The sequence below is a fragment of the Anopheles ziemanni genome, chromosome 2 (genome assembly GCF_943734765.1).
Source record: "Anopheles ziemanni chromosome 2, idAnoZiCoDA_A2_x.2, whole genome shotgun sequence".
NCBI classification, from domain to species: domain Eukaryota; kingdom Metazoa; phylum Arthropoda; class Insecta; order Diptera; family Culicidae; genus Anopheles; species Anopheles ziemanni.
This window is the reverse complement of record NC_080705.1, coordinates 90195352-90267440: the sequence shown is the minus strand read 5'-3', so window position 1 is coordinate 90267440 and position 72089 is coordinate 90195352. Positions and strand designations below refer to the sequence as shown.

At 45.5% G+C, this 72089-nt stretch overlaps 2 protein-coding genes across 2 annotated transcripts; one reads left to right on the top strand and one right to left on the bottom strand.

Annotated features, from left to right (window-relative positions):
- The first annotated feature begins 43592 nt into the window (after positions 1–43592).
- Positions 43593–60078, top strand: LOC131282841 (axotactin). Its single transcript, XM_058312382.1, has 20 exons — positions 43593–43719; positions 43822–43995; positions 44254–44494; positions 44642–44861; positions 46139–46274; positions 49614–49898; positions 49982–50706; positions 51799–52664; positions 52734–52948; positions 53021–53420; positions 53489–53736; positions 53807–54238; positions 54304–54504; positions 55075–55686; positions 55784–55968; positions 56377–56667; positions 56742–56868; positions 56959–57110; positions 57150–57221; positions 59550–60078. The coding sequence occupies exons 1-20, from the start codon at positions 43593–43595 to the stop codon at positions 60045–60047; spliced, it is 6207 nt and encodes a 2068-aa protein (XP_058168365.1). The 3' UTR covers positions 60048–60078.
- Positions 60079–60950: 872 nt separating this feature from the next.
- LOC131281422 (histone deacetylase HDAC1) lies at positions 60951–64247 on the bottom strand. Its single transcript, XM_058310753.1, has 5 exons — positions 64001–64247; positions 63456–63568; positions 63261–63378; positions 62072–63187; positions 60951–61994 (listed from the first exon to the last, which is right to left on the bottom strand). Exons 1-5 carry the CDS (start codon positions 64041–64043, stop codon positions 61918–61920), a joined length of 1467 nt encoding a protein of 488 aa, XP_058166736.1. The 5' UTR covers positions 64044–64247; the 3' UTR covers positions 60951–61917.
- Between the last annotated feature and the right edge of the window lie 7842 nt (positions 64248–72089).

Here is a 72089-nt window from a genome sequence, read left to right as displayed (position 1 = left end):
TTTTTTTTGGTCGCATTGTCCACGTCTATAAAAGAATCGGGGAGATTCATTACAGATCCATGAAAGATTCATGAAGATTCATTAATGTTTCGAAAGATTCATTAAGCTTTCAAGATTTTCGAATCCGCAAAGATTCATGAATCCATCGGAATGAATCTTAGGTGAAAGATTCATATGAATGAATCTCGCCAAAAGATCCATTAAGCACAACACTAGTTTACACTAAACGCACTGGTAGGGTTTTGTTGTCCCCCAAACATAATTCAAAGAATATTTTTCAATTTAAAAATAAATCGTACACACTCTTTTTGATATGTTATTACATGAAAACTGAGAAGTTGTTAAATAAAAATTGTTAAGAGGACACATTCAACTTCTCTTGTTCGTTTAGTGTCAACTGTGCAGTCTGCTACTGGAACTGTGTAGTCTGCACTTTGGTTACATGGATCGTCAGCACCTTTACACCGACCTCTTGTGTCTTGCCAACGGAAAAAGTCCAATGCTCCCCCAGCGCGCACACACACACAGGCTGCAACAGCGAACCTAAATTAATCGCTTCCCACTGCAACTGCAAATATTGTCCATCCCCAGATCTCGTTTCAACCTGGCTTCCGTTCGGGGCTCGATAGTGCCATTTCTCTCCCGGACCGTTCTGTCCTGACGACGGCATGACCGTGCCCAGATTAACGGGCCAATGTTGGCCATAAATAAATGAAAAGAAAGTCGTTCCCTGGCCCGGCCGGAACCGTACCTTTCTATCGACACCGGGCCCACAGGCAACTCTCGCGCCTTGTTTTCTGCATCTGCACGAAATGGGCGAGCGGTGTTGCGTTTTTGCCTCCTTGGATTTCTTGGAAGCAAATTTTCTCCACGCTTCGCGAAACGGATCGAGCACAGACTCCGCGTAGCGAAGGGTTCGTGGAAAGACGAACTCTTCTTCTTGCGTTCGCTGTATGCCGTTGCATCGCCCGGGTTGCAGTTAATGCATCGCTGCTACGGGTCGAATCGGAAGGGACGGCAAACGTCGAGCTGGAGGACGGGGGTTGGGGAAGCAAATGTTTGTTTTAATTCAACCAATGTAGCACAGATTACCGTTCGATCGCTCGGAGTGGTGCTTGAATTTCCCTTCCCGCTCACGCTACCAATCCCATCTCCACCGAGTCCGCCGACAGGATCATTATTTGTTTTGCCTTCGTTGTGGAAAACGACTTTTCCTATTACTTATCGATGTTTTTGCTTTCCTTCCATTCGGCGAAAAAGGAAAAACGCCACCATACCACCTCTGTTCTGTTGCTCTCTTCTTTTCTCTCTCCCTCGACGCAGCGTTGGGTGAACGATTTTTCTTTTCAATATCATTTCGGTTCGCTGATAGCTAGTTTTGTTTCTCCCCGGTTCGATTGCCCAAGACCGGACGATGCCGGGTGGATGCTGGAAATAATCAATTTTCGTTCACCAACTTCGGCGTCGCTGACAGCAACATACACCCGCAACACCGCAACACTGATAATAAGTATTTTCTTGCAGCCAATTGCCGAACGGAGAGGATTGTTGCTTGCAGTGTTTCCTCGGCACGTTTTGTTTCTTCATCCGCGAGTGAAACCACCGCGAGAGGCGAGTTTCTATTTTTTCTCCAATTCTTACTTACTTACTGCAGTAGTTTTGAAACAATCTCTTTAAGCGATTGCGATGCTGGCAACGAAATTGAAACATGGCAATTTGGGTCCGCTTGTTTGTGGCAGGCGAGTGTTTAATGCTATCCGGGAGCTCATTGGTGATTGATTTTGTTCCATTGTGAGTTATCTTTTCTGTAATTATACTTTCTTTTGGACTTTTCTTGATTCCGTTGAACGATAAAAACAGAAGCGGTGGGTTTTTAGTCAAATTTGTTTTAAAGCGTTTAACCCTAACTTTTTAAAATAAATCATGTTTTGAGACACGGATACCTAATCTAAATATTAATTAAAACTCTCAAATTTATTAAAAAGTTGTTTATCAAATCTCCGAATTCAACAAACTGGGAAACAATAAATGAAACATGTTTAAATTTGTAATAAATATTCCACCTAAATTCAATTAATCAAAGCGAATTGAAAATTGAAAACAGATAATCTAAAATGACCTGCATCTTCTTCGTCTAATGAATGCAGCACATGCATTTACGAGCAAAACAGAACTTTAACAAAACATACTCAGAAGAACCATTCAACACCATTTTCCGCAGTGTGTAAGTGCATATAAATGGTTGCACGAGCGTTGCCTCAACAAGTTTATTATCCCATTAGACCACGAACGTGGCTGTCGAGGGTAGCACGAGGGCCGATTTGGCTCCGGCTTTCCGGCTGAACGTTTTCCTCGTTGCACCACATTATTGCCAGACGCTGGGGCCCGTCTTTCCCAAGAGTCAACATTTGTTTGCCCTTTCGCGAGTCACATCGCCAATGGCGGAACCCCTTGCGCGATGGGAAGGAATTATGATGTCGAAGATGGTGCTCCCGGTGGAGATCGGGGCGCGACGTTCAAGTGCCAAGAACGGAAAGTAATTCCCCCGCGGCCCCGCACATAACTGCCAGCTTCCTCGAAGTCGAGAATAATAAGCCTGACAGGAGTCTTCGGTCTGTATGTGTGTGAGTGTGTAAATGTCAAGAAGAGGAGCAGCTGCAACTATCGCTCACTCGATGCAAAAACATCAGCGCATCATCATCGCCATCGACATCGGCAACCTCACCATCCGCCGACTCCGCAAAAAGGACTATTTCAACAGCGACCGGTTGAAGTGTGCTCAAAGTTGGCGTCAGTTTCTCGCGCCAGTGTGGGTAAGCTATTCATTCTGCACACTAAAACGAGGGTGTATGTGTGCGCCATTACCATCCCGACCATGGTTTTTTTTTTTTGTTTTGCCACCCTATCGTCTGCCCACCGTTGACTCCACTCCGGATGGGCCCACCATGGAGCGCAGTTTTGCATAATTCTACCGACCTTTCATAATGGCTCGCAAACATGCAAAACATACCGTCGAGACTAGTAGCTTACAGTTTAAAAAAAAAATGAAGGAAAAGAGAACAAGCATAATAGAGATAATAGAGATGGAGAGAGGAAAAGAGCACTCGTCCGGCTCGGGATGCGATGCGGAGCCAAAGTCAGGCAACAAAATCGTCCTATCCGATGTTGTGGTGCGTCAAAAGAATAAAACCACCACGGAAGGGTTTCGTTCGAGGAGATGGGAAGGTGAAAATTGTCGACGAAATGTAGAAACCGCGAGCAGTTGGCCAAGAGAGAACTTGTACTAATGAATAAGTGAAACGAGCTCTTTCAGAAATGCACCGATTTAGGATGCACGTTTCTGTAAGCATACTGTAAGCATCGCGTCTTTATCGAAGTCATCGTCGTCATCTTTCTCTTTTTAGTCATGGACACCATTTTGTATTGCACAGAAATAAAACAACACAAGCATAACTTCATACCGGCACGATGAAACGGAACAAGTTTACGATAATTATGCTCTTTTATGCTGCTACACTAAAGGCGTACGACAACATTGAATTAAAAAACCACGAAAACATTAAAATCGTTCACTTGTGATGAATATGCTCATTGATTTCAAACAAAAGCAAAAGAAGGTTTTTAGTTCACACTTCTGCTTCGAATTATTGAACGTTATAGGTTCATTTCCTTTAAATTTGCCTACCTTTAAATGCTAAAATAGTATTTATTTACCGTTTCGAAAATATTTCCCTTCTGTGAACATCTGTGTATCGGAAAGATAAAATTAATGAACTCCAGGAAGTGAACGAAAAAACGAAACACAAAACACGACGCTAAACCGATTACAGGAAAACATTCTGCCTCGGCAATTCGCAATGATTGTTATGCAAATTGATGAAAACTTTCGATTAAAATCAATCAAACGGAAGCGGTTAGGGAAACACGGTTTGCACGCAAATTATACCATCCAACCACTCGTTCTCAAACCTTTTCGCAAACCGACGAGAATGCAGTGAGAAATTCTTTCTTTAAAAAAAACCAAGAATACTTTTTGCTGCGTGCAAATTCATTTTAACACGAACACGCTTGCCACAAAAGCGCATTTTACCTGAAATGATGATGATGCGTTTGTTCAGCTTTCGTTCTCCTTTGGCTCTGAATCAAACTGGTGGTTAAGTGTAGCAAAATTAGGCACTCGGATGATTCGAAGAAATTTTTGTTTTTTATCCGAAGAAAAACCTACCGAATGTTAATTTAGGAAAATGTGAAGCAATGCATAAATTAGCAACTCCGCCTAACAATACCGAATCGGTTCTGTCGATTTCAGTTTCGATTCATGATGCGTGCATGTCTCGTACCGTTATGTTCTTCTCTCAAATCCTCAACAGTTCTCGTTTTGTTATTCTTTTCCGCCTCATCTCCCTTGTCGTACATTTTAAAGAAAGTGTTTATGTTCGCATGATCAATGGAATATAACATAAAACATCGAATTGGAAAAATCTTCCCTTTATTTCATATTGTTCCCTAAAGATGTGCTTTTATAATGCGATTGGCTTCAATCCAACGACACACAATAAAACCCACCAAAAGCCGTACGAAACGCTTCACTTTCCCGATGCTCGCAGGCTTTTTTTCGATTGTACACTACCGTCGCCAGTTGCGGAACCAGTTTTGACGCCGATCGTGGGGGTGGTTGGACACATTCGAACGGTTGGCCCTCGGTGAGGATTCGTACGGTACGAAAAACCACTTACCGATCGAAACGTTCAACGAGGTCAAGGAGATCCGGCGCGCCATATAGAACCAGATCGTGCGCGGGTTCCGAGGGGTTCCGGAGCGAGGGAAAGATCACCGCGACTGCGAGATCCGACTGGATGCGGGGACGGGAGGACATTTTAACACACACAGTCTGGCGCACGGAAAAGATGTGAAGAGCAGCAAAACGAAAAATAATAAAACATACCTTACTCCATGATCAAAACCAGCCCCGATTCAGCGCGATATGTGAGTCACGATTTAGCTTTCGAAAACGGTTCAACCCCGCCTGGGATGGATAAAAGTGAAGGGACGCGTGCAGACGGACACGCGCGTCGAGGGCGAAGTGGCGAAGGTGGCTCGAGAGAACGGCAGACCCGGACCCGGAGCACCCCGGCAGACTATCGAAAATGTTGCTGTCCACCGATCGGATATTTCTGCAGTGCACAGATCTTTCGCCAATTTTGTCCCGTTCAAGTGGAAGCCGTTGGACCCATGTTTGGAACTTCCCAAATAAATGATAGAAGAAAAAAAAACCCAAGTGAAGGTGCCAATTGAAGTAAATTTGATGAGCAAACGGGCACATTCACCTGGCGGGGGTTCAAAGAAACGAAATAAAATCGAAACCTTCAATCGGCCAAGCGGTTTCCGCGTGCAGGCATTCGAATTTTTTCCTACAAATCCCGCACGAGCCGAAGAGACCAGGAAGTAGGAGGAACCTTTCATTAACACCTCTCGAACACGGGAAAATGCTCTACCACACGCGTCGATCGATAACACCGTAGGGTATAAGATTTGAATCATTGGCCTCGCACTGAAGAATTGCAAAATCAAACTGTCACGAGGTGTTAAGTGGCGAATTAGAAATTGAATTTCGTAGAGTGTAGAAGTAGAGTGGTTCACGATCAATCGTGTGAAAACAGGATCTAGATGTGTTTCAGAACTAAGCAATGCTCGATGAAAATAACTTTGTGTCAAGGCAATATTTGTACGATACAAAAGAACGATTTCCTTCAATGCAATTTTTATAATTTTAAAAAGGAAAAGAATAAAGCTTTCCCTGAATGTTTTACGTCACCCACATTGTAATTCCCGCTGAATAAAGTAAGACGTTACGACAGGCACATTCTTCCTGCTGCGCCACGACAAAAGGCAGATTTGGCAAATGGACTGCATAAATAGGCCGAAAAGCTTTTTCGCGCTAATAATCGTAATGATAATTTGCAATTATCCCGTCCCATTGACGCACGCCAACTGTTTGCGGGCATGGAAAGGGGAGGACCGCGAAAGATATTACCTTAAGCCTTACAAACGGCAGCTAGGCCCTAGAAAGAAAAAAAGGATCCAAACGAAGAAACGTACACACAGGCCAAAAAAAAAAGTGAATCTGAAGCAATCACTCACACCTCCGCTCGGTGGAAAGTCTTCCGACCTTTTTTTTCCCCGACCGGCAACGTCCTTAGCTTCTTTGGCCCAAAACCCGTCACATCATTAGCCAAGAGGAAAGCCGTCGGGACGAGAGACGTCAACCGTTGTCAGCGCGGCGCTCACGTTCTTGCGGGAGAAAGTTCGCCCGCTAATAAGTGTGTAGCACCAGGAGAGAGAGAAAGGGAGCGAGAAAGATTAACAAAAAACAAAAAAAGTGTAACAACTTAATTCACCGTCGTGGCTCGCAAACTCGTAAACCAACTAATAACGCCCACGAAATGAAACATGACACTGATGGTGAAGGATCCTGGTAAAAGCGGCGACTTTGCTTTTCGCACAAACCGGAAGGCAAACATTTTATTAACACTAGAAGGCACTCTCGGGAAGCATTAAAAAGGAAGGTTGTACACGGTGCTAAGGCGTAGCTTCAATAAACATAACCCACATGATTTTGGAGATCCATAATGAAGCAAAGTTTAAACGTGATTTAAAACATTTTGTGTAGGTTACATTTTGGTGTAAAGTACCTTCGAAACAAGTTAAAGAGCTTGCTTGATTAATTAAAATCGATGAAAGACAAAACCAAATTGCAAAACATCTTCCCTCAAGAAGTTGCTAAAAGGGTGTGCATTTCTACGAGATGAAACATGTTCAAATATCAAGATCAACTACAAACATAATGGTTTCCTTCTCAGGTGAACCTCCTCTCCCCAATCTCCCCTTTTCCTTCTCCCCGCACAAACCAAAAGACTAAGAAACAATGGAACGCCCAGCACATACCCACAAGATGTTGATTTCTGTACGTGCAGCAAACACCCTGGCAAGCAAGCATGCAAGCACGCACGCACGCCCGTAAGCCGGCAGCATATCATTACTTCTATGCTGCCCGGGCACTCGATTGCAATCGTATTAATTTCATTACAAAAGACCAACAACGCCAGCATCTGGCAGAGAGCGGCGCGTGCAGCATCGCTTTGAAATCGGATCGTTGTTTTATGCAACGTTCCATCCCATTGGCAACGTCGAACGCCGCCACAACAATGGGAAAACAAGCTCACGGGAGGATACTTGTGCCGGAGTACCACACCTCTTTTGCGGCATGGAAGTGTGGAAACAACAGCATCCTCTCAGTCGATGGAAATCGGTTGTGGTCCTCAAACATCGATAACGTAACAATTTCCAGCAATCCGCGATTGTTTGCCCCCGGTGAAGAACGCGATTTATCTCCCGGTAGGGTGGCCCGCCAGTGGCAGCAGGAAGAGCTGATTCCTTGCCGGACCCAAGCGCCAAGAGAACAGAGGGTGTGCAAGAAAACAAAACAGAAACCCCGTGTGGTGGCGACGTCACGCTATGTTGGCCCCCATGCTGCATTGCCTTGGACGCTTTGTAGGTGGAGGTTGATGAAAACGACGATTAGCATATTTTTGCAATTCGAACCACTTCGATGAAACTCTACGTTTTTTTTCTTCTCTATTTTCATGCCTCTCTTGTTTTGTCTTGCACCAACACGACAGCGAAACGAAATCAGCAAACGGGGCGCCTAGCTGATCAATTGCACCGAGCTGGTCGATTGCGTTACCTCTTTTCCCTCGTTTGGGAATCACTAGGTGTTGAAAATAATGTTTCTCACACCATGCCACGGAAGAAAAAAAAAAGGTAGTGTAACTATTTTATAAACCGAAACGACCTCCAATATTCATGGTGTGGACTGTTGCTGCAGCAGGAATAAAATAAGCACATTAAAACATTAAGATATTAAGCTAAAGAGTTGATTTTCTTTGCGATTCTGTTGTTTTATTTTTCCTTGTCTCAATTTTGTCAATACCATTGAGGGGAGGTTCCTCTTCTGCTAACCATCTGTTACGCAATCAATATTTTCCGATGATTTCTTACTGATGTTGTTGTTGTTTTCTCCAAAATTTGGGCAAAATAAAATTAGGCTTGCCTTTTTTAGTTCAGAGCGAAACAAAGCTTTTCTTTGTTGAGCGCATTTCAGTGGAACACAAAGGCGCCACACACTTTCTCGTGAATCGTGTGACATTATAGTCAGCCCCGCGTTTTCGAACATCTCTTCTGCAGCTTCGCCAATTTCGGAAGCAGCTCTCGGCGCCTGCATAGTAATCAGAACGCGGTGTTGCGTAAATCTGATCCGCGATCCGCGGCCAAAAACCGACCGACCTACCCGGAGCCGGTTTACCATCGGCGATCGCGGCGGGTTGCGAAAGAGCTGTAGCATCATTAACACAAAACAAAAACATTATCTAATTCAATTATGGGAAACCGCCATCGGTGCGGGTATGCCGACGATGATGTTCCGGTTTGTTTTGGGAATTGGGAGTCGATTCGTTGGCGCATTCGATGTGAAGATGGCTCGCATTACGCCGACCCCGGCTGGCGATTGATCTCCACGAGACCACTGGGGCCGAGGCAGCGGGAGATTATGCAGTCAATCATGCGCCAAATTTTTGTGCGGTACATCGAGCACACGCAAGGTGGGGAAGCGACTGCGTACGATCTCCGACCGGGCGGAACGATCGCGATCGGGGCGGCGGCAAATGAAACCAAATGTGATTGTAATTAGCAAGCCATGCGTGGCCCAAATTTTATTCAGCGTACTTAATGAAATGTAACCGTAAGGTGTCAGTGTAGGCAACGGAGGTGGTAACCAACGAGGTACCCTTTACTTAGTTGGTTAATGATAAAGAGCATGCGTTAAGTAGAGCAAGTAGTATTTAAACGTTGAAGAAAATTTCATTCTTCAAGTTACAAGACAACTGAAACAATATAAGAAAATCCAGTTTTAACAACAACAATTAATCACGAGCACAACTTTACAACATAAAACTTAACAACTGGCTCTACCGCGTTTATTTCAGCAATAAAATGCAGCTGCAATACCCCGTAGTCAGCATATTCCGAAACATAATTACCTTCACACCTGATCGGCAATTAGCTGCAAACTTTGTCCAGGCTTGGCTTTCAACGACATTTGCTTTCAACGGCAGTTTATTGTTCTACACAATGGATAAACAAACTTGTTCCTTCGCCAGGCAACTTGTTCTGCAGAATGCAGTTTGCGATGATTATTGCGAGGAATTTCGTTCACCATTTTGCTCAAGCTTCAACGAGTTTTAGCTGGCTCAAGAGTTAGTTTTAAATGGGGCTCGCGAAAAGAAGAAGATGTAAGAAATGTATTAGCTTCATAGGTCATAAGTAAACGGCTTAATTTATTGGTTTTTTTACTGTGTCAATCATCTGCTACTTCACGTTCAACACCACGATGGAATACGGTGATAAAAGGGGGGGGGTTCGTCGCTTACCGAAAGTAGTAAAGTCACCGCCCGGTATATGGTCAAATCGACGCCATTCTAGGCCATCTAGGCCATCAGAACAAAGCCTACCGTTTGCATTATATGGAGAGAATAATTAACTCATCCAATCGAATGCAGCGGACCGCATCGCCACCGTAGGAGAAAAAGAAGAATTTCGTATACGAACAAGTAGTGAGCATACAAATGCCAACCTCCGGCCCTGTAGCTGTAGCTGGTGGCTTTCCAAACATGATGAGTCAAAAGGTCCACGTTGGGTAATTTGACAGACATTGTATGGTAATCTTAAAATCTTCAGATGTTGACACACAAAGAGACATTGTTTGACTATGTCAAGCTAAAGTTTCTGTCCTTGAACGGTTCCCGTTGGCTGAATCGGTATAAAAGATGATCATATAAAAGAATTGAATATAAGAAACATTCATTGCTTAGAAATCATACAATTTAGTAAAGTAAATGAGTAAGTAATGTTCATTGCAAATATTTTACGAATTTGATCCAATCCAAAAGTACCTAAACAGTCCACTAACGACTTCACGGTTTTCTATTGACCTTTTTCTCAAATGCATACGTCAGCTACCAAACAAAAACAAACAACTCTAAATGGACTCAACTAACTCATTTCCATTGCACTAATTTCTACGCTTGATTTTCGAAAAAGAAACGCACGTGAGATGGGTTCGCCCGGTCTCGTCCCGAAACCGGATGTCCAGCGCCGACATAAATAAATTTAATTAACAGCAAAACTAAAGCAACGATAAATGATTGAAAAGCATAACGACGCACACGGAAGCTCACGTGCGCGGTGAAAAGCCAAACCGAACGCCAAACCGATGAGCTCGCCTTCCGAAGCGACGGAGGAAGTTTCCGAACAAAAATTAGCACTCAAACTCGAAACCATGGCCAGACAGATTGAGGGCAAACGCCGTCAAACAGTGTACCGAACCAAAGCAAACACTTCAACCCCGCCGAAGAAGCGAGCGGAGCACTACAACGATCGGGGAATGTTTAATGTTTTTCGATCGCGCCGGTGCGAACGTGATCGGTCGCAAAAGCCAAAGCCCTTCGGGAGCGCGCAAAAGGGTGGAATGCCCCAAAACGCAGACGAAAAACGATACGGACCCCAAAGAAAGTATTCGTCAGTGGTGCGAGTCGCTTTGCGTACATGCTAAACTATCGAGAAAAAAATGGGAGCTTTCCACCAGAGCAGGTCCGGTGAAGGCGATGATGGACGAGGTGATGTCGGTCGGTGCGCTGCTTCAAACGTGGGCATGATTTAAATGCGGCCGTGCACATGCGTTCCACACACACACCCCCCGATGTGCTCTCAACCACCCGTTGAGGCGGTGAGTTTTGAGTAGAATTCCTGAGCGTTTGGCGAAAGAAACCGTGGAGTCGAAAAAGTTTTCTTTCGCTTCCCAAGACAAGAGGCTCGGTTTTTTCGCACCATGCGGAACTGAGCTGAATAGAGATCGACGGACGCTATCGGACGCGAAAAATGCGACGCGACGCTTTTCACCAGAATTATTTGACCTGAATATGTCGGGAGGGTGAAGGCAACCAACCGGCGGGCCGGATGGGGCCGATCGGGTGGAAAAGTCCGATCGGAAAAGATGATTGCGAGCGATTTGTAGGGGCTGAGGCGAAAACACACAAATCATGCCTCGCGCATGGGATGGCGCGCCTCAAGATGAATGGCCGATCGGTTTTGGGCCTCGCTCGGTGAAAGGAGAGCAGCACCAAAACCGGCCCCAGATCGAACGGAACCCGGCGCACGCACGGAGAGAAAAGAAACCTCCTTCTCTGCGATGCTGCATGTTGCCGGACATCATGCGCACCATCGATATGTGTGTGTGAGTGGAAGTGTGAACACGCACCCGATGGCCACGTAACGAAAACGCTCAAGACGATGGTCACATGAGTGGCTACAGCACGACAGGCCAACGAGGCCAGTGGCGGCCGGTTGCATCCGGCCATCCGGATCCAATCCATCTCTTGGCGTGAGACTTGAAAAACTGGTTGCGATGCGTGTTGTTTTTCCCTTCACGGTTTCCATCTTCCCTTTTCTTTCCTTTACCAGCCAGTGACTTCTTTAAGAGATGAATCGGCTCGGAGGTGTTGCATCTCCAATGCGGGAGAGAGAGTCGCGTCAAGTTTTCCCCAGTCGGGAACGTTTGCACCTTTTCTATTTCGATTGCTTGAAGTTTGTTCAACTTACTTAAAAACAAACACTAAACAAGCACCAAACCGACCTCAAATAAATTATCTTTCCGATCACCGTGAGCATAACCATCGCAAGCAGCACGAAAACGACGTTCCGTGACCGTGAGCATCCGCCACAATAACGGGAAGTGAACGGGGCGACGCGTTCGACCCGAAGCGATGGATGTTCCATGGCCTTGCTATCGTCTGTGTGTTGCTCGCAACACCAATATGTCGATTAGGACCGAAGGCTTTCGGCTACGGAGAAGGTTCCACTCTTGGAACAGTTTTGTTTGACTCCCCGAACGAGGACGCGAAAAATCACAGACAATTGTTTGAGTATTTCGACAATCTGTGATTCAACAAACCATTTGAAAATTCATCCAAAAAGCATACATATTTCTTGAATTAAAAATCTATTAAATAAATTTCAAACGAAAAACTCCTCATTATCGACGAACCTTTGTATGCAGTTTAAAAGTTTTTATAAACGCTCATCAATAAATTTCCCCCAATCGTTGATGATTTCATTCTCCCATTGCATAATGGGCGTTCCATTTTGTAACCGGCGTCTTTCGTTCCCATGCCCATTGCCATAACCACCAACCCCTGCCCTGTGCAGCTCCCATTATCAATTATTCCAAATATGCGGGCGAGACAATCATGATCGCCTACACGCGACAACATTCAATGGTGCTTCCGTGGAAATTAATGCAATTCAGCAGCGAACCGGAAAAAAAACCCGTTCAAACGTGAGAGACTGAAGCTGGTGTGGTTTTTCCTGAAGCTGGAGTGGATCGCTGCTTGAAAATATGGTGAAAATGATACATCCACAAATAGAGTCTCGGTATTGGGAAATTGTAACAATGCACTCACAAAATATGCAGAAGGTAGAAAGTTAGAAACACTGTGCGTCATAACAAATAAAAAGCTGGAGCGAACCAGGTTTAGATGTTTTGCTTCTTATGAAAACACATTTTTATGTTTATGCTTCGGCAATGGATCCCTAGCACGTGCGGTTTTTAGATTGTTCCGGCATCTGCTTTGACCGGAAAGATGCACGTACAGCTCATTTCTGCGGGACGAAAAAACTATATTTAAACTGCACCTGAATGACACTTCCAGTGTACGACCTTTTGCCAACCAGCCAAGGTTTATGTACGGAGACCACGGAGGCGTTTGTTTACTTTCAATGGTTCATTAGCGAGCGAAGAGTGGGTAAAAAAAACGAGAAACAACGCAAACAGAAAACACAACCCCGAACGGATGCTACAAGCGATTCCCGACGCATCAGCCACGTTCCGGCCGCCAACCCCCCATTGTTGCAGTCGAACAACGACAAACAGCATTACGGCTCGGGAGCATTTTTATTTATACTTTTATGCTCCATTGAAACAACCGTGGCACGTGGAAGCTGGAGGCTCCGGCCCGCTGGATCTATTTCCTTTGCATCGGCCATCGAGGAATAATGGCCGACGAAGGAGATTGCCGATTGTGGCCTAACAAGAAAAGAAAAAAACTAAATTAAAAGACGTGATGCAGTAATCTGATTTTCTCTTACCTTTATGATGCGTTTTTCTTCTTGTTCGTTTCTTCTTCATCATCAACAGTCCCTCAACCCACCCTCGGTTAATGCAAACCTCATTTATTAAGCTGCCAACCGTTTCGCTTCGATCACGATTCTCACGTTCTCCCGCGCGTTTTACTTGGCACCGGAATGCCCTTTCGTATTTTTCCCGCAACCCTTCGTGGGGGTGAACCCACGTCGGGACTTTGTTTTTACTTTCATCGCCTACTTCCTCCGCTCCGAAAAATAAGATCAAAATCGGTTGTTCCGCGTAGTAATAGGTAACAGTTTCAATTCCGCCGCCAGTGTCCCTCTCGCGTCTCCTGCGGCCCCAAGCTTTTTCTATAGCCCTACCCTACCCCTATGCACCATTTAGTTAAATTCACTTTCTAATTGCATTTGTTTTCTTTCTCCTTTTTTATGTTGTTCATTGTACTATTTGGCGCTCTCTGGATGTTGGCGTATTTTACACCTGCCACTAACCGTACTTCCTGCCAACGGCATGCCAGCATGCAGCACGCTCATGGGCACCTTCATAAAATCAGCATCCGCTAACAGAGGCTGAAACTCGCTGATCTCGAACTTCCGGGACATAGATCGCGTGCGAGGAAACTCGTAAGAAACGGTTGCTCTGTGGGCCTTTTTACTTGCTTTGCTTGCGAAGAAAATTTATCCACCTCCACACGGTCACCTGATTCGAACACTCACACACGACATCCGATTGGTGGGCAGGGAACGGTAGAACTTGCGTCCCAACAGCCAACACAGCCAGCATCGAAATCGATTTCCCAGGGGCGATTTCCACTCCGAATGGGCCCACGGTGGGTCTTTCTTTCCATTCTGGTGAAAAACAAAAACCATAATCCAATCCACAACCCAACTTGGACGCAATTTGAAGGATGACTTCTATAAGCAATTCGGTATTGGGTGAAATTGAAAAACTTTTTCGGTGCCCCGGGCAAAAGCTACTTGTTACATTTTTTCTATTATTTATTGGCATTATTTTTTAACATACGGCAACGACCTTCGCACGAAGGAAGTTTGATAAAAAATTTCTTGAAATCGTTCACTTTTGAACCTATGATTTGGTACGTTCTCTGGTGAACCAAACGTTGGTTCCAGATCTGGACATTTTTTTCCAGAGTAAGAACAATTTTTCCAAACACTGTGAAATGCACTTGATGTTAAAAGATTACAGCAGAAACTTTCTTAAATATGTTAAAGAAAGAGAATTTCATTTCAGAAAGAGAAAATTCATATAAACCCTTCTTCGACATATTTAAGGAATATGTTGTATCAGCCAAAGAGAAAAGAAAAATCCAATCAACACTAGCGCAAACTCGTGAAATATTGACTCTTTCGCAAGTTCATCGTCGAATACTATTCCTAAACTTTAATCGAACGTATGTTATCTGAAGCTTGTGAAATCAACTTGAGCCAACTAACGAGACGAATCGTCCACGTAGAACTTGGCACACATACTTCCCCTACTTTTCGTGGAGTGGGCCAGCACCAATTCGTCGAGGTTGGCAAGCAAGGCTGGGGCCAGCTTATCGGCTACTTTCTTGCCAACCCTTTGCTCGCCTTTTCTAGGTGTTTTGCCCGCGAAGCAGCTTCTTGCTCTGACGTTTCGCCACACTTTCTAGCCAAAGAGTGCTTTAGTTGCTACCGTGGAATGAGACTCATGGGTTCCACATTTTTAAACGGGTTGTAAAATGAAGGCTGAGATGGAATCAACTAACGAATGGCTTAACATAAAAACAACTTGCACGATAGGACCATGGCGTAATTGGTAGTGGACGCTACAGAAAATACATATTACAATCAATTACATTAATTTCATTTCTTCGTCGTCGACAAATTCGACATGCCGTTTTGCAATTTAAAACTAATTGTTTTTATTATTTTTTTACAAACTTAAAATATTAACTACGTCCTTAAATAAAACACACAAAAAAAAGCATTGTAGTACAAGAAGAAAACGTCACAAAACGGGAAAATGTTTGTGAGAATTCGCTTTCTATAGTATCTTATTCCAACAATCAGCTAAGCATTTCCCAATTTCCCAAATCGTTCAGAAGTATCCAATGGTTGTTTGTTACTTTACTATGTTCTAACTCTCCAAACGATATTCGAATCGATAAGGTCAGCACCACTGTTGATTGTCTCGTTATTCTCCCGGCACAACTGAGGCGCACGGGAAATCCTGGGGGTTTTCCACTAGATAGATTGCTGCAACATGCTATACGGAGTCGCATGAAAGCATGGAAACGTTTTCTTGTACAAACAAAGAATCGTCTCGTTTCAGGGAAATATTTTTCCAATCTCAGGTGATCACATTGTAAACGAACAATAGAAAATGCATTGTTAGGAAAATAATAACACATCCTATCATAGGTGATTTCTTGTTCAATGTAATTGGAAAAGTAAATCATTAACGATCAGAACCTTTTGTTTATAGATAGTTCAAGCACGATAACCGATTTATTTTGAACACATGAAACATGTCTTTCTTGTAGAAAAATATAGAGACAAGAGGATAAACAATCCAAAGTCGCCATGAAAATGGCTAAACAAAACAAGCGACCATAGAGCACCGTTCAACTAAACCATTAACAAGTCGACCGAACTGGACGAGAAGAACACGCTCGACTCACGAAAAATGGCGACAAATTTATGCGAAATGTCGAAAGAAAAACAAAAGTCTGCGAATGGAAGTAAAGTAACTACGCACGAGCGAACGGTAAACCGGGGAAATAATGTTCTAACGAAGCGCCAAATTGTGCAGGTCACGTACTATCGGGACGGCGCATTTCCCCCCGTGCGGTAGCCAATTTTTGGCTAATTTGAAGCGGGAATATAACAAACTAAACGCAAACACGTAGCTTGCGCCCCGGTCCAAGCTGCACCGCCCCAAACGCGACGCTTAATGGCCGCCCACTTTATTTGCCGTGAAGTGCGTGAACCTTTTCAGGTGCAAAAGAATAATTGCCATTAAATCGGACACCCAGGCCGGTTCGGATCGGGGGCCGTTCTACGTCGGTGATGAAGGTTGGCACGCCTGTGTTTCGATTAGCTTCTCTTGCCGGCGTTTTCTTTCTCCGTTCCACTGGAAATGCTCCAGTGGGTAAGGTGGAACCCTCTGAGGGTGAGCTGCGCTTCGCCGAAGTGGAAAATTATAGATGGAAAGCATCTCTTACACTTCACTGCGCTGGTGGAGGGTTTTTCTTCCCTTCTGCAGAAATTGTTTCGCTTCTCTTCAACCACTCGTTGAGCACCTAACGATGGACTTTACGGTGGCCAAAACCTCAATCACGGCCTCCGAAAGCTCGGGTGCGGGCTTATGCGATGGTGAACAATCCGGGAAGGGGGGTGTCCCTTGCTGGAGGCATTGGCTTTGGCCGCGAGCTCGCGGTTGAATGAACCCCGGGTTGTGTCTAGGGTCCGACAATTCCCGTGGCCGCCCAACAACGCCGCTGACCAGCGGCCACTGAATGGCGAATACACATCCAAAAGAAAAGCACGGCTCATTAAGGTGATAAGAACCGAGAGGTGGAGTTCCCGCAAGAGTTCTAGTTGTTACAAGGCCTTCCTTGGAATAATGGATGCCTCTGATCAACTTACAAGAACACGCTATATAATGCTATGATGTTATTAAATCTTTCGCTCATTTGTTTCGAACATTTTTTCTCTTACTTAGTTCTACCGTTTAGCTGAGACGTGGATTTAATTGAATTTTCAACTTTTCCACCACGTGTTTATGAAAATCAGAATACTTTTATAATGTAAGCAATTCAAATATATAAAAACAAGTGAAATTATTGCTAACACATTTAAGTTTTACGTATCTACAGAACATTTATACAGAACTTTATAATTGGTTGTTAAACAGTGGTTGGTAAACATTGAAACAACATTCAAACAGAAAATGTTCGTAACATTACGAATGTTCAACCGGAGTTTAATCAACGAAATTGTCACTTCAAGAGTTAAATACAACAAATGCTATCGGAATGAAGAGAAGACGATGGAGACATGACAAACACTTTCCCGCAGGTTGTAATATGTGTGAAAATGGGGTTGTAGAAAAAAAAAAGAATACCCAAAACCCGTTCCACCTGTACGTTCCGGTCGCCGCCGTTAACGTCTCCAGCACGTACTCTTCTTAATTTCTCCGCGACAGCTCGCGGTTAGCATAATGAAATACCGTCCCATGCCACTGCACTCACCTTTAATGCTACTCCGATGTGCCTCCGGTGACTTACTGCGTTCCGCTTTGGACTCCCCTTTTCCCTTTCTCTTCTAAACGCTCCAAGTAGTAATTCTTGATGTTTCTTTTCGTTTACTTTTTATTATTTCCAGGCAGTTTCCGGCTGCAACGGACCGGTTTCTTTTGCTTGGACGACACCTTCCGAGGGCACCTTAATCGAGACACACGCACACACACAAACACACTCGATGTTCTTTACGGTTGTTTGGTTTATACACTTTTTTACTTCTGCTACGTCACAATCCAACGACGTTTTGAGACGATTTGAAGCATACGTTGATGGCAGATGCTTCTTCACTTACTGACAGTATTTTTCACCTTTGCTGAATTAAAAAACCAAACTTTACTCGCTCACCCTGACAGGGAAATGTTGGGTAAAGTTTTATGTTTTTAACACTGAGAAAAACAACTTCACTTTCCTTCACTCTCTTAACCAGTTGTGAGAAATTCATATGATTTTTATAACAACTTTAATTTTCAACTTTCTCACATACCACCAGACACCGTTGTAAATTGCATGAAACACACACACACACACGCAACCAAACTCACTCGGTTACACCAAAACCCGTTGGCTTGAACTTGTTTTCTTATCCTGCGTTAAACACTTTGCTTTGCACTTTTATTTCATCTTTCAATCGCAAGTATGCGCAACAACAGAGCACTAACGGGACATCGGGTTTATGCTATCCTTCACTTGTTTCATCCATTTGTGATGGAAAATTCTGCCAATTTTTTCTCCCTCCCCTGCAAAAGAAATTGAATCACAATCACGTTCATTCACTTACTTTCAGTTACACAAGTCCGGTTCTAGCGTAGCGAACGAATCCCGTTTGAAAAGCAAACTAACCCGAAAAAAAAGAAAACAAGCGAACGGTAAAACGCAAAACGGCAAGAACCGAAACCGGTGCTAGGGGTGGTGCTGCTTTTGGGAGAAAGGCAACAATTTTACGCAACTTTCGCCTTTTGCGTACACCGCCGGAGATGCGGTTCCAAATCGGCACGGACTTGGCTTGGCCGTGGGTTGTTCTCTAGCTGCCGGAGCTCTCTTTCTTCGCCATGCTTTTTCACTCGCTCGTGCTTACAACGGGCCGCCATCGGGGTGGACGGTGTGGCACAAAAACGCTTTCACTTCACGTTCACCAAATCCTACTCGTGCACTTTTTTTCACCTCAGGGTGTAAAGTAGTAATTTTCCATCCATCCACACAGAGCTTTACGCACTTGCGAATGTTGTTTTCTTTTTTCGTTTGCTCTTTTTCGGTGTTTATCTCGAATTGCACTTTGCTGCAACGGTCGGTTTCTACCCATTCCCTGATTCGATACGGGAGTTCATCCGAATGAGCTTATATGCTGAAATGTGTACACAGTGGGGAGTAATCCTTCAGGTATTCAATCTGCTTGTTTGCCATTTCCATCAAATCTGCTTTTTTTCAGTCAACGCAGTTCAATGGCGGCTCCATCACACCTTCGTTCTGACAAAATCAAACTGTAATCCAACCACTAGCACGATTTTCCCAACCACCGCATAATCCAGGAGTATCAAAAGGGGAAACCCACCCCACGTTCACCGACCTGAGGTAAGGTTCCGGTTGCCCTTGCAACCCCAAAGCGAGCATTAATAACAAAAAAGGGGGCCACTTTTCTCAAAACCACAATCGTCATCGACGGCTCGGGACCGAACGACGTCAACATTTTCACCGACCTCGCGCTAACCATCGTTAAATAGGGCGCCCCTCGGGATTGTGAGGCATCCGACCGGTCTCGTGCCCCTGCTACCATCCACACCCCATCGACGTTGGTTGGTTCACGTTTTTCACGTCCCCGGGAGAAAAAATCCGTTAGCCGGCGCAATGAGATGTTCCACGAGAGCGAACCAATTATTAGCAATGCTACGGTCCGAAGCAGCGAACGAATCGTGACTTTGAACGTTCGTTCGAACGAACGTGAGGCATGAATGTTTACAACCGTGTCCACTGTCCACGACTTTCCTCTTTGTTTTTGGGAGATTGTTTCGACTAACCCTCTTTTTCAAATGCCACCCTTTGCTTCGAGTTTGGAACAGGAATTACTAAAAAGCTGAAGGTTTGTAGGTAGAGGGAAAATTGAAAGAAAATCACCACATCAACAGCACGTCACTTTTTAAAAATACAACACAATTTCGCAATCAGATTGCAAACCATCACGAGATCAGGTGACCGTTCGAGGAGGCAAACAACTTCCTTGCTTCTTGATACGTTCCTTCCGGACGTGCTCCTCCGCCATGCAAGCGAATCTTTATGGCGGTGCTAATCGTCGGTGCTAATGGGGTTGACTCGAAAATGTGCCGCTCGACAGTAGAAAACCTACACTTTCTCAGCACAACGGTCCGTTCTCGGGTGGTGATAATTTCGTAAGCACAAGAAAAACACCCTACACACTACACCTTGAGGGTAAAGTTGATAAGTCTGCACAAAAACTGCGGATCGCCAAAACTCGCCCCGTTCGGGACACGTCCAAACGAGTCGCGTTCAGAAAACCCAGCGCACTCACACACAGCCACCCGTAGGCGCACGATGGAGCAGTCGGCGCGCGGGGTCAAAATGGGGCGCAAGTCAGAGGGACAAAAAAAAACACACACACTGGATAGGCGAACGACGCCACGACGGACTCTCACGCAGGCGCAACACGCTTCAGCGACGCGTACTGGCTTGTGCGACGGCCAACTGGCGAATGGTTCGGCACGGAGTACGCTTTCCCAGAACCGCGAGTTTACAGCGTCTTGGAGCCGAAAAGCCTCCCGCCGAGCCGAGGAGCCGGGAGCGAGAGAAAGAGCGCTTTTGTTTCCTAGCGCCGGCCGCCATCATGACGCGATGCACCGGAAAGCGCACAAATTCGACCATTTCTCTCGTACGACGCCGCCATCGTTGCCAGGGGGTTGCATGTTTAGTTTTCTCGCGATCGCTCGCGATCTTCTCAGCGGAGCCTTTTCTCTGGTCGTTTCGTTTGGGGTGAACCGAGAGAGAACTGATCCCCCCGGAATAGAGCCTATTTTCGTGGAGCCTCAGTTGAAGTGAACTAGACTCGTGATCATGATTTTACATGTGTTGGAGCCTTCGAGAGCGGGAGCATAAGGTGGCGCGATTACTTTGCAGCGCAGCCAAGCGGGAGAAAAGCCAACCATGATGCAGAGCATGCTGCAAAACAAGAGACTTCAATGCGCGAATGCAGACGAACGTTGGATCGAACAACAGGGTGTTTCGTTGACGCTGTACTATTTAAAAATGTGTTATTTAAATTTGTTTAGTTTGTATTTTCTTGTAATTTGGGATTAACAATAACATCATCATTATATTTATTTTAAAAAAAAACTTTTTGCTTGCGGTACCAACTATTTAAAACAACACATTGATTTTTGGGGAAGTTCATACTTCCGACGACTTATAAAACGAACCAAGGCTAACGAAACACGACTTTTCAATCCAAACTCCGCACCTTATCTTGTCCTTTCCTCTCCTTCAGTGTATCCTTTTATGGCCACTGCGTTCGACAAATCCATGGCGCAGGATTAGCTGCACACTAAATCACCACCGCCGTCGTTCGGCCTAAATTGTACCTCGTGTCCGAGGCCGCATGATCTCATCTCGTACGCAAAAGGCTCCGTAACCCTGAGATTGTTCCGATTCGTACCACCGGCCAACCGTGTGCTAACGATCGACACATTTAGTCCACGGTCTCTTCAGCAAATGCCGGCCAGAACGCGGCGTAGTGGCTTCGTAGTGTAGCGAAACACCCATTACTGCTCCCACGATACCGGATGACGCTCACGACAAGTTACCAAAGATAGACAAAATGTGCACAGAACAGTAAAACACGCTCGGAGACGATGGACTGCAACGTTCGCCGTGTGGTCGATACCACAATACTGGAACACATGAATATAGAAACAAAATTGGTGATCTATAAGAAATATTAGGCGAACGAGAAACTTCTGCTAAGTGAGAAAAACAAAACATTGTTTTAGATACGGTGATTTACGGATCTTCCAAAAGCTCACTTGCGAAAGCTTCCAGCTCGGCGTGGCCAAGGCAATCGCATTGTTTCGAAGCTCTCAATCGACCATACACCGGTTGTACATCTTCAATCGCTTCCCACTCGCGGTTTTTCACCGCCACCGGGAGCCCGATGGGAACAAACATTCATCCATCCAGCTGACGCGTGACGAACTGACGCACGCTTCCTGGTGTTGGTGAGAATATTACATTTCGTTTGAATTCTGTTGCCCTTTCAAGATGTTCTTTCCCCTGTACGAGAAGGTTTCAATGACTCGCCGCTGCCTCTGTTGTTGCTGCGGTGTGTAGTTTATGGTCGTATTTTTACCTACCCTACCCGGTTCCTTCATTTATGCCAGATACATGATTATTACACCATCAGAGCCAAACCCAAGTAGCCCCCCAGGAAGAAGAGAAATGGAACAGGAGGAAAGAAGCGATTCGAGAGAGAGAGAGACATAAGCAACATCCGATCCTAAATTCTTCCCAACGCGCACCGAATGATTACTTTACTCCGGCAGTTTATTTGATCTATCTTTTTGATCTACCGAATGCGCGGTCTGTCGCTTGGAAAACGTGCTTTTAGCGTGCTGGTTCACTGTTATTTATTTTCATCAACTCTGGGAATGGAATTTTCGCAATAATTGCGGCAAATTAAAATGTGCGAAAGTTAAAGATTTCAGTATGCCTTAAAGCGGATTAAATTATTTCGAATATGGTTTTGTGGAATTTAAAGTTCAAGCATGCTGTTTGGAATTTAAAGCTTTACATGCTGAAAAATTGGTGCTTTGCCCACGTTCATTGCACCAACTGCATGTCAAACCTAAAATGCCAATTTGGCCCCATTTGCGAACACCGCAAGTGCAATGTACCCTACTTTTCTCCCCAGTTGTAGCGCCCTCGCGTGTACCGGTCATATCGTAAATATCTATCAGTTCCATACTCCCAAAACACATAACATAATTTTCGAAGCTGGCACGACGAGGTGCACAAAAGTACAACCGGAAAGTGTACCGAGAAAAGGCTGCCATCCTTCCGTTGATGCACCACAGCTGCATCCACCGAGTAGATAGAAGAGCAACGGGAGCATATAACCTACACCATTTTGTAAGCATTTCATAAATTTTAATTGCACATTTTATGGTCTAACCTCCGTGTCGTGTTCGCTGATGAGACACACGCGAATGTGCACGGGAAGATGTGTGCATCTGGCAACTTGTTTCTACGTTCGCGATTCAAGACGAAGGGCCGCTAGCCGAGGAATTTGCTAAGCGTGGGCCGGTGAAGCAGTGTTAGTGCCGATCGACGAGTTGAATGAATGGCCAAAGCCCGCGGAAAATGTTGAACGATTTATCGGAGAAAAAATCAAAACGTACCATCAAAAACAAGATTGGTTGAACTGAAACAGAAATAACTAAAAGTAGCGAACATTCCATATCATTAGATACTCTTGCAAGCAAAAACAATTTAAACTAAATCGAGTACAATTACAAAACTGATTTAGTTATTTTTAAGTATTTCAAAATATTTCTCTTACTCTTTATAAACAAATAACAGTCGCAAGTTCCTTTTTGCAAAATAACGTGGATAAAGGAAATGGGACTACACAAAAACGACACATACATCATTCTCTTCCGATCTTCCCACAGCCAGCGAATGGCATGATGCACCGATCCGGTAAAGCATGCTGGCAAAATCAGCCGTAAGGAAACCGAGAAATATGAAATTATAGTCGGAGAAGAACCCATGCGGACCGAGCAGAACGCATTCGAGCGCGAGTGGCGAAGAAAAGACGAAGGGATGGAAAACGGCCCGATAAAACAACAGACGAAGCGGCCAACAAACATCTTGGCCACGCGTACACATTTCAAAGACGAAAGACGCGCGTTCGGGATCGTCTTTCGGCGTGCCGGTATACCGCGTACGTCATAACGGGGAAGTTCACCGTCGGAAAGGTCAAAAACATTCCATTTCCTCCGAAACGGTGTGAGCTTCGTAGGTCGCACTATGACTTGAAGGTTCAAAAAATGTGCAACTTTGCCTAACTATAATGTTTTAAATCTTTCCAATCTATGCCTCGACTGAAAGTTAACATTAAACATTATTTAGTGATACTGCCATACCTTAAATAAATCTCATAATTCACATGATTCCATCAAAGTTTTTTTGTTCCTCAATAACGAGACCTTTTAAACAGATTCTTCCTGCTTACCCTTCTAGAGACATTTCTCTTCCTTAAATTGATATCCATCCATTTGAATCTCATAGGATAAATTATTTTCCCGCATAAATCAACCGCTGTGAGCCAGCGCTCGTACGTACATCGCCACCTTCCAGCACACATTTCGAGACCACTTAACGGCGGCTAGATTCGGCTACTATTCGACAGTGTGGCGAAAAACGCGAGCTACGTACAGAATTATGCACACGTGAAAAGAAAACCATAAAATATGTGGATAACCATTAGACCCGTACACCGTGAAGCGCATCTCGAGACGTTGGAAAACTTCGTGCCCGCCGTCATGTTCGTATGTCGACTGCTAGTCGACAAAGCACAGGGCTGAGCACAATGGGAAAGCTGTTTCGTATTACACTATAAATCCGCTTATTTGAGGAAAACTGTGTTACTTACATGACTGGATTTTACCATATGATTAAATAGTGTGCATTGTTTCTAACTCTGAATTTTCTTTACATTTCTTATGTACTTTCCTAACTTATTTAAATGCTTTCCCCTAAATTCAATGAGCAAAAATATATCCACAATTTAACCCACTGTGTACGCTCCGTTGTCGCCTGAATGTAGGCAAGCGACTTTGCAAGTGCTTTTTCAAAGGCGGGCCTGTTCTCTTTCGTGGCTGGTAAAAGGGAAAAAAAGCTCGGCAGCGGCTTCTAAGAAGCACAGCGTGTTCAGGATGTGCCGCTAAGGATATGGTCGACGTAAACCCACTTACCACCTTATAAATATAAAAAGCATTTTCGCTTCACACAACGGCAGCCGTGGTCGTGGCGGTTTGATTTATGTTATCGAAAGGGAAATGAACACAAACCCACTGCCGGAAAAGGCATCTAATGAACCTCCATTAATTGTAGATGAAAAGCTAGTGGAAATCTTCGTAAGGGTTGGGTTTAAAATAAAGTTAAATTCCTAGCTAGAGAAGAAGAGAGCTATATTCATTTAGCAAACTAGGTCCTCAACGATCTTCGATAAAACAACCTAATTGCAACAACCTTGCAAAACCTATTAGCTAAAAGAACCTTTCCTCCACGGGCGTCCGTCATTTATCGATAAGCTCAAGGACCAACGTCTCGTTCGGCAAATGCAACGTGCCACAAGTCCACAGCGAGCAGCAATAATTAGGAAGTGCATACGACATTGCCACAAGATCACACTTCAACATGCGACTCGGCATGGGGCCTTAACCAGCACCGAGCAACCGAAGCCCCATCGTGCCATGGTTCTTTCCGATTGTGACCACCATCATCGCTACAAATGAACACTTTAACAATGAGCGAGCGATAAATTATGCTTACGATCGTAATTGTTTCTGTTGTCACCATGCGAAAAAATAGTCCCTTGGTGAGCAGAACACTGTGCCGTCTTGGATGCATCCGGGTATCGGGTTTGCCGTTTATGTGCCAACAATTATGTGCCAGAACAAAGTGACTATACTACAACAGGCCACGCCAAGACAAAATTGTTCCAACGATACCAGAGCTCTACAATTTGTTTCCCCATTCTGTGTTGTCGCTATACCATAAAAGAGGTACGCCAGTTTCTTATCGGTTAATTATGTTTAGCTTTATCAATACAGAAGCCTACGCTATAAAATGGCTCTCTAAAAAGATTGGTGGTGTTCGTTATGACTACAATATACCTCCAACTTCAAGCTTTTTATACACTTATACTAAAAATAAGCCAGTAGAAAGCGCTTCCACGGTTGGTCTGGAAATCCACTATAAGCAGACTGTTTAAAACAGATTTAGCGTAAGGTCCCTGTGGGTAAATCGGGCAAGATTCTCCAACCGGTGCTAAGTGGCGACCGCTCCAGCTGTGAATTGCGTCAATAAGGTCGGCAAACATTGGGCTCATCTTCCTCGCCCACCGGTTGCGTAAGCGCTCGGATATCAGTTGTTGTGTAAATAGGCTTTTCCAAAGCAAAGATTATGGAAGCGATGAAAAATGTCGTTCAAACGAAGAATAGGAATACAAGAGCGCAGAGTGTTAGAAAACCCCCACAAAAACTATAGCAGATTGAGAAGAGATGAAGGTGTACAAGGTACAACAAGTTTTAAATCATCTTTGGAAAACAACAACTAATCGGTCTGATTTCTCGCTGAGTTCCGCGAACAGCTGTAGGTAGCATCGCGCATCCGCTCACTCTCGCGCTCGCGCGCGATCACCTGGAGCTCAAACGGGATTTTTGCCACCTTCAGCCGGCACCTCGGGCGTGTCTTGGCCGTGTATATGGTGGACAACGTGCGCACCGGCACCATCTAGCTTATCAGCGCACCGAGCTCAGCTGCTGCGTATCAGTTCGAGTCGAGCCGTCGAAGTGCACGGTTGAACAGAGGGACTGTTTTCCCCCCGGAAGGTGGAGGCGAGATCTCTCGAACATAGCAGCGGTTACAGTGTCTTCAGCCGACCATCGGGAGCTTGTCGAGATAGCATACGGTTAGTTGGGTGTGGAAAGTGGTTCAAATCGGTGCCTTCCTTCGCAGTTTCTTTTTCCAATCTCACCTGCCGTGTTAATGTGTGTTTCTATGATAAGCAATGGTGCATAAAATCACGAATCTGATCCCATCGTAGCTACAGTGCCGTGTCGTTTTCTGCAGCATGTCGTGAAGCGGGAATACTCTTTTCCCTCAACTGGGCCTGCAAAGTCAAAGATCAACCACCTCCGGGAGTGACACCAAGAAGATAAAATTTAAAAACAACCACAGAGCTTACACTTCCTTGCTAGCGATATCTAAAGTCGCTAGATCGTTATCTCCGCTGCAGCGTCGGTTCGTATCTGACCGCAGAAGGCGCAAAGCACGGTTGCGGTTTATCAAGATATTTATTACCTTCCACACCTCCCTTCGGCTTGATCTCTCGGACATGCCTTTTTTCCCGAACCTCGCCACGGTCTGGCCGTCGTTTCGAATCACAAACACCACGCACACCGCACCGGATCGCATTTAAGTGGCTTAAGTGGCCATCTCCGCCATCACGGCCAGCGTCGTTAACGCCTACGAGCATTGACTTGGCCGTTCCTTAGTCGCTTAGTAATCGTAAGATCGCCATCGCCAGCAGTCGCCGGTGGCCAGCTGTCGAACACGTCGGTACGGAATAACCGGAGGCGAACCGAGGAAAATCTACTCCAAGCGCAATTTCCTTCTGAATCGAACAAAATTTTCATTCTTTGACCTCTGAGTTGTGAAAAAACGAAAACAATATGTGCTAATTGGATGAAAAAATTCAAAGAATTCAATTCTAAGGTGATGGAATTCTAGTGAAAAGTTCTGCTAGAAGTGGAAAATGTGTCCATTACGGTTTCACCCAGTGCTCGCTCGTGAAATGTGTGTTCCGGAGTGAACGGCAAAGTGAAGAAATATTCAAATCGTAGTGGCGAACAAAAAAAAAGTGGAATCTCCATTCGTGATTTATGCTCATCAGAAAATCCATTAAATTGCAAATGTCTGTGCAGATTCGCCCGTTTGGGAGCAGTGATACTTCCGAGAAGAGAATAGACGTAGCACACAAAGAGGAGCCGAACGGTGACGAAGGATTAATAAATACTTTGGCCTATACGAGTATTTGAAATATGGTTTCCAATGGAATGGAAGCCCGCTGACACAATTCTTTTAAACGGGTTTTTATCCACTTGCTGTGAGTGTGAAACGGTTCAAAAAGGCAAGAAACAGTGCAGTGCCGAAAGAAGAGCATCGAGAAAGAATTCTGCTAACTAGAATTCAGTCGGTATTCATATAGGAATCATAGCGGTCCATCCATCTCGGTTCCACCGTTCTCCTTCACCGGTTGGGGACACCGAATTCCACTCAGTTGTTGGTTCTGTTGCAAATTGCATTCTAATGGCGAGAATAGTTAAAATTCCAATATGTAAAACTTTAGTTCGAATCGGTGCCGCCCCGAAGACACCTTTGTCGGTTTTTGGAAGCCTTATTCTCTGTGTCGCTTGATTTGGGTCCCTTGCCTCTCGTTGAAACCCCAGAAACTTTATTCTCTTTTTCCGGATGCTCGATAATGCAAATCACGCCCTAGAGTGCATTTGCGATCAAGTGCACATAACGAAAAAAAACGGACCCCGTTTTCAACTCACACACACGTTAAGAGCCATCAGCTGTGACTTAACCAAGGAGAAAGAAAAACTGGTAAAAATTTTCAGATTTTTTTTGCAACGACGATTGCCAAATCGTTTGGAAAAATTTCTAATGGGTTTCGGGTGTCCTTTTGCGCTATAGGAAATTTCCTCTTCTTAAGAGAGCCTGAGAGCTAAAGACCCTTTCAAAACCACCAACTGCCAAATAGCTTAAAATATTTCAGATATCAACTCTTGACTAGAATGTCAAGGAGTAGACTGCTAGATGGCTAGAAACTATCCGCACTTTCATTTAAAGGAAATTCTTTGTTAATTTCAAAACCACTATCTGAGATTTTTTAATGGTTTAAAGACACTTAACAGACACAAGTAGCAGGCAATAATATATTTTTTTAAATGCAATAAACTTCTATCACAATCACATGACCCAACAAGAAATTCGGTTTTTGCAAATCAAAATAAAACAAACAACTGGAGGGCACCACCTGACTTAAACATGAAGAAAAACACATGAAACTCATGAAGAAAAAACACACCAGATTCGGTAAATGATTTGAACGAGTATAAAAATTGCAAAGCAAAAACGAAAAAAAAAGTTCGCTTCCCGTTAGCCACACATCTGTCCCGCTGTAACATCTTATCAACTGCTCAATACAAAACAAAGAAACCATCTTATCTACCACCACCCGGACGGCATTGGCAAGTCCCTCGCGGCATCAATATTTTGTCAATTTTTGCTTCACTGCTTCACGGCGGGTCCATTCTACCACCACACGCGTACGCCACCGGCATGGGGCTGTTACATCCAATCCGGCCGGAACAATCCAGTCGATACCGGAAATATCTTCCACGGTGACAAAAAACGAACCCAAAAAAGGGTAAAATTGATGTCCAATGCACCTTCGCCGGGAACACGTTGTGCTGTTTTGCGGACAAAAAGTCCCAATTCAAGAATCACCTCAAGCGATGACGCAAGCAACACAATTCCCCGCTGGTGGTGGCGCATTGCCCGAGGCGCGCACGTGAACGAACGGGTTTCTCGCTCGAAAGTTGATTTGCGGCACGCTTCGTTGGTTGCGCCTGTGGGTAAATTTATTTTAAATTGTTGCATCCACCACCCACGATGTGCATTGCCTGGCCCTGCACACGGTTGGAAATGCCAAGCCCCGCAATTTAAACTCGAATAGCATGTTCAAACGCAAAACATTAGAAAACGAATAAGTTTTCCAAATAGCAATCAGCGGAATTTGTGTGCTGAGTCGAGATAGCCATAAGTCCACTGGATGGGTTTATCTTTCGACGAATTCAACCGATAAGCATTCGATCGAAATAGCCTCAGTCGATAATAACCTGCTAGTCGGAGTTTCAAAATCACTCCAAAATTAAACGATAATGATAACGCGTTACCCCCGCCTGGTGTCGATTGCGTAACGCTAGCGCTTCTCTTAATGGCGCTGATTGATTTTATGCTTCATTTTGGCTGCTGGCTTCTTTTCCAGGTTGCTGCTATCTGCGAAATTGATAAGCGAATCGCGAAGTGTGCCCGGTTTTCGCAAACCGTGTCTTTGAGGCTTACTTCCTCACAAATCTTACGATAAGATACGCGTGCCTATCAGTGATTCTGGCAAATGGTGCTATAAAACTGACAACGGGCAATAGGCCACCGAGATGAACCGATGACACCGACAACCGTTAGCAACTACCCGAGTCCGAGTCGCGATTCTATTCACCTTATCGCAAAGGTCGGTTCGGTGGTCGAACACGTGTTTTATTTTGCAAATCTTTCCACCACCAATGCCAACCAAATCGTGTTCGTTCGACGCTCCTAATCTGGCCCCCGGTGTCTCTTTCGCGATGATCCACGCACCGTTCCACACCGGGCTGTTTGTGCGCCGTTGGGTAGTTTTCCCCGGAGGGCCTTGCACAAATAATAATTGGCCAATTTATTTCAATTTCGCCAGGCACCGGGCTTGTTGTGATAACGACGTGGATAAAGTGTATGGCCATTTTTTATTGCCAAATGCCGTCCCGGACGTTCAGAAAATCGAAACGGCTCCTGGGAGTACACTAAGCTTGCTCTAAATTTGATAACGCCATCGGTTGAAGCTTGTTTTATTGCAACCTTGAACCAGAGTGAGGTCCTCGTACCGAATTTTACTTTGCTCGCAAATGCCAGATATTGTACATTTTTAAGACGTTTTAGTTGTGTACACTTTCTCGTAACAACAAAATGAACAATACTTTCGAAATACCCTTATCTGAAACACAAGATCCAAAACATTTAACATGTTCTTCTTAAAACGATTGCTCACGGTGATTAATGACGGTGTGACGTATGCTCGCGTGACCATTCCGAAAATGTCGAACCATTTTGACCGTCTTCGGCATGTTGGCCCTCAAACAGAAACATTCTTGCCGGTGAAGTGTACTTCCCTGGTACAAAGCCCGCGGACATCACTTGGGGCGGTTATGTTTCCTGGCGTTAGTACACGGTTTCGTTCATTAGATGAAGATAGTAATCTACAGATACGGCCCCGCCGCACGACATGCGGCGCTCAAGGCGCAAGGCGGGGGGAAGGAATTTGTCATCCAACACCGCCCCAGCTCGAGACAACCCGAGCCGACGGTTCGGTAGGCAGCGTCGCGATGTACAGCTCTCGATTAGATTGCATGCAAATGAGCCGGAGCTGCAACAAACTTTCATTAAAGGGCGAGTTGCACTGCTTGACAGTTTGGTGCAGCTAACCGTCCGAGGAAAATGGCCGCTTGCCCCTCGCCGCGATATTCACTTTAGGGTCACCGCTAAATGGCGGTGATTTGCCCTTCCCTTCCCTCGGGCGGACGGTGTGGGGTTTCGAAACCGAGACATTTTCCTACGGCATCCACAACAATCGCGGCCCGTCGGTGTGGCGGTTTTCGGACATGTGTTCAAATTGTTTCGACAAACAGCTCGAACTGGACGTTAGGAAGCCCCTGGATGGGCCTCTCCTTCGGTGAGGGAAATATTTGCAGAAGGTTTTAGTGCCACCACGTTAGACGTGCGAGACACGCTGGTACAAGTGTTCTCGGTGCAAACATCGCGCCAGGCACGAAAGAGAGCACGCTAGTGAATTTCTTATAGGCTTATCTACCAAAACGCTCCACCTTAGAGGGCGAACGTGGGGATGTCCGAAGGGACAAACGGACCGTTGCGTTCGGCCGACGGTCGTCTTCTGGTAGGTGCCTGCGCTTACGGTGGATTATTGAATCAAATAACTTCCTTAAGTAACGACAATTGACTGAATTAGATAAGCGGATACAGTTACAGACAAAGTCCGATCGCAGGTTGAAGACCCACGGGCCACGGGACACCCGTGGGGCTTCGGGACGAATTTGAGTGGACCATTTTCAGACGCAACGAACCGAGTTTTTCCGGCCAGCTCCCTAGCACCCTCGATTATCATTTCCCACCACGAAACCAGCATAGATACTAAAACTGGGACTAAACTGTCGGCAATGAGTGTTCTTTGTTTCGCGTAAGAAATCGAGTCCAAAACCTACCATCACACACACACACACACGCACACAGACACATGCTGGTTAATAACAAAGAGTCATCAACTGGTCGAACATAGCCATACAATTGGATGCTTTTTGGGACGTAACTTTGATTGTAGCTTTTTGCTAGAGTAGCAAAAGTTTGGGTTCCTGCAAGGAATAAAGTTGTACGTGTCATACCAGAGTGGGTCGCAATAGCAACAAAACAAGAAAGTTCAAGTACATATTGAAATACATTCGGGCACAGTTTCGAAATTATACTCACCTTCTTTGGCAACTTACTACTATTTTCGTTTTCTAGTATCAAGTTTGAGCGCTTTTTCCTTCACTTTTTCAACATTACGTTTTTATCTGTCTATCAAACGGTATTTATCCATCCGAACCGTAACTACACACTTTGGCTTACACGTTTTCTGACCCATGCTAAATAAGTGGTAAACCTTTCTGGCCAATTTAATCTTTTGATGACATCTCAACCAACTTTTTTACAAGACAACAAGCTCGAACTTGTAATTAATAAACTTTTCTTGGGCTCGCTTGGATTGGTTACGTTTAACCAACAGCAATTCCAACTAACGACCGACACGGACTTCATATATGCATAGGAAAGTACACTCTACTGCTGGACGGTGTGGGTTCCAGAAAAATCCAACGAAGGCGTCCTCAAAATGGAGCCATTTTATCTGTTGCATTATTTCCAATCAGTTAACCAGATGGGGTCATATCACATATTTAGGTCGTATACCTTGCCACCCATGGTAGTTTTCAGTCGTTCCCCGTAGATTTCGTTATTCGAAGCACTTTTTCTCTCCCAAGATGTTAGTTCGTTACTCTTAACCCACAGTCATCTTGTTTTCTTTTTCACTATACACAAAAAGTCACCACCAATTTCTTACGGGAGAAAAGTTCCAACTAAGAAACAACGACCGTAAACATTCTGCCATAAAAGACCCCCATATCGTCGAGTCGCTGCATCCTTTCGCAGAGGTTTTCAACTTTCCACAAAGCTGATCCCCTATCACCGTTGTACGTCATGCGAGATAACAGTTCAAAAGAAACGATCGTAATTAATTTTCCGGTTTCGAATTGTTTTCTGTTGTAGCTCTCATCTTCCGTATAATTGCCGGAGGATGCCAGAAGAGTCTTTTGAAGGGTTTGGGGCACTGGATTCATGCCGGTGATAAGAAGACTGAACAGCATCCCGCGTTAAACTACACGCGTTAAACATCAACCCCAGGCAAACAAGTGTCGCCAAAAAAGCCAACAGGTCTGCCAGAACGCTCAACTTTGGTTTAACTTTTCACCGGGTTGTGGAAAGTTGATGTGTTTAAAAGAGAGGGCAAGAAGCGTGAATGGCAACTTCCAGGTGCTTCTGGTATCTGAAAGGAAATAGAATGCATTTCTCGGGACAAAACAGCACCACGGAATAAGGATGCAGACATGATGAGACATGGTGCTTCGGGTCTCTCCAACACTTTTTGCCATTAACGACCACCAAACAATGGTGACCTGGATGACAAAGGAGAAAACTTTCGGCACCACAGCATAAGAAAAGTAAAAGAAAGTTGCCGTTTTTTCGTCTTAAGTATGAAACGTGTGAAGCAGTACGACAACATCTGAAAACCATTGTTTTGTCGGTACTCATTTTGCATGATAATAGATTAATCTGTCAACATCAACTCGACTGTGTGAAGTAGTGAGACAATTAGAAAGCTTCTTTAATTTTTTGAATTCTTCTAATGCTCCTGTATAAAATTTGTGAATTTTTTTTATTTTTCCTGTTAAAGAATTCTTCCAATCAAACGCCCAAAATCATCCACAACTATCATGTGTACGGCTTTTAAATTAATCTAATAAATTATCTCAAGTAAATAAGAAAAGCAATAAATCAAAGTAGGTTTTGAGATTCGGAATATTTCCCTAGAGAAACCCAACGTGGTTGCAGTGCGCCCAAGGTGCAGACAGAGCCAACTGTGGTTCATGGGACTAACGCCATTAAAACCACACAAATCTTCTATACTACTTGTAACACGAAACCAGTTTAAAATTATTTATTACTGTCCGAGTGTTCCCCGGAATTCCGTTTACTCGTCACGTGCTAAATTAACTTACCCTCGTTCCAACACAGCGTACAACTGAGCTAAGATGATGGTAGGAAGGGGTGTTGGTTTCAAGTATGAGGATCTTTCTCAGGTTCAACCTCTAACGCAAAAAAACATCCATAAACCGGTCTCTTGATGAGCAAAATTACTTAATTGATGACTAACGTTAGACGGTAGTGCTTTGGTTCTGAACCCGCACTAGACTCATTTAGATGAAGATGTTGCAAATAGAATAAAACCGCCTGGTACGGGATACAGGGACAAAACAGACCAGAATGAAATGTTGATTCATGAATGAAATCAACACATTCAATGCTTCAATAAGCACCTTGATCTTCCTTTAATGGCTAGCCAATACACATTTCTAAATGTTCGGTAATTGCTTTTCTCTTACCACCCACCAACTTGGTGTGGTCGGTTCCTGTTAGCCAGTTATAAACAAGTATCTTTCCAATTTTCACCGTTGGCTGATAACCTTTTCATTCCTCCATCCCATTAACGAATCCTATACTTCCAAAAGCAATCGAACAAAGAAAAACAAAACCAATCGAATTCGATTACAGAAGAGTTCAAGCTGAAAAGTTCGGCATCGTGGCTTTTAGCGTTTAATTACATGTGCTACATCGGATACTCGTCGAAAATCCTGGCATAGAATAGCTTTGTTGGAATCGAAAATGAACAGGATGTGCTACCATTACCGAAATTAAAGTACCATTTAGAGACTGTTTGTTTCACTTAAACGAGGCATTAAAAAATGCTATCAATTTGAAAATTATGTTTTCCATAGAATTGAAACTGTTGTTAATTAAAGTTGAATGAATCAGGAGCTCTAACGGATTTTATGAATGCTCTTCAAATTTCAATTAAAAGTTTCTACAACTTCTTGAAATGAGATTAGGAATGATACTTCAAACTTTTTATGGTGCATTTCATATGTCGGTGAAGAAAAGGTTTCTGCTATTCTACCGCGTAAGAATGTCTTTTGTGCGCGAAACCTTTTCATATCACAACGACAACGGCCTGCACCTTCCCTTATTCTATGATCTACCACCCTTCCTCGTCACCTCGTTTGATAAACCATCGGCAACTGAGCTCTGAAAAGAATCCGTCCACTAGAAACTCCACTTTCCGGCAACCGGGAGGTAGATGGTGTGACGAACACCGGAGTGATGAGTTTAAATTGAAGCACGACTCATCATTCAATTATCCGCCACCGTGAGCGTGATCAGTACGCGATCGTCTCCGAGCAGCCGTGTGTTCTGCGGCGAATGCCTTCAAGTAGTCACAGTCAGTCAGTCAGTCAGTCTGCGAGATGCTTCCGAGACTGGAATGCAACATCAACTGGCGCGCAATTACCTTCCTCGTCGTCGTCGTCGTCTTAGTTGCAGTGTGTAGTCTGTCGCCTTCGTTATGTAGTGCACCCGGGATCGATCGAAGCTGGTTAGCCTTTTAGTCGTCATGTGGCAGTGCTACCGAAACGAGCGAAAAGGCGAACGGTCGGCGAATCGGAAGAAGGTCCTTGATTTCAGTGTATAAAGAAAATATGTGTGCCCTTGCCTACTGCTAAGAAGTGATCCAGGGAGTCGAAAGTTGTGTTCCACTTTAATCTCCCCGGCATTGCCTAGGATGTCATCAATTGACAGATCATTGGTGGAAAGTAATAGTGTGATAAAGGAAGTGCGAATTAGTTCCTAAAAAAATCGACAAGGAGTAGGAGAAAAATGGAAAGATGAATACATTCCAGGAGATTGCACTATAACGACGATTTAGAAAAGAAGCAATTGAAATAATATGGTGAATCCTTGGATTAACGGTTTTGTTGTGAATTGTGAGTAAATAATCGAAAAGAAAAAAACCTCTGCTTGTTTGTGTGTCTTTCCTCTGGCAGATACAACCATGGCCAGTCCTCAAGAATAACAAGTGATAATATCTTAAACCGCTCTGATTGAGTGAACGTCTACCAGAAGCAAAACGAAAGTGGTTAACATAAATGCTTCCGCGAACCAGCACAATTACGATAAGACATCGTTGCTCTCTTCGGAGTCAAATTTAGTGAAGATAGTGTTACAATGGGATGTGATGATTCATCGTCTTGATTCAAGAGTTGTGCAATACAATTGTGTGATCTAAGTGTTACTTGCCGATTAAGTTGTATTTTTTTTTCAATTTCCATATAACAAAACAGTGCATTAAGTTTTATATAAAAATATAAGAATCCAACGAAGTTTGTTTAATTTTTAACAGTGAATCTATTTAATTTTCTGTTTTAGTTAAGTGTTTTGAATGTTGTGTGGCAAACCAATTCCCTCTGTTATACAAGTTGATGATCAAGTGTTGCTGACGTGTATATTACGCAAGTGCCTAAAAGTGTGCAAAATTGATTTCAAACACTGAAAAGATTCCAAACCATTGAAGGTAAACAAAATTGTGTATCAAATTTTTAGTTGTAATTCACCATTTACACTATCCTTTCATTTTAGCTAGTTTTGAAATTGCTACGGAAATGTAAATTGCTTTTGAACTAATCAATACATTAATAAATACACCCGCAGCATCCATAGTTCAAACTAAACACAACTTATCCACAGTGAAATCAAAAGTAGTTCAAATACATTACACCAATCAATCCCCCAGAATGTGACTATCTTTCAAACAATAGTTTAAAGATCGATACCCCCCCGATTCGAGGCATAAATCATCGCACCAGTGAACAAATATTTACACTTAAGTGGGCTTTTCATGTGTAATTGATATCGTTCTGTCGGCGGAATCCGTTCAAAGCGCGGAAATAAGAAGCTTAGCGCAGTCACACGCATCCGAGCGCTCGATTAGAGCAAACTAATGCGCCGGTGGTTTCCGTCAGGAAAAACACAATAACGACCCAAACGTGGACAACAATCGCAACCGCAGGCTTCGCGGCACGTACGTTGCAGTGCGGTGCATCGATGTAATTATTATGATACGCCGGTGGACCGGTTTGGCGGTTTGATCGCCGGTCGAGCGAAAGATTGCAATCCTCCACCGGGCGGTGAATAATTAATTCCAATAAATATCCGCCGAAATAACTCTCGGCACGACCGTGCGGTCCCTTGTGCAGGTTCGCGCACCGGACAAATTGATAATCTCCGTGTAGGCGAGGCTGGATATCATGAATTATGCTTGCCTCATGTAAGTTCTCCCCAGTATATCGGCATAATTACCTCTCTGCCCGATGCTCTTTTCGTTCTTACCCAACCGGTTGCCGTCACCGGTGGAAAGTTTGTTGGGATCTAATTTTCTAAAACATAAGCCCGCGATCGTGCACGCACGTGTGCGTGAGAATGTGTGCCCGTGTGTTTACGCATTTGAATCCCGCTTTCGGTATAATTTTCATAAATTTTCCGGAAGGCTCCGATTCTGCTCAAAAGCTCCCCGGCCTCATTGTGCGGTCATCGGGACCAGGGGGTTCCGGTATTGGCACGAATTTCCGATACCTCCATCATGTCCTGTAATCAGGATTCTGGTGGGAAAGTTGCTTTCGGTCTCAGTTTCTCTAATTACCTCAAATCCAGATTTATCGGGTAGTGCGAATACTTCATCGCATAACTCGATTAGTAGCTGCGCTACCCAAATGAGCTGCGTGAGTGTTGAATTTCTATGAGGAAAGTTGAGAGCCCCTAGTTAAATCCACAAACTTAATCATGCATATCGAAGAATAGGCCCCCAAGCGGCTACAGCTTGTGCCCGGTGGAGTCGGTAGGCTTTCAACGGTCATTTCTCGTGTGATAAATTATGTACGAGTTCTCTTCTTTCAAATAGAAATGTAACTCTGCTGAAATTGATACCTTGGAATGATTTACGAATAGTTTGAAGTGATTAAGGTACTAGAAAGTTATACAACAACATTGATTACATTGTTTAATGAATAAACATATGTTGTTGTTAATAAAGAAATTACTTTTCATTATCTTATTTATATTACACATATGAAAAAGCTTATTTCCTTTCCTTTTATACCTCACAGTTATTAAAGTTTGTCACCAATAACATTTAGTGAAACCTCTTTCACTAAATTTTGATCAAAAGCAGGTCAAGTACGTCGCTCGGTTACAGGTATATGGTTTAACTGCGCTTCTCCTTACTCTAAATTTGGGCTGAATGATTCTTATTCTGAGCTGTTTTTGACAACTCGATAAAATAAAACATTACCGAGAATAAATCACTTACAAAAACTTCTTTTCTTTTTCTCGAACACTGGACTTGATTTGCCCCTGTTATTTTTCTTTCCGGTTTGTATGGTTTCAAGCCATAGTTTGCTCCACTGCAAACCGATTTGATTTATTTCCAACCATAGGGTCAGTGATAAGGAAGCCAAAAAATCTGAGAAAAACACCGAAAACACACGCTCACAGATGGTGGAAAAGTTTGTCATGTCTCAATGGAACGAGCACGAGCGGCACAGATTTCATCTACACACTGCCTCATCCGGCAAGTTTTCCAAACCCCTCGGATGTTGCGAAAGGAAATCTCTAAAGGAGCTGTCAAAGTGTGCTCACCAACAAACTCCCCATTTTGTTATGGACACTCGCTGGCCACCAGTAGATTCTCGGCGCTCAGCGAAGAAGCGAGCTCGTGCCGACCCTTTTTTTCGTGCTCAATTAATGGCACCGAAAGCGTAGAGATAAATAGGAACCACGGTACAGCGATTTCTTCCGTCTCGATTGCCGCTGTACGTGATAAGTTTATCGAACGTGGCGTCTTTATCCGGTGAGAAGGGTTCCTCGGATGCCTGATACGCCAAGCCTTCACTTGCAGCTGTATTGAAAACCCAATTCTATCGGGTAAAATTAGGCCCAGTTCATAATATTTTGTTCCGTAAAATTAGTCCATCTGGGTGGGGTAACAAGGGGATTGGAAACAGAAGCCGAAGGACGCCCGGACGTGTCGAGAATCGGATTTATCGTGCGCCGGAGTGTGAATGCGGACGGATCATTTCATGCTCGAGCAAGTGACAGTGGGCCATCTCCCGGACCGAACCTCGTCCGAGACCGCAACCCAGCGTTTCAGGCTCTTCGGAAATCAGTGGGATAAAACCATCAGCTTCCGTCAGCGGGAGCGCATTAACGTGACCGATTGATGCAAAATGTATCAGAACGTTAGGAAGGGGGGTGCATTGATATGTCCGAGCTATATATGATCGTTCCGTGTCGAACTGCACACTTCTGCCACTGCATTTCTGTGGCCGGTCGTGTGTGAATTTCTATTTAATGTTGCTGCACAGCCATGCTGCCATGATGTCTCCCGTGAGCGTAATCGCATCTCCTTCCGGTTCTGTGCAGCTGCCAGGAGCCAACGGAAGTAGCGGAGAACTCCTTCAACACAAAATGACATTACGGCTGTCACTTTCTATTCTCTCAGACGCCTTCGTCAATCGTGCTGCATCGTGCTGCATGCCGGCATAATCACATCAGCTCACAACTGCAAACATCAGTCGGTACGGAGTCATACGGACGAATGTCCTGAAGAAGTCGTCCACACTAAAGGAGCATGGAAAGGCCGAGGAATCAGACCTCGGACGTTTGGAGGAAGTCTTCCTATTCGACGAATGATATGCAGAACGTTTCCCATTGCACCAGAGCGTGTGCATTCTTCGCTGCACAAATCGGAATTTCTTTCCTTTCTATTTTATGAGGAAGGATACCAAAAAAAACCCTCTACTGGACATTGTTCACGTCCAACTACGGTCGCCGGATGAAGTCTACCGGTACGAGTCGCTTTCCTCGCACGTGCAGCGGCGGAAAATATGTTACCGTCAAGAAAGTTGACATTCCGGTGTTACCGTACATCATCGGCAAGTTGGAAAACAACCACCGTCCGGCGGTCAGCTCCGTCAACATCTCATACCACGTACCACCGGGCGTATGCGGATGTGGCCTGTTTGCATCATCCGTGACTGCAAAAGGGTGCGCACTGGCTAGAAGAATGGCTAACTGACCACTCGCTGCACCTCGACCTCTGTCTCTTTCTCGATTTGGAAACACTTTGTTTACCTCCATGGGAGGAAGTAAATAGCAACCGTTCTACAGCCTAAACCACTCGTCCACCGGATGGGCAAACTGCCATCAAACAGCAGCGATGGACACTCGGAACGTCAGAAGGCAATGTTCCGCACGGACGGAAGGAAGGATTTATCCTGAGCAAACGTATCACTCTTCCAGCGAACGATACGTGCATCTGTTGGCATTAGTCATAATATTATTCTAATTCGGGTAGAATGCAGCGGCTCGTTTGTGTATCTCCCTTTGAACAACAATTTTCTGCCAACGATGCCCCTTTTTTTCCTTTCGACGGTTGGTTTTGAGGAATGTGGAAAAATTTCTTTTTAAAGCAGGTCACATAGCAAAGCGTCCAATGAATGCACTCTGGAGCATTTGTATTCTTTGCAACATTGTAAGTCGAGAGGATTGTGGTATGCTGCACAACGGATTTCATTATAATTACATTGTTGTGAGAATGCTATTCAAGCAAACAAAATACGACTGCTGATAAAATATCTAGATAAAAGGCAATGTACATTTTTTTTATTTTGAGAAACACATTACATTCTCTAGAAAAAAATTCGAGTTTTTGGCAACACTAGCTTGACGCCCCGGCGTTGCACGGTGACGAAAGGATTGAGAAAAGAATAATGGTTTTAACTACTACTTGAAAGATATGTTTGAATTTAATAGTTACCATAACGACATTTAAAATGTTTGATATTTCATCAATTTCCCCATAATGTATAAACCTTAAGGTAACTATGTTGGATACACCTTGACATTTGTTTACATGCTTGTTTGGTTTGTGTAGTAAAACTGACTTTCAATTGTAAAATTTAGATGATTTTATCAAAGAATAGTGATCAAACAAACCTTCAACAACATCTGCAGTACTTAAGCTTAATGTGTGAAAAGTATTGGTCGAGTTTTTAGTGTACACAGAACTCCATACATAAAAAAAGCTAAAATATGTAGTAGATAACTTTTCTTGTTCATAACATTGGTCTCATGTTAAAAATCAATCCCTTACGAAGGACTGCAAATGATCCTGAAGGTTCATTCCCGCTAATGAAAGTAGTTCTTTATCGTTCACAAAAAAAAAACACACACACACACATAGACACACGCCGTATAATACCCCAACTGTTCACTCCCTCGTTTGGGTCGACGGAGATTCGCCTCGACACGACTGACCCTATTCCTTATCTTATCTCTCGGCCGACCACACTAAACATACTTCTCCTGACCGGCAGCGTTACGGCATCGTAAAACAACTCATTAATGCCGCCAGCCAGCTCCAATCGTCCCCCGTTCACCCACCACCTCACATCGTTCTACATCGTTTACCAAAACCTCGTGTGCACTTGAAAGTGTGGCTCGCTTGTTTGCGCAAACAACAACTCGAACCCCGACGCTCGCTGCATCTTACAGCTCTTGAGCACACCGGCTCGCTAGTCCGCTAATTACGGGCAACGGATTCAAACAGGTTGAGCAAATCTGCCGGGGTTTTAAAAACTTTTGCCGCACATAATGCCCGAGCAAATTGCTTCCAGAAGCGTTTCCACCGCTTCGGGAAGTGACTGCCTGCTGAAGCGGAGTGTTCCAAGAACTTGATAACTGGTGCTTACTTCATCTGGAAAGTCTCCGGAACTTGGTGAAATGTAAGATTTAGTACGAAGGGCAAGTCACAGTAGTGAATGTTGAACAAATGAGTGAAAGAAGAGCAGAGAAGATGTTAACTTGGTGACACGGAAAATATAACGTGAACCAGATTATACGCGGTGGATTAAATTTAACTAAACTTGGGTAATTAATTTATGTTTTCTGTCTCTTCTTTAAATGTACCTAGCTATTCTCGGGTTTTTTTTTATTTACTTTCCCTCGTAAATAACCAGCTTTACTTATTCTTTGTGTAGTGAGGGATGAAAGGATTAAAAACTAATATTAAAAATTATATGACGCTCAGTTTTACAAACTTTTACTTGGCGAGGCTGCACAAGATGGCTGGAAAATGTTGCTCTCGATTCGCGTGTCTTAGGATCGCAGAAAAACTCCGCGACGCGAAAACTTTCTCCAACCCAAGGAAAGAAGCTGCATCCTCCACGGGAAGGTGTTGTGATGCTCGTAATTTTATTGGACTTTTAATAACCGCCCTGCACCTCTCCGCCATCACCTTCTACCGACCCACCCCTCGGTTAATCTATCATGCAACCCCCTTTCTGCACACTGTCGCGAATGGCTCGAAGATGATGCCGGTGGCGCCGGCAAATCCGGACCGCACAATGGGTGTACTAATTTATTTGCTCGGTAAATTATTAATGATACACCGAGTGTTGGCTGGCTCTGGCGGGGGAACGGTTTGCGAAGGTAAATATTAAAACAAGTCCGAAGCCGGGAGGATTACTCGTTATTTGCCGGCGATGGTTTGCGCGCTTACGACGCCACCGTGCCGCGGCCCGAATCTTTTCTTTTCACCATTCCGGTGAGAGAGAAAAAAAACAATGTTCACTGTCACGCCCTTATATCGTGCACGTATCATGAGATTTTTCCTCCCACGGTGGGTTGGGAAGAATAAGAATAATTGAAAATATTCCACTCTCTACCATGGTTCTACTTCTAGAGTATTATTTTAACACTCTGCAAATTGATAGCTGCACCGATTAAACGATGAGCGTTATTTTTATTAATATAATGTTCTTCCCACACCCCAACACAGACGCACAAGGGTGTATTAGTCTAGGAGCCAGTCAGGCCGGCCTGCTGCCAAATCGCTCACGTCCGTCCATCATGCGTAATCTATTTCCACGCAAGAGTAATGAGCTTTTCTAATAACCGAATTTGGTCCCGGCTGGCAAATTTTCTTTTTGCGTCATCCGGCTGCATGGCGGCTCAAAAAGCTCGCACACTCCCGGGGGAAGATTTATGAGATTTTCTTCACACTCGTTCAAGCACGCGAAGCAAGGGAAGTGTTTAACACGACAGCCGTGGATTAGTCGTGCTAGGCGGATAAAGTGGCATAACGACAGGCCCCCCTGAGAGGCGGGGAGGAAGAAAAATCCCAAACGCGTCATGGAAAACAACGTCTCAGCTCGCTCCGGATCTCCGGAAGGCATTGATCTGCAAATTGTTTGGGAGTGAGAGAGGAACAAACGGCAGGGGTAGGTGTCATGTTGGTAGCCCGACAGGCAAATTATGGAGATTTCATGGCATTCATTTTCCCATCGAGCACCAGGCGTCTCCACCATCACCGGTCGGAAAATCAAGCTAAAAGCTTCCTTCACGCTAAAGGCACCGCTGTGTCTTAGTATGTATGTGTGAGAGTGAGAGAGACGGAAGTTAGATGAGCGATCGAAGGCTTGTTGGAAAGACACTGGATTTCCGGAACACGTATCGCACGCAGAAGAAATGATAGCAAATTAATCAATTTGTTGTGGAAATTACGGTGTACATAACATGAGCTGCGTCGTTCCACGAGCAAAAAGCAACAAGGAAAGGGATAGATATTGGTTTGAGAGGTTTCAAGATGGAAGCAGGTGAAGATACTGGTGTCCAGGATGGTGAAAAACAGGTGTCTTCCTAAACGAATATCGATTGAAAATGGGAAGGAATGGGAAAGTGGAAACTGTTTTATCTGCAAACAAGTGTGTCCTCGTGATGTTTACCAAAAATAACAAATATCAAATGAGGTTCCACTACTTCTATAAAGTCACTCATGTTTAGATCATTTTACTAAAACAACGTGTTACTAAAACCAATTGATTCAATCTGAGACTGTGCGACACATAACCGTTAAGGAGATAATCTTAATTTACTGCAAACACTTCGTCCTCCGCATCGGACTCGGAAAAGGACACATTTACGATACATTCACTCGGCTTCACTCACGACCCTACTCATTCCTTCTGCAATAAACGTAATTTGTGGTTCCTTCTGCCGTTCGGTTTAGTTCGGTTGGTAAAACGTCTCTTCCTTTTGCTCTCTTTTCTCTTCCCCAAACACAGTGTAACGCAGCAGAGCAACAAAAAACGGTAACAGCCCGGTTAAATAATGACCTATCATGCCGCATCAGTATTGCTTACGATTTGCCTCACCCTGCTGGTTCCTGAGCACCCGTCCGGCACCGTCCTCGCCATCCCCACCAACGCCATGGAACCACCGAAAGAAATAGTGTACCGTAAGTGTGGCCCCATCCCGTGGCTTTACGTTCGCCGGGAAAATCGTCGGCCTGCAGATGATATATGTGTACCTTTCTGCCTCTCCTCCTTCCCCCCTTCAGCCAAATGTACCGGGCCGGGCGAACCGGGCCAGTGCCAGACGTTCGGCTATCGGTATCGCTTCGAGCAGACGATCAACAACTGTACGCAGTTCATCTGGGGCGGCTGCGGTGGCAATTTGCAGAACAATTTCGAAACGTACGAACAGTGCATGCAGCAGTGTGCTAATGAAACACGTGAGTCGGCCGTCTTACGGGGGATTAGGCGCCTCCATCGGAGTGTGTTTGAAGTTGGTTCGGTTCGCTTCCACCGCTTCCGCTAGGAGAGATCCGAGTGGGAAAAGGAATGAACGAAGCGAGAGTGAGAACAATAAATTACAACACATGATCGATGGAGGGCGCAAAGAATTGGGCGATGTTTTTTTTTTTTTTTTGTTTGCCACTCTCGCTTTCACTTTCCACATCTAATCGACCTGGGGCATCGTTCACTTGCAGAAACGCAACCGCCAGTCCCGCTGACGACCACCGCCGATCCGTCGTCGTCGACCGTACGCACACAGACGCAGGAGGCCTGGTCGCTGCACTCGTCCAGCAGCACGCTGGCGCCGGTTCCGGACGAGCTGCGCGGCTCCGAGCTGACGTTCAAGGAGACGGGCTACGAGAAAACGTTCATGTTTGCCAAAAACAACACCTTCATACAGATGGACGGCGAAACCATCCAAACCTTTCAGCTCAGGTACGTGAACACACCTTACTATTGCATCCACACAGGTGTGGGTTTTGTTTTTCATCGGTTAATTTTTAGCCTAAAGCTGACAGAACTGAAATTTACTCTTCCAATCAATCGAACTCATAACGCTTTCGTTTTCAAATTTCTCCGCAGACTCTGCCGTGAGATATCGTTCCAGTTCCGCACCCGTCTGCCGCACGGGCTGCTCGTGTACCACAACGTAAAGACGCCGGCCGGCGTGAAGCTGGACCCGTACGCCCTGTACGTCATCGTCGAGAAGGGCCAGCTGAAGGTGGTGCACGTTTTCGGAAACCATTCGACGAGCGTCACCGTCGGCGAGGGTCTCAACCGGGACGAGTGGCACAGCGTCATGGTGAGTGGTGTGATGGTGAATATGTTAGCGGTGAAGTATCATGGCAATTAACTTCACCAAGCGACGAGTCCATTTAGCAACAAATTTATTCCAAAAGTACACTTAAAAATGGTTGGCCCACTCCAATTTAAAAGTGAATGATGAAAAGTTCACAATTTAGCAGCAGAAAGGCAGCGCACACGGATGGTAAATACCTCATGATGAGGTCAAAATTAAATTTTACATGAGGGAGCCTCAAAAGCACTCCTTGAGAACCAGAAAAGAAATGTCCTACATCACCCCTAACGTTGCTTTTGAATGTGACGAGAAAAATACGATTGGATATCATACACCAGACAACGCTACTCAAAAGTTCATCCACAACCGGTTGCTTCAAGGACATTTTGTTGCTGCCACCTGGGCGATGTTCTTATCCCATGCCCATATCGTTAAGCCCATCAAGAAGACCGCTTTTGAAAGGGTTGTTTTTCTGTTTACCAACGCCTGATAGAATCTAGCGCTAACTAGAAGTGGCCGCTTTCCAACCCCTAAAACAAAATGAAACTCCGCTCCGGGAAGGATTCTATACATATTCATTTGCGGAAAAAGGCGATAACGGGCGATGAGGGTGTCAGAGAGAACGAATGCCACCCCATTCGGAGGCCTTTGCCTTTCGAGCACCACTTGAGACGGGTTCTGCCTGTAACGGAGTTGAAACATTATGTTGTTGTGGATGGATTGAAAAGCGCCGATTGAATTGAATTCACATAAAAGGGAACTTTTTTGTCCATCGCCCACGCCAGGCGCGACACAAGACACATTTGTTTGCTTACCTAAACGTACGCAACGACCCTTTTTATGTGTACGATTTAAAAAAAAGCGGTGTTTTTATGCGTTGACGCACAGGTAATCGAGGTGCTTGAGACATGCCGTTGTGAAAAATAACACAATCTCTGGGAACACTCGTTTTGCAGATTCAACAGTAAGAATACGGAAGGTAATGAATGGTGTACAAAATGGAAGTTGGTTCTACGAACGAATTAATATTGTATGTGAACACCCTTAGGAGCTTGGTGAATCTATGTTGCAAATTAAACTTCAAATTAAAACCTAACAAATTCTTCAAAACATTTGGAAAAAGAGATACTTTCATAATTACTGATGATCCGTTAATGATATATTAATAATCTTAAACATGTACCGAACCGCGTTTTCCCAAACACCTGCCCAATTTCCACCACTTTCACTGATTAATTCTCCGTCTCGTTCCCTTTTTTTCTCGTCTGGTGTTTCCGCAGGTACGCATCGATGTGCACGGCGCCCGCCTGATAGCCCGTGTCGATAACAACAAGGAGGAAGTGTATCTAAAGGGATTAAATCACGAAACCAATTACGGCGTATCCATCAATCTTATGTCGGTCGTCCTGGTTGGCGGTGAGTTGTCGAAATGTGTATGACGGGGGAAAGAGGAGGTGGGGGGGGCGCTTTTCAAATCATTGAAAATCATTTCCGAACGCGACGGCAACTTCGGCAAGACACCCGTTAAACGGCTCCCGGCCGGCTGAAGCCAATCTTAGGTGAAGGAACCTACCTTTCGAGTCGGTGTTGGTGCTGCCGCTGACAGGCAAGGCCGGGCGCTAAGCCTACTTTGCGGCACGTCGAAGCATCGTTAGGAAAACGCGTCAAGCGTTCGTCATGCCTAGCGGAAAGGCAAATTGGATACCTTTCCACATCAAGAGAGCCTACTGTACACACTTGTCGTGTATTATTATTTCACCACGACGAGTGCGGAAGGAGCTTATTCACCAACCACGCCGCCGCGGTTCATAACAAACCAACCCAGGTTGATCGACATCGAGGCGGTTCCCAATCAAATCGACTTCGGCAACGGTGGAATAATCATTACCGTCGAATCGTGCTTCCTCGAAGACACCGCGGAAGATGTATCGCGCTTGCAAAGTCGTTCCTTCGTCTCCAGAAGCAACGAACAGGCACGTGCTTGGGGGAGGGGAATTTTCCTTCAAAACTGCTAATTCCGCGTGGAAGTGAGGGTCTTTTTGTTTGAGTTGGGCACAAATATGGCAATTGAGTTGGATGGAATTCGAGTACATTAAGTGAAATTAATACGTGACAATCTAGACCTATCCTTTCCTGGTTGAACTACGTGCCAAAGAGCATTAAAGAGCATCCAATTGGAAAATATTCACCCCCCCCTCTTCGTTTTGCTTTAAAAGGAAGTTTCTTTCGAATAAATACCCTTTAAACTGTGACGGACCCGAAAGGTCACTGATTAAATGCTACCGAAAAGTCAAAGTTATCGATAGATCTTAGACGCGCCGTCATGAATGATTTACTCCACGACCGAGCAACGATTGCAAACAACTCAAATAATTTACCCAAACCGTTTAACCTTCTCGTGATTTATGCTTTCGGTCGACAACAATTCCCATCGACTATCGGGTGTCTCACTGAATGTCGAGCATCGGGAGGACTTGCCAACTTGGCGGTCACTTATTGTTTATGGTTTCCTTCGGTGCTCGCTCGAGCTTATCGGCGCGTCTGGCACGACTTCACACACACACACACACACACCAGCACGAGAACGCAACCGGGAACTGGAAGACGAACTTTTCGATCTGCACCCACATGTGTCCATTAAAATTAATTTACCCCTTTCGCACTGTTCGGACTTTGGGGTGTGGGAGGCAGAAGTTTTCCCAGGAGATTAGAATAAACTTTTCGTTTCAATAAAAACGTCACCGGAAAGTGGTCCGAGAATAATTGGGCGCAACGAAAGCCGGAAGCCGGGCGGGGAGATGTGCATGCAGGAAGGGCTGGGGTCGGGTGGAGCAGAACAACGCAAACACGTACACGGGGGGCGCGTTCATGTCCATGGTGGGAATAGCCGAGGCTAAGCTCAACACTTCGTCGACTCGGTGCAGCGTCGATGCGGAGCGTAACTATTTCCTTCGTACCGATTTCCCCATCCCGACCGGGCGGAAATGCAAGATGGCACGTCCGTGTTGCTCGACGCTTACATGTGCCCTCGGTACAACCCGCACACACGAACCATTGTTCAATACGGTATTTTGGGACCGATTAATTTAAATCATCTACTAAGGGCCCCAACCCGGTCCAAACCAATGAGTTCATGGAACTATTCACATACGGAAAACTCTCGTCCTTACCCGACTCCCCGACACGATAGAGGGAGGGGAACAAACTTTTCCAGGACACGTGCAAGGTTTCCTTTGCTGCGATACCGCCCTAGTTGCCCCGTTGTAAAGGGGGTGGAAAGTCGAGGATTTATCGGAAAACACGTTAGTTAAAGTCAGATAACTGTAGATAAGGCAAAAGTTTTCCTCATCCACTTGTTTGACCTGCATTGTAACAGCATTCGTGACTTCACATCGAGGGTCATTCGATTCAATTTAAAACAAATTCAACTGTTTAAATGAGCATAATCTCAACACGATGTATTTGAGTCACAGTCAATGTTGTATTAAAGGTGGTAAAATGTGTTACAACATAGCAAAACATTTCCACACGACTGTAAAGAGTTATCTATCACGCGTGGAATATTATTTATCATCGCACAAACACAAGTTGGTAATTTAATCAAATCCATTTTCCATCCATTAGGCAGAACCCATGCGCGGCTTGATTTGTTCGCTAAGAAAAATCCTTCTTTAAGACACACCCACACTATCCCTGCCGGAGCAAAAACACAAAAAGGTCGCTCTACATATCCACTCACTAAGACGCTGTCCTATTTCGGAAAAGCCTCTGGGCCGTTCGCAAATCTATGCCATCGGATCCATCTCGTCGTCGTCGTCGGAAAAGCTTCGGCCTGTTTCGTCGCACCCAAGCAACCCGTCGCCTCCAATAAACCCCTAGCAGCTATCCTTTCCCTTTGGCGTAACCCCCCTCCCACCCTCACGTAAACACCCAACCTAGGGATGTGGAGAAAAGCGTCCTTAATCTTCGATAAGATTGATGGCAACGGTTATGTTGCTGTACTATGTTGTGGCAATCGTTCGTTTGGCGGAACGTGGCAACGACGGTTGTCCTTTTCCGACGGTCGCCGAGCCTTTTTCCGGGCGGTGGCAATGACATTCAGGCCCGAGTTTGTTACGAGTTGCGAGAGAAAAACGGCCATTCCTCTTGACGATTTTCACGCGCCGAAGGATAAATGAGTGCGATTAGGAGGTATCGGATGTGGCAACAACTACCACACGTGTCGGCTTACCGACGGCACGGCGGGAGAAACTCGGGTGGAAAAACAAATGAGAAAATCACACCCCAATTGGGTGGGAACTGTTGGACAGAAAAACGTTGGCATGCCTTGTACAAATGATTTGTGGCTTGCGAAATGATGTGTTCGGTGTGATTTAATGCGATTGAATGATATTGATATTTTCCCAGTGTTCCCTGCCGAAGGTAGACTGAAGCCTTGTTCGTCTTGAAAAAACATAACATAAAGATAACAATTTTAAAAGACTTTGCATAAGATATTTTTTAACATACATTTAGAAGTAAAATTGTATTTTTTTTAAAGAAAACTATAGGAAAGAGTTGAACTAGAAACATGAGCATCCTAAAGGAATGGGGAAACGGGAAAATCATTATTCATTAACCCAACCTGTCAAGATACGGACACTGACAAGCTCGAACTAACAAGTCTCTGCGGTTCATTTTCTCCTACGGCCGGAAACGGCCGGTCCCCTTCCACCGCCAACACACACACACACACATCTCCTCCGCGGACGGCAGGACTCAGCTCGGAGGAAAAACTGCACGGTGTAAAGTACATAATTGAGTCGTTCGTCGGCTGCATCCGGAACGTCGTGCTGAGCTCGGGCAAGGCGGCGTCGGACCTGCTCCCGATAACGCCACTCATCGCGACCAAGCACGAGAACGTCAAGGAGGGCTGCCGGAACAAGTGTCACTCGCGGCAGAATCTCTGCTTTTCCGGCTCGCGCTGCATTAATCACTACTACGACATATCGTGCGACTGCTTCGGGACGAAGTACGAGGGTGAACACTGCGATATCTACAGTGAGTGTTTAATTGTTTTGCACCCACAAGAACTCTAGGGACCTTCCTTATGACCTTCGGGTTGTTTTGGTTTTTGCTTCCAGCCGCCACAGTATTAACACTGCGAGGATCGAGCTATGTGTCGTTCCGCATCTACGACTGGAAGGACCGCGTCCATTCGCCGATGACGCGCATCAGCATGCGCTTCAAGACCAACTACGACGATTCGGCCCTGTTTTACGCCAGCGGCGAGTCGCTGAAACCGCAGTACATTGCGGCTTCGATCAAGAACCACTCGGCGTACATCGAGATGGACTTTGGTGATGGGGTGATGAGTGCGGTTCTGGGGCAGGACCTGACGCGCCACTACTGGCACAACCTCACGATTCTGCACGACCACGACAAGGTGATTGCCATCCTGGACGACCACGTCAAGGTGATGGAGCTGCTTGGGCCGATCCACTACCTGCTGTTCGACCCGGAGATCTACTTCGGCGGTGGACCGAACCTGAGCAAGCGGAAGGGACTGGCGTCGAGCAACAACTTTGTCGGCTCGCTGAAGAACGTCTTCTACAACGACGTGTCGGTGCTGTTCGAGCTGAAGAAGGGCAACCCGAAGGTGCACTACATCGGCGTGCTGCAGGAGGAGTTCTACGAGGCGAACGTTGAAGTCGTCCCGATCACCTTCTCCTACGCCAAGTCGCACATCTGGTGGCCGATGAGCAACAACGACACGCTTTCGCTCGTGTTTGACTTTAAGAGCAGCAAGGCGACGGCCGTCCTGGCATACAGCGAGGTTCAAACGAGCGAAGGCCGAGGTTTCTGGGAGGTAAGAAAACGCAACCCCTCGGCTGTTCAACCAGGTGGGCACAGATTTCTTCCTAACCGACCCTCAAACCGAGGGTAGGAAAGCATTTTTAATCAAATCGTAACCAGAAACGCAATCCTAACCGCATCCATCCCCCCGGGTTGCCGACATTCCATTCGCCACAGGACGGCCCGAAAGCCAAAACACCCAAACAATCGTCCCCCGGAGGATGGTAACCACGGTAATGAACCGATTTATCCCAACGCCCTGTGGGGACTGTGATAAGAATTTCGGTCCGCCCCCCGGGTTTTTTGGGGAAAATGGAGATTTTGTAAATCCGACACCACCATTCCCCTTCCCTGGGTGCTTTGCATTCCACTGGGTGCGGTTCCGGGGCGATGATCACATCACCGACACGTGATTGTATGTGATAATCTCGCATTCCCTAGGTCTATGGGTGCGTCTTCAGGAATTTCCCCCGCAAATCGTGCATGGGAAGAAAAGGGAAAAAGGTGATGCAAAAATCGAAATGCTTTACCACAACGAGGCGAGGGAAACCAATGCTTCCCCCCGATAAAAATGACACTTTCCCGGCGCACACCACCCACTCTCCGCCACCGAATTGGAGACTTTTTCCCAACTTTCAACCGAAAACACACAACGAATGAGGGGTACATTGGCTCTTCTGGTCGGTGGGAGAAGTTTTTTAATATCGCACCAAACCGAACGATATCGAATAACAACCGAGGTGCTTGATCCTTTCCTGTGGCGAAAAGTGTCCGTTGACAGGATTGCAAATATTTAACCTACGTGCGAGGGGGACGGGGTTCTTCGTGGGAGTTTCCAAAGCTTTTAGGTTTTAGATTAACTCTGGATTAGGATTTTTAAAGAACTTAAAGCAACGTAGGGATCAAGGTTGCAATGTCCGGAGGGTATTTTATTTTTGACTTTAAGTTGTTTTAATTTAAGTCATTTTGTAAAACAAAATCCAGTGCCATTTTTGGAAAAGTTTTCCATGGAAAATAGGTGTGAAAGTGACTAAGAGTTATGTGAATGTGTTTAAAAAGAGTTTAATTGGAAATAATTTAAGTAAATCTTCTATAATAACTCCAGATCCGTCTTGCCACCGATCGGCTGAGCTTTGATCTCTGCCCGGACATGAAGAGCAACATCACCCATACCACGTACATTCGCATCGACAACCCCACGTCCTGGCACGCCATCGAACTATCGTACGAACGGAACGAGGTGAAGTTTGTCGTCGACTACCGGTACACGGTGACGCAGATGTACGGGCTGACGTTTCAAACCGGCGACAAGCTCATCATCGGCAGCAGCCTGAAGGCGGCCGCCTCCGGTCTGGTCGGCTGCCTGCGCGATCTGAAGATCAACGAGGTGGAGATAGAGCCGCGGTATCTGGTGAAAAGCGAGCGGGTGGTCGGTGACGTGTCACTGGATAACTGCAAGTACGTGGACCCGTGCAAGAAGCCAAACACCTGCGAGCACGGAGGCAAGTGTGCGGTCAAGGACGACGGGATCATCTGCGATTGCAAGGACACGGGATACATTGGCAAGAACTGCCACTTCACGAACTTCCGCAAGACGTGCGAGGAACTGGCGCTGTTGGGATTCTCCAAATCGGACGTGTACTCGATCGACATCGACGGCAATGGGGTGTTTCCGCCGGCGCGGGTCAAGTGTGACTTCCAGAGCTTGACCAACGCCACCAAGACGATCGTCGAGCACAACTTGCCGTCGCAGGTGGACGTGCGGTCGGCGACGGATGAGGACTTTAGCTTCAACATCCAGTACCGGGAGTTCAACGCGGAGATGCTACAGGAGTTGATATCGCACTCGCTCTACTGCACGCAGTACATCAAGTACGATTGCATCAAAGCCCCACTGGAGCTACATTCGTCCACATGGTTTAAGTCTTCGATGAACAACAACACCGTCGACTCGCTTGGGGAAGTGAAAAGGTTAGCCATTGCTCGTCATTCCATCATGATCCCTCACTTGGTAACATTTCCAATCATGTATATCTCTAGAGGATCGTGTACCTGCGCGGTCGGGACGAACTGCGAAGATGTCAACCAGTCGTGTAATTGCGATGCGAATCTCAACCGTTGGCTCTCCGATGAGGGATACTTCAAGGAGCCACCGAATCTGGGCATCACCCAGATGTACTTCCTGCAGCAGAAAGGCCTAGACGAGGAGTCCCAAGGGCGCATCACCCTAGGACCTTTGGAATGTGTTGAAACAAGTAATTCGAAGCCGAGGAAATAGTAGCACCTTTTAGGAGTTCTCATGCGATAACTTTTCTCCTTCATGCCAGATACTCAAAAGTACGTCGTCACATTCACCACGTCCCAGTCGTACATTGAGGTGCCCGGTTGGCGCAAGGGTGATATCGCTTTCTCCTTCCGTACGACCGGCGAGAAGGCAATTCTCCTCTTCCAGCCGCCGATCCGCTCCAACTATCCCTCCTTCATGGTCGCCCTGACCGGTGACTATCAGCTCACGTTCAACTTCACCCTCAACACCGGCACGCCCAAAACGTTGGTCATCGATACGAACCGCAAGCTGAACGGTGGTGAATGGCACAAGATTTGGATCGATTACAACGAACACCACGTCCGGTTCATGATCAACACGGACACGCGCATGGTTGACCTGCAGCCGGAGGAAGAGTTTGGTCCCTTCGAGGGCAGCATGTTCATCGGTGGTGCTCCAACGTAAGTATCGATACGTACTCTTGTTTTCGTAAGGGAATGTCTAACACTTTTCCTTTTGACCCGTGCAGGGAAATCTCTAAGAAGTACACGGTCAAGCAAGGACTAATCGGTTGCTTCCGGGGGCTCGTGGTGAACGGGGAGATTCTGGACATCTACAGCTTTATGTCGGTTCATCTGTCGGAAATTATTAAGGATTGCAAACCATCGTGCGTACCGAACCCGTGCAAGAACGGAGCCTACTGTCGGGAGCTTTGGAGTACGTTCGAATGTGTCTGCCAGAACCGTTGGGCACATCTTGGCCAGCACTGTGACACGAGTAGGTATCGACAAATGGAAGCTGGTTTAAGCCTCCCAAAACTGAACTAACCCATTTGTGTTTTAATTAGACATCAATGAGGACGCCCTTACCTTCATCAGCCGGGAGTCGTACCTTAAGCGCAATTTTCTCTCCGAATCGGAAGACATACGCGAGGAGCGGGATAACCTCCAAAGCATACTGAATTCCTCGCTGCTCGTGAACCTTCGCACGTACGACCGGGACGCGTTCGTTCTGTACGCCAACGACCATCACAACAACTTCGTCCACCTGTACCTCACGAATCACAGCGAGGTCGTCTACCTGTACAACCACGGCAGCGACATCATCAATTTGACCATCGAACACAGCGAGCTGACCAACGGCCGCAGCATCCAGATCGCGGTGATACGAACCGAAACCAACACCACGCTGTACGTCAACGAGAACAATGTCACCGTCGACCGGGGCTTCCTGCTGCTCGACGAGTACTCCAACAAACCGTGGACCAATCCAGAACTCGGTAAAAACCATTCGATTCCCTATCACTCACACTCGCCTTACTGGTACCGTCTTCTTCCCCCGCAGAGGTCCTTTCGCCGCATCGCCCTCCAGCACCGCCTACGAAATACTTCCAGTTTAACATTGGCGGCTACGATCCGGCCAATTTGCTGCGACCGAATCAGGACACGGCCGAGCTGGAGGGGTACATCGGTTGCGTCCGGGGGTTGAAGATTGGGGACAATTTAATATCGCTCCGGGAAATGGTGACACAGAACAACGCACACGGTAAGTTTGGTAAAATAGGACATGACTTTAAATAGGGTTTTTTAATTAACTCACAAAAAAACTGCGCTTGAAATATTTCAACAACTTACCCAAGTTATTCCAGGCCTTCTGTGATCAAAAAACTAGGGCATATAATCCCCTTATCCCCTTTATAGAATTCTTTTTTGGTAGGTCCATAAGAACTTTCAATGGCAAGTGTGCAAAGGAATATTACATTTTTGTAGAGAGATGTAAGGGCACCCAAATCCCATAGTGAAAGTGTTTGCACAAATGACTTTTTTCAAATTAAATTCCCATCAAAAAGCCTTATCTTATGTTCTTGAACACTTTTCCAATATAACACCGGAGATGACAAGTTCGACAGGATATTGCACGAACGTAGAGGACACTTGCCATTGTGCTCCGTTGGCGGAATGGTTTTCCACGCTAATCCAAAAATATTATCTCACCGGAAAATTCGCCGTACACGCGATATTAGTCCGACAGGAGCTAGAGTATCCTATCGGCATCGAACTTCGCTCGCTCGCTAACTCAATCACGTGTTTGCTCACCGGTTTTTGCTCGTTGCAGTGACCGAGGGTGTCCTGAACGGTTGCCAGATGAAGTGCGATGCCGGGCCGTGTAAAAACGGTGGCATCTGCACGGAAAACTTTGCCAAACAGGAGAGCACCTGCAACTGCGAACACACCAGCTTCCTGGGCGAGTTCTGCTCGGAGGAGAAGGGTGCCAGCTTCAGCGGGGAGGCGACGTTGCTCCGTAAGCTCGCCCTGGCCGAGAGTGTCACCTCGGTGCGGCTTCAGTTGGCCTTCTCCAGCAACGATTTGCGCCGGGTGAATCGGGTCATGCTGCTGCTGCAATCGCGCAACGACCGCAGCTACTACCTAATGGTGGCCATCACTCCCGAGAACTTCCTCTACATCGAGGAGGACCGCGAGGGCGTGACGTACGGGGCGCGGGTCGACCGGAACTTCATGGACGACGCACGCCACTCGATCTACTACACGCGCCGCGGTAACGACACGTCGCTGCTGGTCGACCGAGTGGACATTCCCATCGGGAACGTGACGAGCAAAGCGCTGGTGCCCGTGTCCGACCCCGGTTCCAATCACGTCCAGATTGGTGGCGTTAATACCACCGATCCGCGCTTCGCCGTCTACAAGAGCTACGATGGCTGCCTTTCGAGTGAGTACACGCACTTCCAGCCAACCACTCCACGCGAGTCCATTCTAATTTAACGGACTGCGGACTCGTTCCCCCCTTTTGGTTTTCCCATTTGCAGACATTTTCATCGAAGTCAACAACGAAACGATGAAGCCGCTCGAGGAGTACATGCTGTTCACGAAGAGCGAGGCGGAAACCATCACCGTCATCAACTCGCAGGGCGTACGGTCGGCCCAGTGCAAGCAGTTCGACGTCATCCAGAAGCTGCCATCGTTCAACGAGTCGGCGCTCAATATGACTTCGGTAAGCCCCCATCGCCAAAGGTTTGCAGTAACCGTTCTGCCAGGGGGAAGATTAGCCAGTGTCACGTTGAGTCACGATCTAAAAGTGAACCATGGGACAACATCCTGAACGGATTTGAATTATGGGATTGTGATCGTTGGAGAAATGGTTAAATTTTGGATCAATTTTCAAAAATCCTTTTTCCCATGAAATGTAATTTCTTAAACTGGAAAAAATATCTAAATCATATTGAATATCCCACTCTTAACCTTATTTTGAATTGAAAAACCCACTGTGCTGAGAGAATTTCCTTTTCTCTATTTTCATTTGCACCACAAAAGAACGCCCCCCGGGGGGAAGGAACCGGAACCCTATCGAATTAATATAACAACGCCCTTTTTCCTCTCCGGCGCTAATGCACTTTGACAGGTAATCGACAAGAACTGGGTCGTGGACGCACCGATCCGCGTCCCGTACAAGGCGGTCTACTTCGATCCGTCGACGAAGGAGGAAAAAACGCAGGTCGTGTTCATCACCATGACCGCCATCTTTGTCATTATCGTCGTGTGCTGCCTGATCGAGGTGTACCGCACCGACCGGGCGTACCGGAAGCGCATCGAGCGCCAAACGGACGAGGACATCATCTGGTCGAAGGAGCAGGCGGCCAAGATGCAGAGCGAATCGTCCACGACCAACGTCAAAGGGTTCGGGTACAAATCGGTGGGTGGAACGTGCGGACACATTGCGGTGATAGAGTTATCAGGATGAATTGATTTTTAACTTGTTTAATTTAGGTTCCTGGCGAGGAGAAGAAGGACAATGGCAAACCGTTGGTTGGAATTCTGAAGAATGGTAATGCGACAGCGCCAGCAGAGAAGGTAGAGCCAACAGCGGTGGAAACGGTTACCGGTGGAATTCGTGGTAAGTGGAAAATTGATAAAATAAAGTCATTGGTTTATTGCGAAATATAATTCTCATTAATTAATTCCCGGAATCCTATGGTTAAAACAGACAGCCAACTAATTGACCACGAGCTTCAGTGGGAATCTCTAGCGGAGGAGGAAAGCGAAACGCTCCTTAATAAGGATCCTTCCAAGAGCGACCCGCAAATGAATGGCATTGCCCCGGAAGGACAGCGGAACCGTATTGCAAACGGAAATCACGTACCCGATGGCCATGGTCAGACCAACGGTGAGGCGAAGGGCAATGACGGCCACGACAATGGCGTCGAGGACGACGACGACGACGACGATAGCGAGCTGACCGACAATCCGGTAAGCATTCAGGCGCTGGCCCCGCTAAGTTCGATCAGCGAGGTCACCCTTAACAAGCTGGACCTTGGCGACCTGCAGCTGCATAGCGATGAGTTCCGTGTCTAACCCAAACCTAGGCCACCTCGATGGCTCAGTCGCATGGCGCACGGAGTCGGAGAAACACCAGTATTAAAAAGCCACCCCTAACCGCACCATCCACCCCGCCCTTCATTCATCCACCCACCACCTCACTTATCCATCCGTTCAATGGCCAGTTGATTGAAGTTCCAAAAGTTTTTAGTTCACCATCCCTTTCGTTTCGGTGAAAAAGTGGATTTCCTTCCGCCATAATGACGATGGTGAAAGGACATCCAAAACAAAATTATAATCCATATCACCACCACGATCCTAAGAACTTCCCTGTCCGGGGCGCGGTACACTAACCTTCGCACCTACCGAAGGCCCTCTGTAGGTCATGTAACACCGAGCACCCAACTTTCTAACACCCCTAACGAAAATGGCAACGCTGGACCCTAATAATGATCCGCATGATCAGCTTGGCGGTGTATACTTACTTATTTATTGTCCGACCAGCTCGGCACACATGTTCCATGTTCAAGTGATTCTAGTCGAGCCGTCATTGGAAGTGAAATAAAAGTAGTAATGATACTTGTATGCAAACCGAAACCCGGTACTTATGTACTCCTCTTCGTCCTCTTGTCTGTCCGGTGTGATTGTGCCTGTCGAGATATGTCGAGATATGTGCCTCCTAACTAACGGGTGGAACCAGATGTCCCACGATGTGCATGACAGTGCATCCGCATGTTTGTCCGTTGACGGAATTGTTGTTCTGGTATGTGCATGGATGAATGTTTTCCAATCCGGAGTAAAAAGAGCGAGCAGCAAATGAAATAGTTTCTGGGGGAAATTAGTTAAATGCAACGAACTAGTAATTGGTATTTAGTAGACCCAATGATAATAAAGTTCTTGACGTAGAATTAATCGGGAACACAAGGTTATACTAAAAGAGAAGCAATAATTCAATGGTAGAACACTAATAACCTTTTTCTAAATGAACCAATTGCTCCCTCGCGAGCCTCAAATTGACTATTTCATTTGCTACCCCTTCCTGGAAGAAAACACGGAATGTCGGCGAATCCACTCGAGCCGGTCTTCCAATACCTCGAAACTAATGGATTTACCCTCGTGTGGCCTTCCCCTCGTACAACAACCGACAACCCCGTACACATCGCGGAAATTGGCAGCCGGTGATGAGCAAGGTTCCAACCGTCCGCAAGAGTACCAACCACTCGCCCGGGCCCCGGAGACCCCCGAAGTTGGTGTTTACCGAACCGGTCGACAACAGGCAACAGCAGGCCGGAGGCACTCCTCCACCGACACCACTCCCGGTGGCCATCCAGACATCGACGCCCCTCACCAACGGTCTACGCTCCCGGAGTCCTCGGCAAGTCTCATGGGGTCCACCGCCACCGCCGGCCCTCGTTAGTGCCAATCCGTTGCCGTTCAAAATCGATGAAACTCCCGAATCGCCGGCGTAATCCGCGCTCGGTTGATCGCTCTCCTTCTGAGCCCAGTGTGGCCAGTTCACTATCTGTGTGTTTGCTTGCGTTTTTGGTGGCCATTTCTTTTAAAGTAGTTTTTTTACGATGGACTGTTTATGATCGACTAAAGTACTGTGTTTGGTGTGTTGTGTTTGTGGACGAGAGTGTAACATGGATGGCAAACGATGTCCCTCGCAGACTTTCCTCGATGGTGATATCCTTTATTAGAACACACTACAACGTTTACTTGTCCTCCGATTGTCCTCAAAAACCCCTAGTGTAAAGACTCATTTCCTTGGACAAAGCAGGGATTCCGTTTGCCACGTGATTGTATGTGTGTTTGTGTATTATTGTATGTGCGTATGTAATAATTTGTGAAATATGTAAGCAAATGTCGTCCAGGCGTCGCTTCTTGGGACCTTGGGTTTCGAGTGGCTTGAAAGGAATAAAGCAAACCCCTCATGTTTGGCGTAAGGGTTGTTGTTCGTGTTCTTGTATGCCTGCTTCCATACTGTATTCATCGCGAAAGATCTTGGGTGAGTTTGGCGGTAAATATTCTACCGAGAAGAACAGAACGTAACGGTCCACTATGGCAGACCTGTAGAGATATCAATCCGTTCTTTCTGCACCAACGCACCACTTCATTGGCCATTCTGCGCTGCTAAGGCATTTGGATCCATACGATCGCCTCTGTCCCCCCCATGTACGCCATCAGTCCTTCTCACCTGCAAACACAACCGCCACGCCATTTACTCATCCGGTCATCTACCCTCGCACCTTCGTCTAGGATGGATTGATAGAGTCCCGGAGGGTACCGGTTGCATCCGCCGTGTATGTTCCGCCAGAGGCTTTCGTTGCAAGCTCCATCAACGCTCCGCGAACGCCGCCCCGTAAGGATAGAGTAGTAGCGCTTGCTTCGCCACAAGCTGCTTGCGAAGAGCCGGCCGCTGGCCGTGGTGATGTTACAGACTCCACCGGCCCGGACCGTACCGCAAGGTCAGGTCCGTCTCATGAATGTCAGCTCGATCTTGCAGGTGGCCAACAACCAGCAGCAGAAACAACCGGCGAACTGAAGAAGAACGAACGAACGAGCGGCCCGCAGGTTCCATTCCGGAGCAAACATCGCCGGTTGCCACCGGTCTACCTGGGACCGGACCGGCGTCAGTACGCCAACCCGATCAGCTACATCGGGGGGCCACGGTACGATCCGAACAAGCGCGGTTCGATCGCTTCTAGTCAAGGTGATAGCATAACTAGCCTCAACTCGGTCATGTCGTTAGATTAGCGTGTGTCGCCATGACAGCGGAGAAGTGGGCGCTGAGAAAAGATACAAGAAATGGAGACCAACAAATCACCACGTTGTTATTCACCCTAACATTCCGAAAGCTCATCCGAACACAGAGAGATTGTTTTCGCGTAAGTTACGACATTCAAGTCGAATTACAAGCCCGCAGTCTAAATGTTTTCTTCAGCAGGATAATCAAAGTTGTCTAGGCCAAATATGTGGAGGTCATCTAATTGGTGGGTGGATGGTTTAAAAATAAATTGAAATGTTGGTGATCATCCTGCCGTATAGTGTGTCCATTTGAATTCGACTTGAAATAAACGTACTCCGCAAACGAAGCATTCGCTATTCATATCAAGATTTTTACAGGAATATCACAACAACTGCTTGGGTTTCCTTTTCCGCAAGCAAGGGTCAGCGTTTCTCCACCAAAGATACGGACGGTCAACTTGCGCGGTTGGTGGTATAAAAGTTGCGACAAGTGATTAGTATGGCTGGCTATGGTGGGGGAGAGGGGGAGGGCTCTTCGTTGGTCGAACATTAATACTTTGGGTATAACTTTGGGAACTAGGACACGTTTCAAGCGAGAAGTTTAAAATCCACCAGCATGATGATACGACCCTACCAGCATGATGATACGCGAGCAGAAAGTGGGAAGCCTAAAATAAAGCACAGGCTACAGAAATGTATTCGTTTGAAAATCTGCAACTCACATGTATTTACCTGGTAATACTTTTACTTAATTGCATCAGAAACGATAAGCTCTGCCTCTTCGCAAAGCTCCTCACCTGTCCACGGTTTAAATTGATTAGCTTTACCCTACCGCTTTCTATTCCTAAACGCCTCGCCGCATCCGATACGATTTCGTGTAAGGAGTGATACATCTTAATTCGGTCCTCAATGACCGCGTATGCAAGTGTATGTGTTTGTCGCAAAAGGTGTCTGATACGTGCGCTTCTAATAATTTTATCGTGACTCTGTCCATTTTTTAGTTTGTTTCTGTTTTTCTTCGTCGCTACTCCGTTCTACCACAGTTTTCAATCCAATACCAGATGACTTCTGTCCTGTCCAATTAATTACTTAAGGCCTAATTAACATGTCTGCAAACGTACATAATGCGGTACACCAAATGGATTGAAAACGTCTGTTGAAACAAAAGTGAGCTACGAAATAAAATTTGGTGATCATGGGGAATATGAGATAAAACTTCTTTATCAATTATTGAACATTAGTTCGGCTTTATGCTTTCCGCTCCTACATTACAATTGGTACGTTTTGTATTAAGTTTATCGGTTTCATCTGAAAGTTTCGGTATTTGTTGTAGTTTTGTTAGTTTGGGAGGAAGTGTGTTTACTTTTCATCATTCCTGAGATCATACACATACGTACATACACATTCGGCACCACTTCTTAAATCTTAAAAAACGCTTTGTAATTGGCTCTACTGTTGTTGCTGTTATGTGATACCGGACATGTCTGATATCATGTTCGCCCTTGGCCAAATGGCTAGTCTTTTGTATATATGCTCAGTCGCGACTCCGCGTATTATTGGCGAAGGGACAATGTTTTGTTTTCTTTTTAAATAATGTATTCTGTTGGAAAGAAAATAGTAAAAATCACCGCATCATGTGACCGGTTCGGGCGCTGGCTGGCTCGCCATCAGACCCAGTCCATCAGGAACTCTCAAGATAAATTTGTTTATCCTTCACTTTATAACATCGACGTCCGTTTGCACGAGATTTGTATGATGGTTTACGAACGTCCCGACCCCGAACGCCCCCTTGTTCCGTAAAATACTCGAGATTACCCCCTAAGCTCTTTCGTGGGCTTAGTTACGAGGAAGGTTGCTTTCGGAACGACGAAAGTGACGATCAGGCAACAGCCGTCGTTTCCTTCTTGACCGGCTCTTCAGTCACTTTGGTTTCTTCCTTGTCGCCACTGGTGTCCACTAAAAGCGAGCCCAAGAGAGAGAGAGAGTCAGTAAATGATTCACTGTCGGTACCGGTGGTCAAATGGTGGACTTACTTTTCGCTTCCTTCTCTTCCTTCACATCTTCCACCTTGACTTCCTTCTCGATTCGTGGCCGCTTGCGCGACTGTCCCTGTCCCTTGAACGAACGATTGTCCCGGCGGCCACCTTCACCCTCATCCTCCGAGTCGGAAAACTCATTGTCGGGCACGATCCGCTTGTCCTTGTCCTGCTGCGGTAGCCGCTCGTCCTTGTCCACCTTATCCTCATCCTCCGATTCGTCGTTGATGGCGTCCTCCGGGATCGGCTGCACCTGTACGCCCGGTGCATGAGGCAGCATCCGAAGGTTCTCGAACAACCGGTTCTTGATCTTTTCGAGATACTCGGTCGTGTTCTGGTTGGACATGTTGCTCGGGCTGATGTGCAGCTTGAAGTCCGGTCCAAAGTACTCGAAGTAGTCATTGTACGGCAGCTCGTTTGCAATCTCGACCCCCAGTGCCACCGACGTCTCGTACGTCCAGCAGCGGGACACGTTACGAATCGTGTACCCACCGCCTCCGACCATCAGGAACGGGAGATTGTATTTCTTCACAAACTCAACGCATTTGCCGTGACCCTTGACGGTCAAATTGAAGCAACCGAGCCGATCGCCGGTCAATGAATCGGCACCGCACTGCAACACCACCGCCGACGGTTGGAACGTTTCCATCACCTTCGAGATGATCGGCACGAAAATCGAATCGTACGACTCGTCATCCATGCCGTCCCGCAGTGGAATGTTCACCGCGTAGTACTTGCCCCGCCCGGCGCCAATGTCCCGAAGATCGCCCGTGCCCGGAAAATACTCTCCATACTTGTGGAAGCTGACCGTCATGACGCGGTCGGTGGTATAGAACGCTTCCTCTACGCCATCCCCGTGGTGCACATCGATATCGATGTACAGGACGCGCTGGTGATACTTCAGCAGCTCCAGGATCCCAAGCACGATATCGTTCACGTAGCAAAAGCCGGAAGCTTCCGACTTTTTCGCATGATGCAATCCGCCACCCCAGTTGATGCAGATTTCCGACGCTTGCTTGTTCAACTTTACCGCAGCCGCTACTGACCCTCCGGCCGACAGCTGGCAGAACTCGTACAGACCATCGAACACGGGACAATCCTCGCCCACGTTGACTAAAGAGAAAAGGAAGCTCGGTCAATCATGCAACCCGCGGAGAAGATTTGATGCTGAACAAAGGACACTTACATCGCTGCATGTGTTTATTGTACTCCGACATGTTGTCGGGGCGGATCGATCGAAGGAACCGGATATAGTCGTCCGAGTGGAACTTTGTCATTTCCTCCGCAGTAGCCTTGTGTGGACGCTGGTTGAGACAAATTGAAATGACAATTCAAATAACAAAATTGCGAAGCAAAGTTTCCAAGCATCGCGGATCCTTACATAGATTTCCATCTTGCGGTAAAGACCGTAGTTCAGCAGGAGGTTGTGCGTCATGCGTATGCGGTGCGGCTTCATCGGATGTCCTTGGCCATAGTAGTAGTTTCCGATGTCGCCTATTGGAAACAAGAAAAACCCATAATCAACGGTTAATGAAAGAAAATTTGCGCTTCACCAATCGGCAAAGCAAGCAAAACACAAACATCGAGGATTGAAATAGAATGCGCGTTTTCAGTTTCGAAAATTTACGGTCACTGTCTTCTAGCATTAACTTTGATCAAGCGACCGTAGAATGCTATTCCACGCTAAAGAGAGAAAGAGTCCACTAGCGTGCCGAAGAGATCGGTTCTAGAAAATGAAGTGGTGTGTGTAGTTGTGAATGGCGGCTGTTTATTGTACGGTTGCTGGAGCCAAGTGAATGCTAGGTGACTATGGTTGTAAATTTTAAAAATGATTCCTTTCTCATGCGGAGAAAATTGCGATCGTTTGTGGTTTGTTGGGCACTATTTACAGAATCCAGATGTTACCAGTTGGACGATTTTACTCACTATCGTAATAATAGCAGACACGCTTTTTGCTATGAGACTGCATTCTGCTTTTTTTCTTCTTTTTCGCTAGCACGAAGGAGTTGTACGCTTCACCGTTCTACGTCTCACAAAGCCAGTCAATTGTTTCGTTTTAATGCACTTTTAACTAAACGTGCGAGCCGATCACACGGGCGTTATAAACAAAGACACAAGAACCGCTGAAGACGACGGTAAAATAGTTTGTCACAAGAACAAACCGCGCACTACTTCCCCGTATAGCTGAAACAAGAAGACTGACGAATTTCGGCATTCAAAGTGACAAGCGCCGTTTGAGTTGTCAATGTACGTTTAAAGTGTAATGCTTGAGTTCGGATTAGCTGATTGAAACCAGTTTACTAAACCGGTAATTTGAAATTGGTTTTGAAACGAGATATTGAACCGGTAAATTACCTATTTCAACCGGTAATCTAAACTAGAGAATAAAAAGATCGATTCCCGGTTGGGATTCCAATCTTTCGATTCAAACCCATTCTGAGATGATAGTTTTATTCGACTACATTAAGCGTAACATATAAAGAAAAGCTCAAAACCTCTATAAAATATACATACTACTACTACATATAAAAAAACCGGTGCGGTCCAGGTGTCAAAAACCGATTTTTCTATCAGAATCGACCGATGCAAGTGTAGCCCCAAAACCTCTTACTCAAACCCTATGCTTTATCCTGCTCACCTTCAAATTGAGTCCAGCAGTTTACGGTTACAGGATGGTAAATATAGGCACATATTAACAATCAGATTCGTTTTAACATATCCCGGTTAACAGAAATTTAAACTGTTGCTGGTACTATGTAGTTCCAGCAAGAGTCCCAGCAACCGGCCAACTTGCTGTAACTACATGACAGCTGCAAAAAATTTGAATTTTTGTCAACCGGGTTGTATCTAGATCGACTCGTTATGTGACTACCCGGTTGACAAACACTCAAATTTTTTGCAGCTGTCATGTAGTACCAGCAAGTTTTTCCATGGCAGATTGCTGGGACTCTTGCTGGAACTACATAGTACCAGCAACAATTTAAATTTCTGTCAACCGGGTAATTCGGCTAATCATTGTGAGTCAATTCAAATAGATTAGGATCAAGTCAGAATCGAATCAAATCAAGTCCCAAACAAATTAAATCTGATTCGAATCCTAACGAATCAAATCTTTAGGAGCCATCAAATGGGATTCGAATCTTTAGAATCCGTCTAGGGATCGAGTCTTCGAATCTTCCGAATCCCGATTCTGCCAACACTAGTTTTGTGTTTCGTTGTTCAGTCTGGAGAATAGTGCGAAACGGTGAACATCGTTCGTGACGAGCGTCTTTCAATCGAGTAAAAACATACATGAAAGTGTGTTTTCTAATTGTGGCACCTGGTGAAGTGTTTTTTAAGTTTTTAGTTACTTACGTGTAAGTGTTCATTAATACAAAGCACAGTCGGCGAAAGGATACTTATGTCCCGGTACCACCAACCTTTCTGTGCACTGTTCAATTGCGAGACAAGAGATGTAATCATTTTCGTACTGCACCGACCAATTTTCTGGAGTAAAAGGATATAATTCTATGAAACGAAGTGAACAATCGCAATTCTAAGGATGTAAAATTGATCATAAATTTTGCAGCCGATTGCGGTTGTGTGCGTAGCTACTAGCAACCGTTAGTGACCGAAAGGGATGTCGTTGCTGCAGCAACCGACATCAAACGGGAGTCGGAAAGTAGTTTAACTGTGTTTGTGTCTGCGACTCTGGTATCCTTTTTTGGTCGCCGTTGGTCGCGAGAGAAAGGAAACCCGTTTCACCAGTGTGCGTACAACGTATCCTTGCCCGGGTGGTGGGTGTGTGCAGCAAAGTGGCGTAAAGGGGTGTCAACATTGAAACAATTATGGAATTGGACGAAAATTAATTCCCCGGCCTACGGTTGTGGGCTTCAATGGTTCGATGATCTAAAATCAATATTTCGTCCATAGCTAAGTAGTAAAAGGAATGGCGATAATGTTTTCCTACGATTGAACATTCGAATGTAGGTAAACGCACCAGCCGACTTCAGCCATTTTAAAAAACGAACCTATTGTGTGTTGCTTCCAAGAAGGCGAAGCATTAAAATAGGCAATCCCCTCGCAGTTGAAGCGGTCTGTCTGCCCGTTCGTCTGGTCGGGTGTAAAACAAAACAACGGAATTGCTTGGCACGGTACCGGATTACAAAAGAGGTGCCAAAAAAGGAGTACCCACATACAATGTGGTGCCGATGACCGACCGCGGCACATTATGATACGGCACTTCTTAGAGAAGAATGTTAAAACGGGTGGGAAGGAAGGTGGAAGACGAGTCAAAACGTCTCAGATGCCAAAAGTATTCGGAGGGGGGCTCGACCGAGCGCTTAGCAAAGGCAAGCATCGTCTCCGAAAAGGGCCTCAGTACCTGCACGAGGCCTATTTCTGTGGTTTGGGCCGTTGTTATTTTCGTAATATTTAAAGAAGATACCTTTTGTCGCCATCGCAGTTACAGCTAGTTCTTCGATTGACGAGAGGCAGTGTTCGCCAAAGGATTAGCCGCTTGCAGTTAGGTTTATTACTGAGAACAAGTACATTGTAAACAATCATGTTTGTGCACATATCAGCTGGTTTTAACTAACTAGTAGACTATGATGTAATTGCAGAAGATAATGGGTCAAATCGCTAGTAACTAAGTAGCATATTAGAGCACTATATTTTATGTTTGCTACCCTGAATGTAGGCCATTCAATATAGGAACAAAAGAAGTACTTAGCTTTCATCAAAACATTGCTGACTGACTAAACTTATTCCTTTTAGGACAAATATTCACAGTTTATTTCTTTATGAGTTTACCGACCACTGGAATAGAAGAAATGGGTTTAAATCGAGGGGGTCACCGGCGGAGGGATGCGTCTTTCCCTTGCACCGGTATGTTGTTAGTTGTTTGCGTTTGTGTGCGCGCGTGCGTGCACATACTTGTACGAGTATGCGTGAGGTGTGCGTTCGTGAATGCGAACGTAGGAGTCGATTATCCGGTTGCTAGATGATTCAATCAACTACTAAATTGCTGCTTTGATGACATGTTACTAGATCGTTTTAGAAAGTTTTCGTATTCATCGATTCCAGAAAATCAATTCATGTTTCCATGTACAATTTCAATCAATGTAAATTGATGCTGGCGATTATGATTGTCTATGCTAATTTTTAAAGGATGCTTTTTTGAAACACCAAAGAACTATTGCTTCTTTGCTTACTTGCGTATGTGTGCACGTATCCCTTCAAGGATGAGGTGGCAAAGGGAACTTCGCTCGGAAAAAGATAAACGTTGCAGCTAACGGAGGAATGAACAATTGGGAAAACATGCCTAGCATCGTCGGAAGCGAATTTCAAACAACGGCAACGGCGACAACAACGCACACCTTCACACGCAAATTTGGCCTTTGTGCAAAAAGGGTGCTTGCGTATTTTGTTCCCTCTGCAAGCATCAAAGGAAAAGACCGAGACGGCTAGTGCGAAGCATATCCTGCACCGGAAGCAAAACCGGAAAAGAAGGACAACCGCGTCGTACGGCTAGGAAACTCTGTGCAAGTCTGTGGGTGTTGGTGAAAGTATTTCAAATCGCCGTTGGTACTGTGTGTTGGTAGCCTGCATGGCAGACCGCGTTCGTCCTTTTGTGTCAAGAGCACACAGGCAGGCAACAACGAAAAGGATGTGTGAGTGTGATTTGGGCCTGTATAGGTGCGCACAGGAAAAACTTCAACGCGAGTAGCAACAATAACCGAAGGAGGGTGGTTCGTTCCTAGGCGAGAAGCGAACGGAATCGGTGATTACGAGAGAAACTGTGTGGAAAACGACGGAAAGGAAGTCCACCAACAAGCTTAAAACGAAGAAGTCAAATCATCTTCGCAGTAGACATGAAAAAAGTGTTTACTCCAGAAAATTTTAAATTGCAAACAGTACTTTTCTCCCTGCATCAAATGGTTCATTCTTCTTTCTCAAGAGTTTTTGAAGAATGCTTCGATTCCGTCTCTAGAAAGACTGTGCCTAGACAAAGTTTCCATTTTGGAGTTTCCTATTTGAAAGACGTAGAATGTTAGCAATTGTGTTCGGTTTTTTCATTAATTTCATTCGTTCAATTAGAAACGGGAAAGCCGAGAAATGGAATGCCGTTGTTTGTCGACAGTTAAACTCAGTTTCGTAAGCGTCTTATGAATAATCCATTTTCTTAATTTTCCTTATCAACAGTGTCGATGAAAAGAAGTGAATATTTGTGAAAGTGAATGCTTCGTGGATGCGAAAGCAAAAATAGAAATAATCCAAAAAAGTGAATTAAATCGTTGTGCAGTGTTCCTCCCTTACACGGAGCGTCAAAGTTTTCGAGTTTGCGAAAAGTGCTCTGTTACGGTGTATACGTTGGATGAACGGTTGCCAAAGGAAAATTGTCATATCAGATCGTCATCGTCGGACTATCGGATCGTAGCAGTTGCTTCGGAATTATTGGATCGAATTAACACAAGGTAAGGGGCCATCAATTTATCATAAAATGTTTGATGAATCATTCACACGTTATCACTTTCTCTGATTTACCCTTGGGGGTTTTTTGTTGTTTCTTTAGAAGGGTGTGCATGTTTGCTTACTTTCTACTACGATACTGTTTTCCTACGATAAAGTTTTAAGTTGCTTATCTGTTGAAAACGAAATTGATATCATGTTTTGGAGTTATGAAATTTTATCTCGTTGAACAAGCAAACTACTCTGGGGTTTTTTAACGTTGCCTACTGCGATAAGGAAACGTTTGCGATGGAAGCCATATCGAACAATTCACGTATGGTTCCAACTTTCCCCTGGAACAAGCATGAGTCACAGCAATGCGAAAGTTTTGGTTTCTTTTATTAATCGGTTGAACTATCGAAATAGTATCGCCTGACTCACAGATTGGCCGGAAAACAGCCGAAATCTGTGTTTAATTGATTGCCGCTTCGGTGTCCCTCTTATCGGACTCGTTCAGCGGCTTCCTGTGTTTTGGCCAAAAAGGCTGTCGGGTGGGGAAGTTGGACCATTTTATCACCGTTTTTTTTTTTTTTTGACAACTTGGTGATACATTGGAGTGCACCACTTTTTCAGGGCAGTGTGTTTATCGCCAATGTACGTCGTAGTATCGATTAGTGTGTTTTGAAAATGTTGCAGAAATAGGAGAACATCAGGCAAGTATCTGAACGCCATAACATTGGGATGTTCTCCGTTCCTGTTTTCTTCCCACGCATGCGTTTTCCGCCTCCACCGCCGACGACTGGCGTGCCAGTTAACCACGATCCCCGGGGAAAACGAGTCTCTCGGGGCGTTCTGACAGGTTTTCGCGTATCGTTTTCCGTTGCTCCGGGTTACCTTTGCATTTGTGGTGGATGAACTGAATAAATTGTTGCAGTTTTACATTTAAAATGTATGTATTTTTATTGAGTAGACCTTAAAACTTTTGTGCGAAGGATGTTTAAAGCGTACTTATGATATTGACTTCCAGTTCAACTCTTCCACTTCCATGTTTTATGTTGCTGGCGACAGCGAAACTGCTAAAACCAACTAAGAAACATCCACGGTATGATTGTGTGTGTTGTGGGTAAACATAAAAACAATCACCTTGGGAAAAGAAGCTTGACACATCATGTACCATATCGGGCACTGGAACAAACATATTACCATCGACGAACGAGCGGAGATGCCTCCGTATTACTTCGACCAGAGGAGTGGAGTATCACCGGCGTCGCATATGTGAAGATGATGTCATTTTGTCTGTCGTTAGAGGACTGTCACCGAAAAAAAGGTGGGTAACGAGAGAGACAGAGGTCCCCTTTTGATGTGCCCATGTATGTTGCATTTGATGCTTCAGTTGCAGGCATGTTTTGGGTCATGTTTCCAAAACCAAACCCATCTGCAGTAGGCGATGGTTTGTCTCAGGGGATTTGATGGAGAAAAATATAAAAGAAAAGTGAATTAAGTCGCTTGCTTGGATGTGTGACATAAAACGGCAATTCCCATGGTCAACCCAAAAAATATTTTAAAATTGAAACAATAAAATTTAATAATATGAACGAATAAATGTGACTTGAAGACATATCCATATAAACAAACCTTGGAAATATGTGGGTCTCAGTGTGAAGGTGATGAAGAATGTTTATCACTCATCACTTGCGACAGATTGCATCTCGAAGAAAGGTAGTTTGAACACGGTTTCCTTTAACTTCGTGACTCGTTGCCGTCACTAAACGTATGATTCGGGAAGGTAAAATTATGCAGATCATGTGCGTGTGTGTGTGTGAGTTTCGGAAATACTTTACCCGATGTGTTGAAAACCGTCTCGGGTGGCACCAAGAAAAAAGATAACATCTGCCAGAAGGGGGCAGAGCACTCGGAAGAAAGGTGAAAGTAAAGTTTCTGTCAAACAAAACCGGGGTACCGATCGGCGTAGGATTGAACCGTGGTCGATCATATCAACAGAGAGGACGTGAATGCAAGGAAATCCTTCAAACATGGGATGGATTTTATTTTCCGGAACACATGCAACGCCACGAATGTGGAAACGAATGAAGGTGGTATATGTTTTATGCTGAGCTCGGTGTTTGCCCTCCACAAACGAGACACTCTCGAGTATATGTGTGTGCCTTCCTTGTGTTCTTGGTTGAGCGGTTTGTACCTTGGTTTAAGGCTCCCTCCCTTCCTCTCTGGGGAGCTCTTATCTTTGTTATTGTTTTGCTTTTTCTTTTCACCGCACAAATCCCGCGTCGCCTCTTCTTGGTTGTCTCGTGGAACGGGTTTTTCGGAGATGGAGGAACGTCGATGGAGGAGCGTTTTTGAACACTTCAAAGTATAACTTTGAAACCGACAGCAGCATCTACGCGTTCCCGCTGTGGACCACCATCCACCGCGACGCGATCTTCTTCACCCCGATCGTTCGTGTGTTGCTTGACTTCTTCGTAGGGGGGCCAGAAGTCGAGGCTAAGATTCCCCTGCTGCGTTTGTCCGCGATAGTTTCTTCGCCTGCGGGCCCTCAGTCGCGTTTGGAAAAAGCGGTCGATCGAGCGCGAGATCTTCATGCTTCACCGTCGTCGTGCAGCAGCTGATCGCTGACCGGTTTTTTCGCCGTTGTTGTTGTTGTGTTAGATTTTTCTACACATTTGTTTTTGTGTCCATTTTCGTTCCATCCCTTCCCAGTTCGTTCATGATTACTGTGGTGCTTCGGCTTAGCCTTCAATCGGGCATGGATGGAGCTGCCTTTTTTTTTCCTTCACGAGTCTGAAAGCCGCCCCAACCTCGTGTCAAAAACAAACCCGGACCCAAATCTCTCGAAGCCCAGGCGTGGTCGAAGGAACTACTACTGGGTTTATTCCGTGGCTCGATTTGTGCGATTGCAAACCACCGAAACGGATTGGAAAACCGATGAAAGGGTATCCAATTTCGTCCGCGCACAGTTTTAACAGCCCCGATGACATATTCAGTTTTCTGGTTTTTGATCACGATTTGCTTCTTTTTTTACTGTTTTGTTATCGATTATTGGGTCTGGATCGGTTCCGTCTTGGATTGATGGTTGCGTTGGCTGACCCCAGAAATCAATTTGTCGAATGATCAAAGCCGGTTTCACAGCCCCCGTCATCATCGTAGCGGTTAAGTGTACTTTGTTTGGTCGGCTTTGAAATGTGTGAAATGGAATGTTTTTGCATGGATTATTTGACTTGGTATTTTTCTTATTTCTATTCAATATTTCCTAGGAACACACTAGAGAAAGTTTGAAGTTGTTTGCAAAGTTCTTCGTCACCTTAAATTTATGTTTTACTAAAACATGGCTTGCACTCAATGCTGGATATGATGCTACGACTGCAAGGAAACGTTCGGAAGGGACACCCGTTGAAGGGGCACGATCTATGACGCCATTGTTCCTACACCGCATCTCACATCATATAAATCACTCTGTTTTCCCTAGCCGATGACATTCCGTTTGCGGCTTCTCAGTATATCTTTTCCGGCATATTGATGGTGGAATAATCATTGCATCATTACGGTTTGGTTTTTGTTCTGCTGCCCGCCA

Coding starts and splice junctions, on each gene's coding strand:
- LOC131282841 (XM_058312382.1), top strand. CDS start 43,593: ATGACCTATCATGCCGCATCAGTATTGCTTACGATTTGCCTCACCCTG. Junction 43,720..43,821: donor ACCGAAAGAAATAGTGTACC/GTAAGTGTGGCC, acceptor TCCCCCCTTCAG/CCAAATGTACCGGGCCGGGC. Junction 49,899..49,981: donor TGAACACTGCGATATCTACA/GTGAGTGTTTAA, acceptor TTTTGCTTCCAG/CCGCCACAGTATTAACACTG.
- LOC131281422 (XM_058310753.1), bottom strand. CDS start 64,043: ATGCAGTCTCATAGCAAAAAGCGTGTCTGCTATTATTACGATA. Junction 63,569..64,000: donor TGTCTGCTATTATTACGATA/GTGAGTAAAATC, acceptor TGTTTCCAATAG/GCGACATCGGAAACTACTAC. Junction 63,188..63,260: donor CAATAAACACATGCAGCGAT/GTAAGTGTCCTT, acceptor TTTTCTCTTTAG/TCAACGTGGGCGAGGATTGT.